The 69099-nt window shown below is 50.9% G+C and overlaps 3 protein-coding genes across 6 annotated transcripts; 1 reads left to right on the top strand and 2 right to left on the bottom strand.

Annotated features, from left to right (window-relative positions):
* The first annotated feature begins 8797 nt into the window (after window positions 1-8797).
* PPIE (peptidylprolyl isomerase E) lies at window positions 8798-22716 on the top strand. 3 transcript variants are annotated; one of them, XM_060625234.3, is made up of 10 exons: window positions 8798-8859; window positions 9801-9899; window positions 11658-11701; window positions 12152-12178; window positions 13326-13407; window positions 13938-14038; window positions 16595-16718; window positions 20867-21052; window positions 21990-22132; window positions 22314-22716. In XM_060625234.3, exons 4-10 carry the CDS (start codon window positions 12176-12178, stop codon window positions 22380-22382), a joined length of 708 nt encoding a protein of 235 aa, XP_060481217.1. In that variant the 5' UTR covers window positions 8798-8859; window positions 9801-9899; window positions 11658-11701; window positions 12152-12175; the 3' UTR covers window positions 22383-22716. The 3 variants fall into 3 exon arrangements, with proteins under 3 accessions (XP_060481217.1, XP_060481216.1, XP_060481218.1); XM_060625233.3 differs by having other exon boundaries at window positions 8799-8867; XM_060625235.3 differs by lacking the exon at window positions 8798-8859 and adding an exon at window positions 9527-9632.
* A 2534-nt stretch (window positions 22717-25250) lies between these two features.
* On the bottom strand, window positions 25251-57583 carry BMP8B (bone morphogenetic protein 8b). 2 transcript variants are annotated; one of them, XM_078452055.2, is made up of 7 exons: window positions 56839-57569; window positions 40600-40789; window positions 40027-40175; window positions 33481-33675; window positions 32636-32715; window positions 31958-32068; window positions 25251-28672 (listed from the first exon to the last, which is right to left on the bottom strand). In XM_078452055.2, exons 1-7 carry the CDS (start codon window positions 57170-57172, stop codon window positions 28523-28525), a joined length of 1209 nt encoding a protein of 402 aa, XP_078308181.2. In that variant the 5' UTR covers window positions 57173-57569; the 3' UTR covers window positions 25251-28522. The 2 variants fall into 2 exon arrangements, with proteins under 2 accessions (XP_078308181.2, XP_078308180.2); XM_078452054.2 differs by lacking the exon at window positions 25251-28672 and having other exon boundaries at window positions 29344-32068; window positions 56839-57583.
* On the bottom strand, window positions 35207-37471 carry OXCT2 (3-oxoacid CoA-transferase 2). The gene is given in 4 exon segments (XM_078452053.2): window positions 35207-36279; window positions 36281-36946; window positions 36949-37212; window positions 37215-37471. Coding segments are annotated over 4 exon segments (1371 nt in total). The 5' UTR covers window positions 37362-37471; the 3' UTR covers window positions 35207-35985.
* Window positions 57584-69099: the final 11516 nt, after the last annotated feature.

The following is a 69099-nucleotide window of genomic DNA, read 5'->3' as shown; positions in this document are numbered from 1 at the left end:
TGAGAGCCCACTGGAGGACGTGGTTGGCGTTCAAGGCTCCAGACTCATGGTTGGTTTGCATATGAAAGGCATGGTCTAGGGCAAATTGTGTGCTATCTCTAAAGGCGGGTAAGCTAGCCTGGAGAGGGGCAGTCCCTCCAGAGGCAGTAAGGCCCCAAGACACCAAAGCATCAAATAAAAGAAAATAAAAAGGCATGATTAATATAGGCATATCTCATTTTATTGTACTTCGCTTTGTTGTGCTTCACAGATATTGTGGGTTTTTGTTTTTGTTTTTGTTTTTGTTTTGTTTGTTTTTTATTTTACAAATGTGGCAATGCTGCATCAACGAAATCTGTTTGCCCCATTTTTCCAACAGCATTTGCTCACTTCGCATCACTGTGTCATATTTGGGTCATTCTCACAATATCTCAAAATTTTCATTATTATATTTGTGATGTATTCGTGATATATTATTATTATATTTGTGGTGGTGATCTGTGATCAGTGATTATGACTCCCTGAAAGGTAAATGATGGTTAGCATATTTTAGCAATGAGGTTTTTTTTTTTTTTTTTCAGTTTATTTTGAGAGACAGAGAGAGAGAGCATGCACACACACAAGCAGGGGAGGGGCAGAGACAGAGGAGAGAGAGTGAGAATCCCAAGCAGGCTCCAAACTGTCAGTGTGGAGCTTGAGCCCGTGAACTGTGAGATCATGAACTGAGCCAAAGTCAAGAGCTGGACGCTTAACCCACTGAGTCACCCAGGTGCCCCAGCAATTAAGTATTTTTTAATTAAGGCATATACTTTGTTTTTAGACTACAGTACAGTGTAAACTAATTGTTTAAAAAAAATTTTTTTAATGTTTATTTATTTTTGATAGAGCAGGACTAGGGGAGGGGCAGAGAGAGGGGGAGACAGAGGATCTGAAACAGGTTCCACGCTGTCAGTGCAAAGCCCTATGCGGGCCTCGAACCTACAAACTGTGAGATCATGACCTGAGCTGAAGTAGGACACAACCTACTGAGCCACTCCGGTGCCCCTAAACTAACTTTTATATACACTGCGAAGCCAAAAAAATTCCTTTCACTCGTTTTATTATGCTATTTGCTTTATTGCAGTGGTCTGGAACCGAGTCAGCACCGGGTCCAAGGCGTGCCTGTACAGGGAGGGAGTGTGCAAGGATGGGGGTGGAAGAAGAAACTCCCCTGCATTGTTGGCCTGTGAACTTCCCATGGGCTCTCCTGATGGCTTCCACTTTCTGTATCACTCCAGCGACGCTTTGACTCCCTGGTAACAGCAGGGCCTCCCCGCAGCAGCAGCTGAGTCCAGTTTACAATCTCCTGTCACTTGCAGAGCCAGCCCCATTGTGCTGTCTCAGAGATACCAGCACCAGGGAGTCAGCGCCCTGTCCCCAAGAGGTCTGGGTCTCAGCCCCATGGAACCCTCTTCCAGATTCAGAGACACCAGCATCCTCCAAGTAGTGCCCAACCTTTTGAGGCCTGCGTTCCAGCTCTGCTGTGCTTTCCTCCAAACTTCCATGAGGTTCGATTACTCACACCTCTTCTCTGAGCTCCTTCAGCCCTGGGGGTGGTAGCTGCTTCCTGCAATTGCTACCTCTCGTACCTTGATGGTTTTTTTTAACTGTTCCTTTACTGACTTCATTAACAACTTTATACTTAGTTAGCCATGATTTATATTCAGTTCTCTCTGTTCAAATAATTGGTGGGTTCTGTCTCCGGATTGGACTCTGGCTGACTGAGAAAATGTGCCAGAAGGGGATTTTTTTTTTTTTTTTTTTTTTGGCATTACTTTGGTTGTGTTTTTGGATAGAACTCAGTGCTAACCTTACCCACAGACAATGGCATGATAGCAATCTGTGGCATGAGAAGACTTCACAATTCAACAAACTATGAACCACAGTCAACTGACTATTGACTATTGACTATTGACTATTGACTATAGTCAAATGACTGTTGAAAATGCCAGTGGGGCACCTGGGTGGCTCCGTTGGTTAAGTGTCTGACTCTGGCTCAGGTCATGATCTCATGGTTCATGAGTTCAAGCCCAGCTTGGGCTCTGCGCTGACAGTGTGGAGCCTGCTTGGGATCCTCTCTCTGCCCCTCCATCACCCTCTCTCTCTTTCTCTCTCTCAATAAACAAACAAACAAACTTTAAAAAAAGAGAAAATACCAGGGGACAAAGTGGCTGTTTCACTTGGTCATTACAGCAGTAATGACAACCACAAGTACCATGGTATAGGAAGAATATTTTTTTTATGTTTATTCTTGAGAGAGAGAGACAGACAGATCATGAGCTGGGGAGGGGCAGAGAGAGAGAGACAGATCATGAGCTGGGGAGGGGCAGAGAGAGAGAGACAGATCATGAGCTGGGGAGGGGCAGAGAGAGAGAGACAGATCATGAGCTGGGGAGGGGCAGAGAGAGAGAGACAGATCATGAGCTGGGGAGGGGCAGAGAGAGAGAGACAGATCATGAGCTGGGGAGGGGCAGAGAGAGACAGACAGATCATGAGCTGGGGAGGGGCAGAGAGAGAGAGACAGATCATGAGCTGGGGAGGGGCAGAGAGAGAGAGACAGATCATGAGCTGGGGAGGGGCAGAGAGAGAGGGAGAGACAGAATCTGAAGCAAGCTCCAGGCTCCAAGCTGTCAGCACAGAGCCTGACACCAGGCTTGAACTCATGAGCTGTGAGATCATGGCCCAAGCCTAAGTCAGACTCCCAACTAACTGAGTCACCCGGGCGTTGCAGAAGAATTCTTTTGAATGCACCAGAGTGCTTACAGAAAGAAGATGATGAGCTCACATGAATCTTCAGCTGGAATTATGACTGCATTTAAGGAGTAATTAACATATCTTAAAAATGGATGTGTGAATGTCTCAAAAATGGATACAACCATTACTGCAACTTTGCATCTCCTCATTTGGGGGAGAAGATTAGATGTCTCCATTTGTATGAAGGACGGTTTTATTTTGTTAGGTAGAAAGAGTTGTTTTCATTGTCTTATAGGAAGCTCAAATACATGAAGATGTGTGTGTAGGGATGCTGAATAGCCAAAGGGAGGGATGGTGCCATTCATTAAGCTGTTGTCTCTTAACTCCAACTCACCCTTCCATACTCTGCCCTGCGATGCTGGGGCAGGGACCCTGCCAACCACATCTCTGCTTTGTCGAAAGCAGGCTCCCTATGGGCTTTGTCAGTAGGGGATACGAGGGATAGCAAGATTGAAGGAAGAAGGAACTGGCTTCTTCTCCTGCGTGGCCCAACCTTTATTATCCAGCAAACTTCTTCACCACAGCCACAGCAGATCCCGTGGGGCTTGTGAATCCAGTTTTTGGTTTTCCCAACATTTGGACACTAGCCTTATTGTGTTTCACTCAGAAACCCCAACCACAGCTGACCAGTACCCCTACTCAGAGATCTGAGTTTCAGCTCTGCCTGGCCCCTCCACTAAGCTTGAGTTTTAAACCTTCCCTTTGCTCTCCTAGCCCCGATGGTGGTATTGCTTCCAATAATTGCTTCCTCCCAGACACCTTCTTCTGTTCGTGCCCTGTCAGCTAAACGGTTAATAACTTCATACCTCGGTGACAGTCCTTTAGATGAAATTCTCTCTGCTCAAAGAGTGTGGTTTCTGTATCCTGATCAGACCCTTCCCAATACACATACCTTAGAATGTAGCACTGAAAAACATTTGTTGACTAGCAATAACACTTAGTGGGTTCTTACGACCTCAGGCTTTGTTCTAAGTGCCCTACAGGCAATATCTCATTTCATCATCAAAGTAATCTTATAGATAGGAACTATTAGCCCTAATAAAAGGAAAAATCAATACTGATACGTAGTGAGTATTAAATGTAATATACTGCCAGGTAAAGCAGGGCAACTTGATCCAATACGGAAGTTAGGCCATGGGAGGGGCACCTGGGTGGCTCAGTTGGTGAAACGTCCAACTCTTAATTTTGGCTCAGGTCATGGTCTCACAGTTGGTAGGATCCAACCCCGTGTTGGGCTCTGCACTGACAGTGTGGAGCCTGCTTGGGATTCTCTCTTCCCCTCTCTCTCTGCCCGTCCCCTGCTCGAGTGCACTCTCTCTCTCTCTCTCTCAAAACAAACAAACAGGGGTGCCTGGGTGGCTCAGTCAGTTAAGCAGCTGACTTCAGCTCAGGTCACGATCTCGCGGTCCGTGAATTCGAGCCCCGCGTCGGGCTCTGGGCTGATGGCTCAGAGCCTGGAGCCTGCTTCCGATTCTGTGTCTCCCTCTCTCTCTGCCCCTCCCCCATTCATGCTCTGTCTCTCTCTGTCTCAAAAATAAATAAAAAAAAAAAAACGTTAAAAAAATTTTTAAAACAAACAAACAAACAAAAGAAGTTAGGCCATGTGAGATTGTATCTTCAGATGAAGTGTTAGCAAACAACTCAGGAAGCAGGAAAGGTTTACTTTGAGGTAGACAATGTACAAGGGCTGAACAGGCCCTGTGAAAACTGACTCCATTCAAAGGCAAAGGTGAGCTTCTAAGGGCAACAGCCCCAGTTTCAGAAGGAAAAGTGATTGGTTGGTTCAAGTAAGTCTCTAGCTTGTCAGCACAAGATTGTTTGGTGTGGAATGGACCTGAGCCCCCATTCCATTTGTGACTTGTTGGAACTTTACTGACCCAAAAAGTCATCAGGTTGAGTCCAAATAGGACAGTTGAGACACAGATCACATGTATGGCAGGCTCATCGCCAGGCTCTTCGTTTTGCTGCTTCTGATTACTTCTCCCAGAAGCAGTTGCTTTGAGCCCTGACCAATGCCTTCTTGCCTTTTATTAGCAATATAGTCTCAGAGACTTGCAGCAGGTAAGCCTATCTGCAGACGCTCAAGACTTAGCAAACATTTCCTTATCATCTCATTTCTACCACGAGGAACCCGAGCTACAGAGCAGTTAAGTAGCCTCCCCTTGGTCACACAGCTAGTCAGTGAGAGAGCCAGACATTGGTAAGTAAGTCGGTGGCTTATTTTTCACAGGAATCAATTTCCTGATGCCATTTTCCCCTGCAGGTGCTCATGTGGACCAAGCCTTCCTGGCCAGGCAGGTTGACCTCAGAATTGATACATTTAACCACTTTGTTCTACTGCTTCTAAGGAGGAGAGAGAGGGAAAGAGCGGGAGAGAGGAAGAAAGAAACGAAGAATATAGTATTGTTAAGAGCATGGACTCTGGTGCTAAATAGATCTACATTAAAATCCCAGATTTGACTTACACTTTTTACAACTTTCATGAACTAATTAAGTTACTTAGCTTTTTTAAGGCTCGGTTTTCTCATCTATAAAATGGGAAAAACAATACGTACCTAAAATGGCACTCAGTTTAATCTCTTTCAGATAATTTTTTTAAGCATACCAATTTATGATCCATGACTGCCCCCTAGAGGTAAAATTAAAAATTTGCACTCTATAATTATGCTAAATACAATTCCTGGAAAGCTCTTTTCTTCCTTCCCAAACTGTCCAGCAGAAAAGCCAGTAGTGTCTGCAAATCAAATGGTCCAATAACCACTGGTTTGTGGTGTCTCTGATCTCCTTGAGTTGCAATATCAGGCTTCTCCAAATGTAATCAGGAAGGCTTGTTGGGGCGCCTGGGGGGCTCAGTCGGTTAAGCGTCTGACTCTAGGTTTAGACTCAAGTCATGATCTTAGTTTCATGAGTTCAAACCCCGTGTCTGGCTCTGTGCCGGCAGCGTGGAGCCTGCTTGGGATTCTGTTTCTCCCTTCTCTCTGCCCCTCCCCTGCTCACGCTGCCTCTGTTTCTCTCAAAATAAATACATAAACAAAACAAAACGGAATCAGCAAAGTTTGGCCAAGTTGGATACTGCAGGGCACCATGGCACCAGAGAAGTGTGACTCCCACGAAAAGTCAGTTACTCACTATCAACAGTAACAACAGCACACACAAGACACGAGGCAAACCCAGATATCTTTACAAATGAATTTCTGACATTTCAAAGAAAAGGAAATCATCCCCACCATACACAAACTACTTCGAATAACAATAAAAGGAAGGAAGGAAAGGAGGAAAGCAGGGAGGGGCGAAGGGAGGGAGGGAGGAAGGAAAAGACACCTGGATGGCTCATTGTATTAAGTGGCAACTCTTGGTTTCGGCTCAGGTCATCATCTCGTGGTTCGTGAGTTCGAGCCCATCTCATGGTTCGTGAGTTGGGCTCCGTCCTAACAGTGCAGAGCCTGCTTGGGATTTTCTCTCTCTCTCTGCCCTTCCCACACACACTAGCTCACACTCTCTTTCAAAATAAATAAACTGAAAAAGAAAGAAAGAAAGAAAGAAAGAAAGAAAGAAAAAGAAAGAAAGAAAAGAAAGCTGACCAATTAACTTTATTAGGTTAAACTAAGTCCACAATCCTTTATCTTAAATTCTTTGGGGCTGGGGAGCTTAGAGAGATAGTGTAATATGTAAGTTGTGTATAACACTCCAGCAAAGTCTGAACCAGCTCCCACAATCAAATATGTTAATATTTTTGCGGTATAACATACTAAGTGGGGTAAATAAATGCTATAAATCGGCTTGCATCAATTCAGATCTGGCTTTGCTGCCAACTGAGTTTGCTGGAAAAGTGCTCTCCCAAAAAAGACACCTATTGTTAGTTCTCAGAACTCTTTGAATTTTAGAATTGCAGGTAAAGATCGTGGGCCTACTAAGGAACGGATGCCAAACAAACCTGGGATGCTAGTATGAGGAAAGAAAATTTAGCCCAAACTTGCTAATATATTTGCAAAACTCCTGAAGTACAATGCTAGCATACAGAATCCAGCAGTGTATAAAACAAACAAACAAGCATATAGCATGAGTCTTTTCTCTCACATTCCTTGACATCTACTTTCAAAATATATCCAGAATCCCACCACTTTTCACCGCCTCCATGGCTATTCCCCATGGTCCACGCCGCCATCTCTCAACTGCATTTCTGTAACAGCCTGCTACCTGACCTCACTCGCCACAGAAGCCAGAACGGTGCCAGTGAAACACATCAGGTCTTGTCACTCCTCCAAGCAAACCTGGGGTGTCTTCCCACTTTATTCAGGATGAAAGTCAAGATTCTTACAATCACCTCCAAAGCGCTACGTGATCTGACCTCCCGGCGGTCTTTCTGGCCTCACCTCCTGCTGCTCTCCCTCAGCTCACACCACTTGAGACACAAGGGCCTTGGAGTTCCGTGAACGGGAGGGAAGACAGGGAGATGTGAGAGCAAGCCCCACGCTAAACACCACGGGTTCCCACTGCTCTTACCTGAAATTCACCAGTTTTTCACGAATAAACACTTCTCAATTTGTTATGTAGCTGAGGCACAGGGGTGCAAGACCAACTGTGCCAGGTATTAGAGACAAAAATCAAATATACATACATATGTGTGTGTGTGTGTGTGTGTGTGTGTATACATATTGTTTTTTTTTTTTTACATTTATTTATTTTTTGAGAGACATAGAGAGACAGAGCACAAGTTGGGGAGGGGCAGAGAGAGAAGGAGACGCAGAATCCGAAGCAGGCTCCAGGCTCTGAGCTGTCAGCACAGAGCCCGACATGGGGCTCGAACTCACAAACTTTGAGATCATGACCTGAGCCGAAGTCGGATGCTCAGCCGACTGAGCCACCCAGGCGCCCCTATATAGTTTGTTTTTGTTTTTTTTTTTTCTAATTATACCACACCCACTTAAAGGATGCCTGGTCAGATTCTTCTTGAGAGTGACCTTGTTGGTCTGGAATAGTGACAGGTACCCGAGGAGATCCCATAATCAGATCTCACAGCCTCATTTCTATGATCACCTCCCTGGTTTGGCCTGAGACGGGCGAGGCCAATGGGCACAGGCCTTGGTGTCAAAGTGGGAGAGACAGACACACCTGACCACAGTTACAGGGTGTGGTCCAGCTGGCTTCTGGATTTGGCAGCTATGGCTTCTAAAGGGGCGGGGGTGGGTGTGAAGCTTAACAGGGACTGGTGGATGCCTCCAGAAGGAGGAAAGAGAAAACCAGAAGAGCAGAGGCAGAGGCGAGGGAAAAGGGCATGTAGTAAGGGCCAGAATTGGTATGGAGGTTGGTGTTGACTTACATCCAAGGCCCCTTGTCAAGGGCTCTAGGAGCCTTGTTAACCATCAGCAGCAGGGTTTAAGAAGGAGCTCTGGAGAGTTTAGATGTATTTTGAAGAAAGATCACCCTAGGAAAAAGCTGGAGGGTGGAGTGGAGGTAAAAAGCCACCAACTCTGGGGCACCTGGGTGGCTCAATCGGTTAAGCAGTGGACTTGGGCTCAGGTAATGATCTCACCGTTAGTGAGTTTCAGTCCTGAGAGCCCCCTGCCCCCCCCCCCACCTGTGGACTCTGTGCTCGTGGCAGGGAGCCTGCTTGGGATTCTCTCTCTCTCTCTCTCTCTCTCTCTCTCTCTCTCTCTCACACACACACACACACACACACACACACACACACAATAAATAAATAAATAAATAAATAAATAAATAAATAAATATTAAACAAAGATTTTTTAAAAATGGGTTTGTCTCGTGTCTGTAGCAGGTTGTCCAAGGGCACGCAGGCGAGGGTGGCCCATAGTTTACTGGCGGTTTTTTATTCGCGGAGCCGGAGGATTCCTCCGAGCTCGGTTTGCCCCAGTACCGCCTACCGCGCCCGGGCGCTGCAGCTCACTCACGGCAGGGCACCTCCCACCGCCCCGGACGCCTGACTGACAGCCAGGGGCGAGGTCTGTGAGCGCCTAGAGGCGGGGGCGGGCCCGGAGGGGCGGGGCCTTGCGGAAGGGGGCGGGCTGAACTCCGGCTTCCGGTAGGTGAGCGCGGTAGCAAGATGGCCACCACCAAGCGCGTGCTGTACGTGGGTGAGCAGGCCCGGAGTTAGGTGGAATTCGGGGCGAACCCGCAGGGAGTGGGTCCTGGCGTAGGGCAGGACGCGTCTACGAACGCGGAGGGCAGCGAGCAGCTGTCTAGGCGGGATCGATGGCGGTACTGCTTTGCTTCAGGGAGTTAGCCCGAGACATAACAGTCTTTCCCGCTCCCTTCCGGGACGGCTGAGCTCTAACAGGAACCCCTTCACCCACTGGACCCGGAGGATTGGTGGAGGAATATTATGGGGCTCCAGATCCTCGCGCTCATTCATTTTATAGACACTCACTGCAGCTCTGGCTCAGTCCCGGCCCCTGCCCTAAAGGAAGGGGTTCCCTGACTAACCGGTAGCAGTGAGAATAACCTCAGTAGCAAAGTTTGATGAGCGCTTTGTAGCCCAAGTAGGGGCAGTTGTGTTTACCGAAAGGGAGCAGCAAGAGCAAAACCCCGAAGATGTGAAAGAGACTTATACGTGGGACGAAGGGGTCATCTTGGGAGAAACCCAGGGAATTGAGGAAGCAAAGGGAAAGTTGGCCGGGCTCGGTTATCAAGAGTCTTTTGTGTACGCTGCTAAGGAGTTTGTATTTTATCCTGAGGACAGTGGGAAATCTTTGAAGCAGTTTAAGCAGTGAAGTAATGGGTTAAAATCTGCATGATCCCAGGATCGCTCCAGTTGGCTGTGTGGAAGAGAGGGAGGGCAGTTAAGAAGCTATTGAAGTAATCCTGGCGCTAAGATGGGCGTCTGTGAAAAGGGTAAAGAGGTGTGTTTCCTTAAGTATGGATGAGGGAGCAAATGAGAAGGGTGCTTATGTACCCAAAGGACTGGATGGAACAGCCCCTCTCCTTGGCTGTCGCATGCTAACTGGGCTGCAGGGACTTCTCAAGAGAATGGAAGACGGTGGTTCAGAAGGCACTTGGCTTCTTTGCAGGTGGGCTGGCAGAGGAGGTGGACGACAAAGTTCTTCATGCTGCTTTTATCCCATTTGGAGACATCACAGATATTCAGATTCCTCTGGATTATGAAACAGGTGAGTCCTTTTCATGCCTTTCATGTTCAGAATACTAAGAGGAAAAAATTCTAAATATGGTTGACATGTAGAAAAGTTCAAGAGGGTGCCTCAGTAGGGCAGCATAATAGTGATCTTGATGGAGAAGGAATGTTCTGAGTCTTGTGGTTGTAAGCTGTAACATAACTTGCAGAGTCCCATCTGTTGAGTGTGAGATAACAAAATTTTCAATAGCCCAGTAGGAAGATAGATTTTGAGCTACGGGGCGATCAGACTTCTTTCAAACTACCTGCTGGGTACCCTACCACCCCTGCTCCTTTCTTGGCAGCTGCACTGTTAATCAGGGCACCAGGGAAGCTCAGCCTCAACTGAGGGACTTTGGCCCCTACTTACCTGGGGGAGTTTTCCTTCAATTGCTATCACAGGTACAGTGCAGTTTTTCTACTTTCCCTTTCTTGTCTTTTTTAAGATTGGAGTTTTAGGCCTAGATCAGTCATCGACCCTGCACGATTATTAGCAAGGTCTTTAAACTCTCTGGGTCTGGGATCTTTATCTGTAAAAATCAATATGGGCATACTTTGGAGATATTGCAGGTTTGGTTCCAGACCACTACAATCAAACCAGTATCGCAGTAAGATGCATCAAGTTAATTTTTTGCTTTTCCATATAAAAGTTACATTAACCTATACTATAGTTATTAAGTGTGCAATAACATGTCTAAAAAAGCAATGTACCACCTTAATGAAAACATACTTTATTGCTGAAAAATGCTAGCCATAACATGAACTTTCAGAGAGTTGTAATCCCTAATCACAAATATAATAATGACGAAAAAGCTTGAAATACTGTGAGAATTACCAAAATGCGACACAGACACAAAATGAGCAAATGTGGTTGGGAAACTGGTGCTGACAGAATTGCTTGGTGCAGGGTTCCCTTCTCAGTTTGTAAAAGATTATATCTATGAGACACAACAAAGCAAAGTGTAATAAAACCAGGTATACCTGTAAGGTTATAGTGGTTCTCTAAAGTTAGTTGGTTTAATTAAGTTAGCACTGTTGTGCTTGGCCTTTTAAGTTAGGTCAACATTTTTCTGAGGGTAAAGAGTGAGCATGCTAATCCAGGTTTTAAGATTCATGCTTTATGCACAGTTGATGCTCAAAATGTGTATTTGGAACCAATAATTGATAAGTTAAATAACTTAATTTTTCTACTTGTCTTTATGCAGAGGTTAAGGCTTTAATTTGGCTTTGGTAAGAATTGAATGCCTTAAAGATTAAAAGTACAGTTCAGGGGCACCTGGGTGGCTCAGTCGGTTGAGCGTCCGACTTCAGCTCAGGTCATGATCTCGCGCTCCGTGAGTTTGAGCCCTGCGTCGGGCTCTGTGCTGACAGCTCAGAGCCTGGAGCCCGCTTCAGATTCTGTGTCTCCCCCTCTCTCTGCCCCGCTCCTGCTCATGCTCGGTCTCTCTCTGTCTCAAAAATAAATAAAAACATTTAAAAAATTAAAAAAATAATAATAATAATAAAAAAATAAAAGTACAGTTCATTCTTTAGCCATGTTTTCTAAAAGACAGAGTTCAATATTATTGGAAATATTGTTCAAACCAGGAAGAATCAAAGAAGGAGATTCTTTCTTACAAAATAGTGATTGGGTAGAATTTCCAATGTCGGGATATGGCATGTGATTGACTTCCCTGTCCTTGTGACCATATTTCTTCCCATTGCCCCCAGTGGTAATTACTTGTTTTTGTTTTCCCTTTTTTTTTTTTCCTTTCAGAAAAGCACCGAGGATTTGCTTTTGTTGAATTTGAGTTGGCAGAGGTGAGAAAATTCTGTGTTACTTCTGTTTATTAGTCTTTGTTTTGTGTTAATGTTGTTACTGATTACAAAGGGAACCAGTCTCCATTTGGTTAGGTGTCTAGGCCTCTTGCTGAGGCTTCCATAGAGACATGAAGTGCTGCTTAATGGAAAGCTTCCCATCTGTTAATAACATTTAGAGAGTTAACAACACAGACCTGCCCTTCTTGCTCTGCACAGCTCCTACAGCCCTGCTCACTGAGCATTCCTGCCTGGCCACACTGGTGATCATTTCTTAGGTCTTCCTCTAGATGGCAAATTGCTGAAGTGCTCTTTGTTAGACACACATACAACCAAGGCAGGAGGTATAAGATGTGACTTTTTCCTATTTTGTTTTAATTTTGTTTTTCTGCTGCCATGTATGCATTTAGACACCATAGGAAGCTAAACTTGTACCTTGTCTTTTCTCGGCAGGATGCTGCGGCAGCTATTGACAACATGGTATGGCTGAGAATCTTCATTCCTAACTGAAGTTGCTTTTTGGTGGTACAGAGAGTCCTTATGCCTAGATTGGTTTGCCTAACCTCCAAAGTTACAGGGTTGCACGGGGAAGTAAAAGTTGTCATCGTATGCAAATATTTGCTGTGAAATGATCACTTGTAAGATTGGTCCTTACTCAAACGGCCTTCCCCATTTACCAGTGATATAAATTCTAATCATCCCTATTGGCCAGTCTCTCACTGACTGCCCCATGTCTGGGATAATCGCAAACACTATGTAAGTTGGTTGCACGGTGAAATCACACGTTTTGCAAAAGAGGCAGAATTTCATGAAACATCGGACCAGTGACAAGTAAGAAGAGAAGTTCAGTAAGGGTAATGGCAGGGTGTACTACTGCTGTGGAAGATTTGAATACCCTGGAGAAGACTTTGGGAATAATGATGAATCTCTAGAGTATTTGTGGCGTCTTTGTGATTTTCATATCAGATATGACGTGCAATAATGTCATATACTGTTGACAGAATTTTGTTGGAAAACCACTGCAAACTCATCAGCACCCGTTACGTCTTTGCTCTACAAATTAGTACATAATTAAACCTGAAATTTATAAGAAATTTATTTCCCTTACTTTTAGTTTCACCACAACAAAATCCTGGTCCTTTTTTTTTTTTACCCCCCTTCTCTTTTTACTCTGAATTTGTCTTCACTGCTCTAAATGGATTTATGATAAGTGACCTTTCCCAGTACTAGTTATCTTTGGATGATAAAGTTCTCCTTTACTCCTGTTCTGGTACCCATTCACAGAACATATTCCTTAGCCCTCAGAGATCATTTCTCACCATTTCAAAGCAGATCTTGACTTTTGAAGGTGAACCCAAGTACTTGGAAACTGCAATTACCTGTGTAATTCCAGAGCATTCTGGAGTTACTTTCAGGAGCACCCCCGGGGCGGGGGGGGGGTGGGGGGGGTGGGAATTGCAGCCCCTGGGCTGCTGTGTGGTAGGCACACAGCTTGTTGTTAGTGGTCAGGGATTCAGGGAGAATAAAGCATGAGCATGTCTCAGATGTATTAGAAGCAAATGCAAAGCTGTCTGACTCTCTTTTAACCTGACAAGAGTTTAAGCAGCTGGATTTTCGATCTTTTCAGAATGAATCTGAGCTCTTTGGACGGACAATTCGTGTCAATTTGGCAAAACCAATGAGGATTAAGGAAGGCTCTTCCAGACCAGGTGAGCGGGGACAACCACAGATTCCACATCACATCCTCCATTGTGGCCTTAGTCACATTTTTATTCCTGTTTACTTGGAAGTAGGCACTGAATACCACTCCAGATGGATAGTAGAGGATGGTTCACGTTGGCAAAGGGCATGCGCCACCTTTGTGGGGAATGAAAAGAGTTTGAGCTTCTCAGAGTGATTGTCTGTATTATAAGAGAAACCCTGCCCGATCTCTTCTCTTCCCCAGTTTCTCGGCACTTTGCTCATCAAGGCTGGAACTGGCAAGGCTGTGCCTTCACCCTTGATGTAGTTTTTTTTACTTAATTCTTGATGTCGTTTTTTTTTTACTTAGCCTCGTACGAGCTGGACTTCAGGGCGGACATTCCTGTTGGGAACTTTCCTTACCCTTGGGAGTTCCTCAGCAGAAGTGTCTGGCTCAGAGGGCCATGGAGTATGTTCCACTTTGCCGACCAAAACAGCTAGTGAGCAGCTGGCCGTTAGCTTGAATTTCTTAGCATTTGTTCGATTCTTCTCCTTTCAGTGTGGTCAGATGATGACTGGTTGAAGAAGTTCTCTGGGAAGACTCTCGAAGAGAATAAAGAGGAAGAAGGGTCAGAGCCTCCCAAAGTGGAGACCCAGGAGGTGAGAGTGAAGGCATGCGCTTCTATAGGAGACTTTTTTTTTTTTTAAGTTTTTATGGAAATTTGCAAATATATACACAAAAGCAGAGAGAATGAAAAGCAGACTCTTAGTGTTGTGACGAAGGTGGTATTGAGTGAGTGAGTGAGAGGCTCTAGTTCTTTTAGCCTTGTGCCCTGTGTCATAATGAGCTGCTCTGGTCTGCCTAGTCCCGTGTTGGGATTGCCTACTGACGAGGGGGAAGCCTGAGGTGAGGAAGGTGAACGAGTGGTCCTCTTCACCCCTCCTGCCCAGTCCCTCCTTCACTGAAGTGCTTTACAGAGGCTCACTGTCTCCCTGTCGCTGCCCTGATTCAGAGGAGGCAGGCCAGCCTCCTTCCCTCAGTCTGTACACAGGTTCGAGGCTCTCCCTTCCCAGGAGGAGCCTGCCAACACTCCCTCCTGACTCTAAGCATCCCTCCCTGGCTGGCTCCCCGGGCTTCCCCTTTCTTCCTTGTGACTGTTGTTCTCTGGATTTCATTCTTGGCTCATGGTGTCTGTCTCCCTCTCTCCATCTCCCCTCCTCTCCTTGGTTGAAATTTTTTGTTTTAATGTTTATTTTTTGAAAGAGAGAGAGAGACAGAGCACAAGCGGGGGAGGAGCAGAGAGAGGGGGAGACACAGAATCCGAAGCAGGCTCCAGGCTCTCAGCTGTCAACACAGAGCCCAACGCAGGGCTCGAACTCATAGATCACGAGATCATGACCTGAGCTAAAGTCAGACGCTTAACTGACTGAGCCCCCCGGGCACCCCAGCAGTCACTGATTTTTTTTTGCAGCCTCTCCCATGCTGTTACCTTTCTTGGCCTCTGTTTTTAGTGTCCAGCTTTCAGATCTTTCGGCTGCAAGTCTCACAGGCAGCTTAGAGTTGCCCAGCATGAGTGCCCTCCTCTCTCTAATCTTGCTCTCCATCTTGTCAATTTGCCACCATCCAGCCGCACACACACTGTCCCAAGCCAGAAATTTGGTTGCAAAGCAGAGCACACACATGGCCTTCACAGTCCAAGGAGTAACCTTAGATCCCCCTCTTTAGAACGGCCAGCACATCATCAAATGCTGCCAAGTGTTCTCAGACTTTCCTGAGTCCCCCTCCTTGGTTTGTCCCATTGCCCCAGTTAGCCTCTCCTTGTGCGGATAATTGCAGAAGCTCCCTAACTAGTCTTCTGGCTGCTGACCTCTCTCTAGTCCTTCATTGAGACAGACGGAATGACCTGTTTAAAGCACAGACTGAGTCAGAATCTGTGACTCCCTCTCTGCCACTCCCCAGCTCATGCTCTGCCTCTCAAGAAATAAATAAACATTAAAAAAGAATTATAAAAAATCAATAAATAAAGCACAGACTGAGCCCCTGATTCCTGCTAAGACTTCTTCAGTGGCTCCCATTGCCTGTCCCGAGGAAGAAAGTTGGGGTGTGCTCCCCAGTTCCTGTCCTCTCACCTCACCATCTGTCTCCCTTCCACTCTCCCGCTCCGGTCCCCACTTCAAGCTCAGGAAAACCAGTCTCTGTTTCACTGTACGTCTTTGCTTTTGTGCAGGCTACGCCGGTGTTTCTTGCCTGTCCCTTTCTAGGCAGTAATTCTGTGAGTGTAGGGGCCTTGTATTAAGTATCTTATTAATTAAAAAGTGAGGTGGGTGAATGTGGTTAAGAGCGCGGGATCGGGGGTGGGGTGGGGTGGGATGATTTAGGCCTGAATTCCGGCTTCACCATTTAACCACTTCTCTGACCTTGGGCAAGTTACTGAACTTCATTGTACCTCAGTTTCCCCACCTCTAAAATGGGGATAAATAGCAGTACTGATTGATCTTTAGGGTGGTGGTAAAGACCTGATGAGCTAGTATATGTATCCTTCAGAGAATAGTACCCTGTACTCGGCAAGTGCTGTGTGAATGTTTGCCGCTGTGGTTGCTAGTGGCAAATAATAGTAATAGTATCCTCAGTGCCAGCGGGCGACCTCAGTGCACTGCTTGACTTTTCTCTTTGGAACACATGTGACCCCAGCAAATGTCTCCTTATCCTCTTCTTAGCCTTGTCTCCTTGGGGTGTAAATCAAGGCCCCTGCCTCCCCCATTGTCTTCTGAGCACACCAGAGGGCTGCCCTCCCGGCTTCCGTTGTAGCCAGCCTGTGGGTGCGCAGGACTGAGCATAGAAGGGAGGAGGTGGCGTCTTATTTAATTGGAGTGAGGTGGGTTTGAACGTGTCGAGAGCTACCTTCTGTGGGCCAGAAAAGTGTTCCATGACCGCAGGGCAGGGTGAAGTGAGCTCGCGTGTCTGAGGGTAAGTGTGATGAGGTAATGAGCCTGCGGGGTGGGGCTCAGGTTAGCTGGTGCTGAGGTGTCCTGTCACTGGGTGTCCGGCCGGGGGCTGCGGCCGTGGCCTTCCCTTTCACGGCCCAGGGCCTTCGCTGCCAGCATCTTGCTGCAGCCCGCTCGCGGCTGTTGGGTTCTTGGTGCATATTCGGAATACTTGCTCTCCTACTTGGGGGTCAGAGTTCTCCCCAACTTAATGATTTCTCCTGCACCCAGGGAGAGCCTGCTGCGAAAAAGGCCCGATCAAATCCTCAGGTGTACATGGACATCAAGATTGGGAACAAGCCAGCCGGTCGCATCCAGATGCTCCTGCGTTCAGACGTTGTCCCCATGACGGCAGGTGAGTGGGACTTCGGGCAGGATGCCGGTGGCTGAGCAGTGGCCTTCCCAAGGTCCTCACTGCCACAGTTCTTGTGCCCTTGACACTGTCTCTGACCTGAGTTGACTTGAGGCATCTCAGATCCTGGGATCTAGGAACAAAAGAGTCGAAGCAGGCACTTTTGAAGCTTTATAGGTGCTGGTTTACTATTTTTTTAACAATAATTGTTTTGTTTTGTTTTGTTTTTAACACAAGTAAACATGTATCCATGCTCAAAACAAAACAAAAAACAAGTACCATACACACGTACTGCAACAATACTGACGGCAGTAAGTTGAAAACTTAAATGTTTTTCCCTCTCTCCACATCCAGTTTTACTCTCCAGAACTAACTACTGTTAACGAACAGTTTCTTGAGTTTCTCGTGTAAATATTGACTTCTGTTTATTCTTTTTTTACATCTAGTTTCATTATGTAGGCGTCAGTTTCACAAAGTTTGTCATGAAAAACCGCACTCCCCTGGTACTGTGCCCCTGCCCTGGGCACCTCCCTCCACCCCCCCAACACCATCTGCTGCTCCCCAGAGGCAGCCAGTTTCAACTCTTAGCTGGTTCTTTTGGTTTTTGTATTGGTAGATGAGAGATTTTTTTTTTTAATGTTTTTATTTATTTTTGAGACAGAGAAAGACAGAGCGTGAGCAGGGGAGGGGCAGAGAGAGGAGAGGGAAACACAGAATCTGAAGCAGGCTCCAGGCTCTGAGATGTCAGCACAGAGCCCGACGCGGGGCTTGAACTCATGGACTGGAGATCATGACCTGAACCAAGTCGGACGCTAAACTGGCTGAGACACCCAGGTGCCCCAGTAGATGAGAGATTTATATTGCTGCTCCCTGATTTTTTCATTTTAGACATCTGTTGGCTCTTCTACTTCAGGAGATAAGGAATCAGCTTTTTAAATCCCTTTCCCTGCCCCGTTATCTTCCTGACATATATAGTTGCCATAAGCTTGGTTAAGTTGGAGGTTATTTTAACTATTTAACATCATACTATAGTAATTGCCATTCACACAGAGCATTTTGTTTTCCTGGGATCTGTAATTGTCTTGTTTTCACGCAAGCTCTGTCTATGCATTTATTCCTGATGCTCTCCCAAATTCTGCTGCCTGCGTAAATCTCTCCTCATGTTCACACACACCAGATATTCTGTCGGTTTCCCTCTCCTGTAGAAGTCCTCCTTAGAGCCTTCTAACTCTCTTTAGCCTGGACCATTGCTTTCCCAGCCTGCTGCACAGCTAGTGTCACGGGCTCTCCTGTGTTCTCTGCTGTCTTCTTTTTTGGTGTATTCCCTCATTTTAGTAGAAGACATGCTTCTGTAGCATCTGCAGGAAAGAGCTTGGGAGGTAAGTTTTTTGAGACTGAAATCTAAACATAAGTACCTTCTCACTTGACTGATAGGGTACAGAATTCTAGAGGAGTCTAAGGTCATTCTGATTCTTGGTCCTTTATATAAAGCCCTTTCTTTCTCTCTAGTGCTGAGCTTTCCAATACAGTAGCCACTAGGCACATGTCACTGTTTAAATTAAATAAAATTAAAATTAATTTCCTGAGTTACACTAGCCAAGTGCTTTTCTTTTTCTTTTTTCTTTCTTTTTTTTAATATGTTTTAATATTTGTTAATTTTTTTAAATATTTGTTAATATTTTTTTAATATTTGTTTATTTCTGTGAGAGAGGGAGACAGTGTGAGCTGAGGAGGTGGGCAGAGAGAGAGGGAGACACAGAATCAGAAGCAGGCTCCAGGCTGTCAGCACAGAGCCTGACGCAGGGCTTGAACCCACAAACCGTGAGATCTGAGCTGAAGTCAGACGCTTAACCGACTGAGCCACCCAGGTGCCCTCCAAGTGCTTTTTTTTTTTTTTAAATTTTTTTTTTAATGTTTATTTGTCTTTGAGAAAGAGAGACAGAGTATGAGCGAGGGAGGAGCAGAGAGAGCGGAGACACAGAATCCAAAGCAGGCTCCAGGTTCTGAGCTGTCAGCACAGAGCCCAACACGGGGCTCGAACTCACAAAATGAGAGATCATGACCTGAGCCAAAGTCAGATGCTTAACTGACTGAGCCACCCCCGAGTGCCCCTACACTAGCCAAGTGCTTAAGAGCTGTTAGATAGCCCTGGCCTAGAGGCCCTTAGGGTGTCTGTGCTGTGTTCTGAAACCATGTGCCTTTGGATAGATCTTACATCCATCATGCTGGATATTCAGTGGGGGGCCTACTGTATTAGTTTTCTATTGCTTTTGTCACTGATTACCACAAACTTAGTGGCTTTCAGCAACACAAATTTATTATCTCCCATCTGGAGGCCAGGTCACTCCCTTACTGGAAGCCCTACAGGAGTATGTTTCCAGGGGCATTCAGGTTGTCAGCAGAATTCAGTTTCCTGCATGTGTAGGACTGAGGTATCCCATCCTTGCTGCTGTCAACTGAAAGCTATTCCCAGTTTCTGAAAGCTCACCACTTCCTTCCTCCATCTTCAGAGCCAACAGTGGTGATCCAGTCCCTCTCACATTTTGAATCTCTTAGCCAGGAAAAGTTCCCCTGTTACAGGTTCATGATTCTGTTAGGCCCCTCTGGATAACTGGGGCCGAGGTCCATCCATAACCCTAATCACATCTGCAAAGGCTCTGTTGCTATATCACGTTCTCAGGTTCCAGGGACTGGTATGGATGTCTTTAGAGAGATGTTTCTCCTGTGTACCACACCCACAGGACAGTGTTTTATCCTCTGGTTGGGGAAATTTCTTTCAATTACTTCTTCACTTTTGTCCCCTCTGATTTCTCTCTTCTCTCTTTCAGGAACCTTTCTAAGTGTCTTTTGTTTTTGTTTTTGTTTTTGTTTTTTTAATGGCGTTCTGTGCTTATTTCACAGAGGTGATAATTCATCTTTCTAGGGACATCACTAAAGTTTTGTCTTCCTGTGGCTTATGTTTCAAGTCCCTTTTTCCTGAGTTGTTATGTTTTGCTTTCTTTTTTGGTCTGTTTGTTTTGGTCTTTGCTTTTCACGTTAGATGCCTTCCTCATCTTTAAGAATGGGGCCCTAACAATCTGCCTGGAAACTTCCTAGGCATCAGTAAGGCTTGCCGGCTGAGGCTTTCCACCTGTGGGATGAGTCGGTTGGGGTCTTTCTCTGTCAGACCCCGGATGTTCGTTCCCTGACTTCTGTTCTCTTTGACAGCACAGAGTCCTCTGAGAAGAGTCTAGTCTCCTGCTAGAGGCTCTTACATCCAGCTGTTTGCCATCTTGGCCTGGAGAGACGGGGGCAGTATGTAAACTTTCACTTGATCTCCATTTGTCATTACAGTACCTCTGCCCTCGGCTACATGTAGTATAGCCAGTCCAGAGACCCTCTGCCTTAACCTACCAGAGAGAGTAGACCTCCAGCCAGCTACTGGGGAGGAAGGGGTTAGCTACTTTCTTAACAGGCTTTCAGCCAGCTTTCCTGTTTTCAGAACCACCTTTACCCTGTACTTGAGCTTTTGGCATTTCTGCAACATAAAGCGAGTTGCTTCTTGGCTCTTCTGACTTAAGAGCCAGCTTTCCTTTTTTTTTTTCCTTTTTTTGAATGTTTCAAATTTTTATTTAAATTCTAGTTAATTAACATATAATATTAGTTTCAGGAGAACTTAGGGATTCATCGCTTAGGGTTTGCCTCACTCTTTTTTTTCCCCTTCCCCTGTGTTCATCTGTTTTGTTTCTTTTTCTTTTCTTTTCTTTCTTTCTTTCTTTTTTTTTTTTTTTGAGAGAGAGAACGTGCAAGCAGGGGAGAGGGGCAGACAGAGAGGGAGAGAGAGAATCTTAAGCAGGCCCCATGCTCAGCATCATGGTTTTCCCAATGCCGCCCACCAGCTCCTGACCCTGCATTCCAATCCTGAGACAGGAGAAGGTGGTGCAGAGCTCCCCGGCCGCCATGCCCACTGCACAGCCCATCACAAAGCACATCTTCATGTGGTCAAAGCAGCTCGGCTGGGACTGTCTATAGGGCTCTACGGCCACTGGCATTTCATTCTTGGCTTCGGTCACACTTCTGCGTCTCACGTGGAATGCAAGGCGAGGTGTGCCCAAAGCCTGAGGAACTGCTCTAGTTTTTAACCTCAGCATCTTTTCCTTTCTCCCCACCAGAGAATTTCCGATGCCTGTGCACCCATGAGAAGGGCTTTGGCTTTAAGGGAAGTAGCTTTCACCGCATCATCCCCCAGTTCATGTGCCAGGGCGGCGATTTCACGAACCACAATGGCACTGGGGGCAAGTCCATCTACGGGAAGAAATTCGATGATGAGAACTTTATCCTCAAACACACGGGACCAGGTGGGACCCGATCGGGGCGTGGTGGCGCATGGGGCCAGGCCAGTGGCTTTGTGGGTGGAGGGCTCAGGTCTGCAGGCGAACTGGTTAATGATCCAGCACCTGCATGTGGCCTGGCTGGTGTCGGGGAAGCGGCTTCCATTCACACACTGCCCATCCTCCCTGTCCGCACTCCCTGGGGCCCACCATGTGAGCTCTCTTAGTCCCTGAGCCTGGCTGCCCCATCTCTGTTAGATGTTCCTCTCTGTCTTAGTGGTTGGTCCCCCAGCAACTGGAGAAAAACAACTGTACTGAATGGTCATCTTGAAACTTACGACCACACTTCTTCAGGGGCCCCTGGCAGCGTTACTAGAGTCCCCTAGTTACTAATGCTCAGTCCCAGTCAAAGATGACGGTTCCTCCCTTCGCTCCCGAAACCTCCATGTCACCCTCCAAGCATGACCTCCTGCGTCTCCTGACACGGGCCCGCTCTGCCTTCCCTCAGGGCAGGGCACGAGCTGTGGTCCGGACCCCATCCTTGCTCCCCTACCTGGGAACCGGGCTCCTGTGGTTGTCCCTCTGCTGCCTTGTGTAACCCACACCCTCTGCCCCGCTGGATCAGCCCGTCTGTGTAAAAGCATATGGTACCTGTGTTTTAAAAAACTCCTTTGACTTGTGTCCCTGTTAGCTATCTTCCATGCCTCTCAATCCCCTTGAGTAAAACTTCTTGAAAAAGTTGTGTAGACTCCCTGCCTTTTGTTCTCTCTATGCCCCTTCAGCCAGACTTCTAGCCCCACCTTTACTGAAACCACCCTTCCCACGATGCCAAGAGCATCCATCTTGCCAGTAGCCAGCTCGTGCCACCTCCCGGCAGCTTTTACACTGCGCCATCTACAGACATCCCTCCGACAGCCAGGAGCCAGGGGAGAAGGAGCTCACGTGCTTGTTCTCTCTCCCCCAGGCCTACTCTCCATGGCCAACTCCGGCCCAAACACCAACGGCTCCCAGTTCTTCCTGACGTGTGACAAGACGGATTGGCTGGATGGCAAGCACGTGGTGTTCGGGGAGATCACAGAAGGCCTGGATGTCTTGCGGCAGATTGAGGTGGGTGGCTTCCCCGGGCCCTGGGTGCATAGCCCTGTGGGAGAGCTGGAGAGGGGCCACGGCTGCTCCCAAGGAGGGCTGCTTCTGCTCAGGCAGGGGTGGGCAGATGGGGAGGGTATCCCTAAGCCAGTCCTTACTCTCCACCCTCCCGTGTTTCTCCCCCTCTTCTGTCCCCACAAAGGCCCAGGGCAGCAAGGATGGGAAGCCAAAGCAGAAGGTAATCATTGCCGACTGTGGGGAGTACGTGTGAGTCCGCAAAGTCTCGGCACTGCCCCTGCGTATCCAGGAACTGTCAGCCTGGGAACCAGCACCTGAGGGTGTCTGTCCCCTTTGTGGCAAGCAGGGGTTTGTGTCATGGCCCTTCTTGGACTCAGCTCGGAGCAACTCTTCTGCAGGTACGGCCTGGGCTCCCTCTGGCTCTTTCCCAGGCGTGGCCGTGGGCCTGGGAGCCGGCACAGGGGCCGCCTTCCCCACTGGACAGGCTGTGCGTGGCCTTTTCCGGCCTTTGCTGCCATGGCTTCTCCTTGGCCTGCCAGTGTGGCTCCTGGACGTTTCTTCTAGTAAAATAAATCCTAGTTCCTGTACTGCCGAGTCCAGCTAGTTCCTAGCAGTTGTCAGAGATTATGTCTGTGGCTAAGCTGTCCTGCTGAATTAGGCTGGCAAAGGGATGGGGCATAGCTTTTCTCTACTCCCTTGGATAGTTCCCTGAGATGCCAAGTAATAGATCTTCAAGCCAGGTTCCCTTGTCAGATCATTGTCAGAACGGTGGAAATCAAAGAGAGTGGAGAAATTCCTGTCTTCTGCTGCCTGTGCTCCTAAACTCATGCTGGCTAGTCTTGTAGGCAGCAAGCATAGTTACAACTCTCAGCGATTCATGTGTTTATTTCTTCATATTCACTCTACAGATATTAAGTAAGCTCTGTGCCCAGCGTAGGGCTTGAACTCACAACCCAGAGGTCAGGAGCCACATGCTCTACTGACTGAGCCAGCCAGGTGCTCCCATTCTACAGAATTTTTCACACAATATTTTAACTCAAAATGCCTTCTTTGTGCCACGTACTGTGCTTATTTGTCTGGAGACAGGATGTCACCCAGCTACCTGGGTCTAACCAACCTGCTGCCTTTTTTGTGAATAAAGTTATTGGAACACAGCCACATCCATCTGTTTACATATTCTCTATGGCTGCTTCCTTATCACAGTGACAGAGCTGAGTAGTTGGTGACAGATACTATATGGTCCCCATGTTAAAACTCTCCAGAGAAACAGAACCAATAGGATGTGTGTAGACATGTGTATATATAGAGATTTATTTTAAGGACTTGGCTCCATGACCGTGGGGCTTGCAAGTCAGAACTCTGCCGGGCAGGCAAGCAGGCTGGGACCCAGGGAAGAGTTGATGTTGCAGGTCAAGTCTGAAGGGCTGTCTAGAGGCAGAATTCTTCCTCCCTCTGGCAAGCTCAGTCTTTTCTCTCTTAAAGGCCCTCGACTGATTGGATGAGGCCCACCCACATTTTGGAGAGTAATCTGCTCTACTTCCAGCCTGTTGCTTTAAATGTTAATCACATCTGAAAAGTACCTTCACAGCAGCATCTGGACTGGTGTTTGACCAAAAACTGGCCGTGGTGGCCCAGCCAGGTTGACACACAAAACTAACCAACACAGACTCAAAGCCTAAAATATTTATGACATGAACCTTTGCAGAAAGTTTGCTGATGGCTTAAACAAACGGTCCCACCTCATGCCGAGCTCACAGTCTGGTCCTCCTAATGCAGCCACTGCTTGGAGCTCAAGCTTCTCTCTCCATGCTCAGCCAGGTGGCTTTCAAGCATCCCTCACCTGCTGAAGGCCTGAGCAGGGACGAGCCCTGTGGCCACTAGGCACCTCTCTGGTTGGGTTGCTAGGACCATTCAGAATCCATGGGGCTGGGCTTTTTGATGTTAAGATCTGGACGAGCCTGGTGCCTCCTGGCCCTGGTGACCCCAGGATAGCTCCTGTGAGGGATGTTGGCTGAGCTCCTACTTGGGGTTTCTGTCTTCCTTGTGGCTAGGATGTACCACATGGTTACCCTTGACCCTACAGAGCTCCCAAAAGAGACCTTCCCTCAAAGCACAGGCCCCCACTCTGAGGGCAAACTATGGCCATCACAGGTCAGCCACCAGGAAAGGATGTGTATAAAAGGGTATAGCACAGCCACCTCCCAAGAGGGGACTGACTCCTATGATGACCTTGTTGCTTTCTCTTGTTCCTTGGTAGCACCCACTGGGTGCCAGTGCCCCTCCCAGTGTGCTACGGACCATCTGCAGGTGTTATCCCTGTATCCACAGCAGAACCCTATACAGAGGTAAACCAAGGCCTGGGTGACATGGCTACAAAGTCCCAGAACATGGTAGAGCAGGATAGGAAGCTCAGCCCACCTCCCCGTAGTTAAGTGGGGTCCTGGGAGGTTTATTGGGCTCTAGCCTCGGCCTATGGCAGGGGGCCCAAGGCCCTCAGGGAGACACATAGTCCCTATAGTTGGCCTGGACCCTTTGGGGAGACCTAAGGAAACAGGGTTCTTCCCTGCCAGACAGGAGGTGCCCCAGAGCCTGGGGAGCAGTGGCCTGGCTACCTGATCAGCTCCTCACAGCATACTACCAAACCTGTTACTTGGGAAGGCTCTGGTCCTTCGGAAGTGTACCCAAGGGTGTCTGAGGTAGCTTCCTGGTCTGCATGTGGATTGCCTCAGCCCCAGCACCTCAAACAGGGCTGGGTTTTGCCAGTGCACTGACTCCTTCAGGTTGTGGCCCCAGAGTTGGTCCCGTGGCTGCTGGAGTTTCCTCTTTGTGTGGCTGGCTGTGATGTCACAGTCCCAAAAGCCTGCAGCAACACTCCAGGAAGGGATTTGGGACCTACTTTTTAGTTGTGAACACAGTCTTGTAGGCTGCGGGTGTTAAAAACCAAGAAAGCCATGTTTTCAAAAAATATTAACAGGAAAATTTCTACTACATAATGAAGTGGGAAAAGCATATTTCAAAGCAGTTTATATGATACGGTGTGATCCCAATTTTGTAAAAATACTTATCTATAACATGTAAACCTCTAAACATGTGTATCCTAAGGAAAAAGCCTAGAAACAAATTCACTAAAATACTGTGTTTATGAATCATACAACTGTGACAATTTCAGATTTTTTTCCCCAATTTGTCCTCCAAAACTGCATTATTTTTGTAATAAATGAAAAACCTGTTTTTTAAAAGATGGGTTGAGTGCTTTGTACCTTTAAGCAGGCTGGTGGGATCCCCTTGCCCCTGGGAACATGGGAAAAAGGTTCACAGCCTTGGCCATAACCAGGCACTTTCCTCAGGCCTTGAAAGTAAGTGGGAACACAAAGTCCTCCCTCCAGAGACTGCAGGGTGTAGATTTTCAGGAGAAAGCACAACTCTGAAATAAGTACACCATCACCTGCAGAACACATTCTGGACAAGCACAGAAAGAGATCAGCAGATCCTTTTGTAATGTCAACAGGTACCAGTTGCTAAGTGTTTTTATGGCAGACATTGTCCTAAATGTGTATGTACATATCTGATCTTTCCAATAGCCTTGGAAGGAAAGAACCAATATCCTACCCTACCATAGAAAAGGACCCAAGATTCACATCCATTTGGCTCCAAAATGCTGTACTCTTGCTGTGCTGCCTCTGTTCCTTTGGTAATTTTCCAGGACAGGTTACCTCCCCACCTGAGAAAACCCTGGACACAGATGTTGTAATAACTTGGCCTCCAGGCCAGCATTGCACTGCCAAAGCCGAGACTGCTCTGCACGTGTCCTCAGCCTTTTCCCACATGCCCTCCCTTCTGGCAACAGTCCTTGATTCCTCGTTGTCAGTGGGCCTGACCAACCACCCATATGTATCCTTCGGGTCCCGTGCAACCAGATAAACCAGCCATGCCCTGAGCAAGAGAAAGGGAAATGGTGGCATCTGTGCTGTGTATCTGCCAGCCTGGGCCACCCCTGCAGCTGCCGTGCTTGGCTCAGCAAACGGATAACTGGAAATCTAACATATGCGATAAATGCATGCAGTATCATGCAATAAACAGGGCATAAAATGCAGGAGCTTTGTGTCCATTCACAATGGTTTCACTGCTCAGGGCTTTCTCCATTTGATCTCATTTGCCTGAATGGCAGAAGTTGCTGGAAGTCTGACCCAGGAAGGCAGGCAGAGGCTTCCTGTTTTTCAGTTGTGCATGAAAAAGGAAGATTACAACCTCCAGTCATTCCTGCTGTGCCCAGCCTGACAGGTGAGGTATATATATCCCTGTCTATAAATCTTTGGGTGATTTGACAGACATTCCTGGTGTACCCCTAATTGTGTTGGGCTATTGGCTGGGCACAAAAGATGCGAGGGTGAAGTAAAGAATTGTCAAAATAATTGGCTAATTTTAAACTTACATTAGCCTAAAAGGTCATCTTTGATGTTAGGAAGATGGAAGTGTTAGATAAGGACTAGAATGGCAAACAGTTCTATATTTTATCCAGCTCTGATCTGTGACCACCACCTGAGCCCCCAGTTCAAGGTTGTGAGGCAGCATCTGGGCTCAGTGTGAGAAAGGGCTGGCAGACAAGATTTCTAGCAGAAGGCCCTTTGGAGACCAGAAAGCCGAATGCCTTCATGTACACATGGGAAAATGAGACCCAGAGGAGGAAACCATCTACCCGGTCAGCTCTCTTAACATCTAGGCCAGAGTTTAGATCCTTAACTGATGGGGAACTTTCCACCTTGCAGACAGTCTGGACCTGCTCTCTATCCCAGAGTCTCTTTCTCTGTACTTGTTCCACAGTCCCTTCCAGGTCCCTGTGGAGGGGCTGCTGTCCTGCAGCAGGGCCCCTGGCCTCCACACCTGCTGCCAGGCCTGATGTCCGGGGCCCCTCCTCAGGTGCAGAGTGATGGCAGAGATGCGCGTCTTTGGGCACAGGGGTGGTTCCGCCTCGGCTGGGCTGTGCCTGTGGGTTGGGCGGGCCCAGGATCTGCTTTTAATGACAGTATTTCAGGGCTCTGGCAGCTGGACTCTGTCTGCTCCAGCAGGTAAATTACAGGCTTAGCAAGTCAGAAATCAAATAAACACTCCAGCTGCCTGTGGCGGCTGCTCCAAGGAGAACAGTGGTTTCCGGGAACCTTCACCCAGGTCAGCCTAATTACTGCCTGTCACTCCTGTGGGACAGGGACCTTTTCTTTTGTCCACAGGCCTAGAGAGACAGGACGGCACTCCTGGGCACACAGGGTGATGCAGATTATGGTGACCAGCCTGATTTTGACAACTGGACATAAGCAGGTGCTGAGAAAACCCTGCCCTTGCCCCACACCTGGCCCCAGGCTGCCCAGTGTCCCAGATGCACTGCAGTGGGTGAAATGGATTGCTCCTTATGGCAGAAGATGGCAAACAGTGGAGTTCTAATACCAATCATTTTGAAGTTCTATCCAGATTTGGAAGCAAAAAAAATCAAGATTGATTATTGATGTTTGCCATGCCAAAGGGAAAGGGTAGTCATGTCATCTGTTCTCAGCATCGTCATCCTGAGCCACCCAATTTCTCTACCATGCTAGGCTCAATAAAAAGAGAACTTTTCCATGGAGCTGAGCTCAGCATGGTGACAGATAGATAGGTGAATGAAACCTCCCCAGTTTTTTGTTTCTACAAAGGCCAAAATCCACGCACCGCAGCTCTTCCCCGGATAGCAGAGGCAGATCAACGCAGTAAGATCGGGAGAGACAAATGCCATTGGCCTGAGCCCTACGTCATGTGGTTCATTCAGCTCTTGAGTTGGCACACGTGCCTACCTGTGGCTAGCAGTTTGATGATTCAGATCCACAACTACACAGCAATGAGGGCAAGTCCACACTCTAACAAAAGTGCCCAGAAATACCTGGGAGGGGCAGGCAACCGGAGGTAGACTAGACTGTCTACACACATCCAAGCCTTGTAATGGATAGTAAAGAGCCCGAGGTAGCCATTTTGGGTTCTAGGTGCCCCTCAGTTCACCCCAAATCACCACAAGCCTGGACCAGCAATGGACACGGATAGGTCCTCAGATGGGACTTTTGTGTCAACCCCAAAATGCTGGTCAGCACGTGCTTTTCAGGGAGGAGGCTGGGAGAGAACCTGCTCAGTGACTCAGACCACCAGACCTGGAGGCCAAAAGATTTTCACAAACCTCAGGCAGGGAAGGGGCAGAGAGGCCTGGAGAAGATCCAGCCCTGGCAGGAAGAAAAGAAGGGCATAGATATGTTGATCTCTGGGGGCCCACCCCTCCATCCCCCCCACCCCCCCGAGGTCAGGCTGGGTCTGAGAGTTTCCTGCATCTGGAGAGGGGCCTGATCCAGGCGGGAGGCTCTGCAGCGGCGGGGCCGGGCCTCAGTGGCAGCCACAGGCCCTGACCACCATGTTGCGGTGCTTGCGCAGGATGACATTGTTGCTGCTGTCATAGTAGAGCACGGAGGTGGCGCTCAGCTTGGTGGGGGCGCAGCACGCCTTGGGGACCGCGTCCGGCTTCATCAGGTGCACCTGGCCAGGGGAGGGACGGCAGTCAGGTGTGAGTACCGCGGCCTTCTCCCACGACTCCCAGGTCCCACCGACCCCGGAGTCTCCAGCTGCTCACCCTCCCCGGCTCCATCCTCTGCAGCCCGGGCTGGCGCTAACCTGTAGATGTTCCCCACCCCGCCCCGCTTCACCCCTTCCCCGCACCAGCTGGCTCCCTCCCTCCACATTCACTCCCCTCAGAGGCCACGACCCGCTCACTGGTCTCCAGCACATGGCGTGCCCGGTGCCCAGTCCCTCTGCCGCTCCACCCCTCTGGGGTCCCCTCCGCTCCTCCCATGTGCTCCTGTAACGTCCCTGATCATATCTTGTCCCCATTAGCTGTTTGCCATCTGTCTCCCCTCCCAGCTGTGAGCCAGTGAACGATCACAGAACAGGAGAGACCTAGAATCCTAGGTCCATCCTCGTGTTCAGTGCTGTTACTCCTCAAGGCACTTGCCACCCCTGATAACTTCTAAGGCAACTACTGTTCTGGGCCGACCAAGACGGAGGGCACGGAGGCCCCGCGTGGTGCCCAGAGTCGCATGGCTCTCAGGTGTGGCGGAACTTGGACGGGGTGTGCTGACCTGCTGCCCTCTGAACAGCCTTACTGCCAGGAGAGAGCCTGCCTGAGGAACGGCCCATTTTCAGCTTCCTAAAAATATTTCTCCCAAGCCCTGGCAGGACGAGCCGCAGTTTACACGGAACTCCGGGTCAGGGCCCCCCACTTGCAGGCCCGAAGGCGGCCCGAGGCTGTGGGGAGGCAGGAGAGAAGAGGACACCTGCTCCATCCCTGTGTCGTGCAGCCCAGGGCCCCCCACCCTCTCGGACGCAGCCAAGCAGGACCCGGATGAAGCTGTCTGGTGGGGGAATCTGTCTGGCCCCCACTCCCCTGTGCCCAGCTCTGAGCCAGCCTGCCGGGAGGACACCAGCTGGCTCAGGGCCCAACAGCCTCTCAGGGGCCCAGGGGGAGGCCGAGGCCGCTGTGGGGATGTCCAGCCAGACAGGACCTGGGTGCCACTGCTCCCAACTTCCCCACCTCCAAATGCGGTGGCCCGGTTTGGCCTTCATGGGCCCACGTGAAAAACTAGGCAACACTGCCTGCCCGCCCAGCCATGGGCTCTGAATGACTGGGAACAGGGGAGGGTCTTGCCCGAGTCAGGGTGCTGGAGAGAAGTTGGGCACCGCGGGGGTACGGCCTTTCTGAGACCTCCCCCACGCCCCAGATGAGAGCTTTGTCAGATGAGTGACAGAAAGAAGGTCTTTTATTCCATCTGGCACCAAACAGGATGACTTGGGGAAGCTAATGTGCCATTCCACCCAGCTCGTTTTTGAGCCACCGGGAGACCAAATCCAAGGGTCTGTCACTTACTGGCTGTGCATCTTTGGGTACAAATCGCGCATCTGTGGGCCTCGTTTTCTCCTCTGCCAAATGGGTAGAATGGTACTTTTCTCATTTCCAACACAAATGTATCTAGGACATGTGCCTTGTGCCAGCTCTGCCAGCATGGGGCACAGAAATGTCCCAGACATAGTCCCTGCTTTCACAGACTCAGTGGGGAGGGAAAGGGAGACGGGGAATATTCCAGCAGACAACCAGGACCCACCGGAGCGGCACAACAAAGCAGGCCTTCAGCACTGGGAGCATGAGCGTGGTGATGACCCCTGGCAGGGAAGGGCCACAGACATGAGGCGTGCAAGGGGAGCAGGGGGTGGCTGGGCCCAGGGCAGGGGAGGAGGCCCTCCAAGTGGAGGGCACAGCAGGTGCAAAGGCAGGAAGGTGAGAAACAGCCTATGCAGGGAGATGAGGGTACTAGAACATGTGGGGACACTGGTGAGGTCGGCAGGGTGGCTCACGAGGGGTCCTGCGTCCCAGGCCAAGGGCTCAACCTTCCTCCTGGGAATGGTAGGAAGCGAGACCAAGTTTCTCAACTGAGAACGAGGTACTAGGTTGTGCTTTAGTGGGATCCCCAGCTGCTGTGTGGAGAAGGGCTAAGAGGATGAGCCTAGAGGGAAATGCTTCCTTCTCTTGCCTTCACGACACCCCAAGTCCCCCATCACTGCCCGGCCTCCCCATGGAGGAGGCCAGTCCTCACCTCCGCTCCTGCATCTGCCGTCTCCCCAGAGAAGCTCACCTGTTCTCAGGACTGGAGGGACGGCCCCATGCCACTCTGACATCCAGAGCTTCAGCCCGGCCCCTCCTCAGACCTGCAGGTCCCGCTTCCCTCCCAGGCCCACCTCTGACCTCACCTTCCCAGCACCCCATGCCTCCCTGCAGCCCAAGCCCACCCAGCTATCCTGACTTGGGAGCTGCACACCCTTGTGGGCCAGGAGAACCATGTGTGTCTCATCACGACCAAGCTTTTCCCAGGAAAGCAGTCCCTGAGGGCAGCAACTCCCACTTGATGTGAGAAAGGCAGTGTGACCACAGGGTCAAAGCTGCTGTTAGTGATGTTTACTCTCACTCAGGGGCATCACTTAACCTCTTACTAGATTAACATAGGGGCAGGGACACCAGGAAGTAGGCTTCTAGGTAAACGTTCTAGAAAGAAATCTCAATCCTATTATCAACAAACTTTTAAAACACTTAGCAATCAACAGCAGCAACAATGCTCCTCACAGAAGCTATTATTCGGCATTTAAAGGTACCCCAGACAGCATCAAAAGCATTTACTTCCTGTGGGAGACACAAAGAACTAAGGGACCAGGAAAAAGACAATGGGGAGGTGAACAGAAGGGGGGGGCAAAGCCCAGCCCGTCACCCAGGCCACACCTGTAACGCTCTCCTCATACACCGTGCAGCAGGTGGCTGAATGCACATGCCTGTCACTCACCCCACAGGCATCTGTGTGACGGGAGGCCGAGGGTGCCAGGGGACACGGTGATGTGTGTTTAGAGCACACAGGTACACAGGTGGGATGCACATGTTATGTGTGTGTTGTGGTGTGATGTGTGACCAGAAGCAAGCATGTCTTGTAAATCTGGGTGCCCACATATGTACGTGAATGCCTTACACGTGCATGTGCAGGGCACGAATCTGGGTGTGCACAAGCAGTCAGGGTAAGTCGGGTGTGTGTGGGTTCAGATGCCTAGGGGTCTACATGTGAACGTGGCCACATACGGACCAGTTCCTGTACAGACATGGGAAGTTAACTGCGTGTGCCTACAGTGAAGGGTGGGGAGAGCTCCCTGAGACCCGAGCAGACGCTTCCATCCACCTGGCTGCACGAGCCCTCTCCCCGTGGGTGGGGACAGGATGGACGCGGTACTGACCAGGGACTGCAGGATGGCGTGGTTGGTGGCGTTCATGCACGAGTCCAGCGGGAAGGAGCACTCCCCCTCACAGTAATAGGCCGAGTACCCTTGGGGAGCAATGACCCAATCCTGGGGGGGAAAGAGGAGAAAGTGAGTGCCATCCAGATGCCCCCCCCACACACACTGAGCCCCTGAACCCAGCACACGGCACAAGACGACTCAGGGCTGCCCCTTACCCACCTGCAGCCCCAGCCCCATCAGCCAAGCCTAGGGTCCCTGCAGGCAGGCTCCCCCAAGAGGCCGGTCATCCACCGGGAGACCCTCTGCAGGCAGGGCTGGGCACAGCTCTGTCCCCTTCACGTGCACTGGGCATCATCCTCCCCACCCGCCCCACTGCCTGCATCTTCTGGAGCTGCTGTCCCAGCAGACGTGCACACGCACTGCCCTCCCAGCCTCGGTTTCCCTGTTGCAGCCCTGACATGTTCTGGCTGAGGATTCAGACTATCCCCATTTCCATGGTTTTCACCAAAAAGCACCTCCTCACTATAAAAGAAAGACCTATTGCCTTCAGAAAACACTGAAGAACCTAATGCATGAGAAAATTAAAGTCACCCATAATTCTAGATGCCCCTGGAGATACACCTATCATCTCTGGGTGGGGACCGTCATGTAAGAAGGAGGAGAGTCAGAAATTACCAGCCAGCCGAGGTCCTGGAAGCTGACGTAGAGTTCGTGCCGCCGGCAAACCTGCCGGCCGTCGGTGCCGTGAACGTCATCTGCAGGGACAGAAGCCAGGTCTGTTCTGGGGTTCCTGCTCTGGGCAGCTTCCACAGGGAGCTCCCAGGGCGGGGGACACCCCACCGGGCACACTTGGGGAATAAATGAATGCAGGGAAACAGACGCATTTGATCTCGTTAAGCCCATCCTGTAGCTCTGCTGGTGTCATGACCCAGCTCGAGAAACTTCGATGGCTCCAGGTGGGTCCGATAGCTACAGAGGAACCCTGCACTCACCCCAGCCTCCCCTGAGTTCCAACCTGTGGGCCCTCCCGATGCTTCAGTAAACAGCCCAGGGGACCCTGGGCCATCAGTGGCTCCTTTTCTGTACTGACCTCATCCCACCTCTCCAGCCGCCCCCATTCCCCGGGATCGAGTGGCTCACGGAAGCCAAAGGGCGGACTCCCCGTGGAGGAGAGGAGGGCAGGAGGGCAGGAGGGCAGAGCAGGCCCACTCCTGATCCTGAGGGCCTCAGTCTGCGGGGGAGACCTCCGCATAAACAGTTGTGCATCCTGCAGGGTCCCCAGGGGCTGTGCTGCCCGGAGGATGGGGCACCTGATTCTGATGGAGACTTCTGGAAAAAGCCCTGGGAGCCAGGGGAGGGCAGAGAAAGCACTTCTGGGTGGCAGGGACGGAGAGGGCAGAGGCTGGTCCACAGGACAGTGCTGGGGGGTGACCCCCGGCCTGAACCTACTGAGGACCCAGAGGGTTCTGTCCTCTCCAGGTGGCTCCCAGGCCCCGCCCCAGGCCCCTCCCGGACCTCACCAAAGATCCCTGGGAGTTTGTTCGGGTGTGGCAGCTCGTTGGTTTTCTTGGGCGGCCTCCTCTTCAGGGGCCTCGCTGCCCGAGGGGCTCGGACGGGACCAGGGCTCGCCCTGAAAAAAGTGACCAGGAAAGGCTGTTTGGAGCCCGGCGCCCGTCGCCCCAGCAGGCCGGCCAGGCCAGGATCCACGCTGTGCCCTGAGACGGAGAGAGGAGAGAGGGCGATCACTCACGGGCAGGGGCCGTGCACGTGGGACAGCGGGGACCCTCCTGCCAGGGCCTGCTCGGGCCCAGGAGTGTGGAGGCAGAGGGCCTCAGTTTGCTCCTCTGGAAACAGGAGTCCCAGGTCCGAGGGAGATGGAGGGAGGGGGGCCTCGCGAACACAGGGTCATTACTCGTGATAACGGTGAACAATGCCATCTGTGAAGCACTTTATAGGTTTCGAGTTAGTTCACACGCGTGACCTTATGTGTCTCCACAGTCCCCCTGGACCTCATGCTTTGCTGAGAAACGTCACAGCCACTCTGCCGGGGGCTCGCAGAACCACGGTTCCCATGTCCATCTGAGCGCTCCGAGGCCCGAGTTCTCCCTTCCACCCCATACGTTCTGGGGGTGTGGATGGATTTATGACCCAGCAGATTGGAGCAGCCACCAGGATGTACCCAGGGCTTGCTCTGCCCAGCACTGCCAAGAGCAGGGCACTAACTGTCCCCTGACATCCACAAACGAGACCCCGGGTTCAGTGGGGCAGAGACATCTGGCCAAAGTCCTGGAGCCACGGTTCAGTCAGATCCCAAGTTCTTACCCACTGAAGGTCTTACTCCCGAGTTTGTGGGTTAAAAAAGAGAGAAAAGGCTGTGTGGGCGAGACATGATGGGGACCTCCGGCTTGGAAGAGGGACACCCCTGAAAATGGGATTTGACCCCACAGCTGCTTAGAGATGAGGATGCCCTGAGAAACACACTCACGATCCCTGGAAATGTCGACTCCACCAATGAAACCAACTTCCTGTACCTCTTTGTATTTCCAAATGACCTCTTGATTTCTTAACTGTCAAAGTAACACAAGGGCAACTGTAAGGTAACCTCTGGGGAAGAAATATCACTCAGAAACCTCTGCCCACCCCAACACATCATTTTCATCTTTCTGGAATATTTTCATGTCACCTGAACTTTTACACAATGGTCATCTTAACAAAGAAGTCTGTATGTTTTCCAACTTTTTCACATAAACATGTTCACTGCTGTTAAAATGTCTCCACTATGAACGTTTCAAATGTATAAAATTCCTTTGAGAAAATGTACCATAATATTTAGAGATTAGCTTAACTTTAGACATTTAGGTTATTTCCCGGCTTTCATTAAAAGACGAGAAAGGCGTAGATCTCTTCATTCTCATTTCCTGTGGAATTTTCCTTTTTCTTTGTTTGAATGTTTCTATTTTTCAGGGGGGGGGGGGGAAACGTGAGTGGGGGAGGGGCAGAGAGAGAGGGGAACAGAGGCTCTGCAGTGGGCTCTGTGCTGGACAGCAGCGAGCCCATCGTGGGGCTCAAACTTACAAACTGAAACTGTGAGATCGTGACCGGAGCAGGAGTCGGATGCTCAACCAACTCAGCCACCTAAGAGCCCCTCCCACGGTGTTTTCTTAAACCAAACGACAGGAGGTGATTGCTGACTTTTATGCTCCTTAAAACACAGTGCCAACTGCTCTACTTCCTGTACATCACCTCAGTGTTGCCACCCTGACACACGCACACACGCACAGGCACATGTACGCACGTACGTATGGAAACACATGTGCACTTCTCATACAGGATACAGACATACACATACACATACACGATGCTACGTGTCTGTTCCATTAGCGGGTGTCTGATTCACTGTGAAACCATCCCAGTCCTGCTCAGCTGGCAAAGGTCAGCCCTTAAACAGCCGGGCTCTAGACCTGGGGCCCCGGGCCAAGTTGGTTGAACTAATCAGTCCAGAGACTAAACTTTGATCTATGACATCACCTCCCACAAACAAATGCACCGGACACGTTAGAGGCACCGCTCAGGAACGATCCTGCTGGGACGGGAGGGGGGTCAGCTGCAGGGGCTGACACTGGAAGGAGCCTTGGGGATACGGGCGTGGTTACTCCTCCCTCACTTCCCCCCACATTTCGTGGCTCGTTCCCGAGAGAAGGCTCCTCGGTGAAAGCCTTCCTGTGGGATCATCCGAGCTGCAGGAATTTAACGTAAACATCAGTGAGGAGGGCGTCCGACTGCCCGATGACGGAACCAGACCTAACTCAGGACTCACAGAACATGCAAGAGAAACACCAATGATCTCCTTTTGTTTTTAATTAAAGCTATATTCCTAATGAGAGAATAGTCTGTCTGGCGGTAGCCGAGTCTGAGACGCCAGGAGAACCGGTCAGACGAATGGACAGGCGTGATGACACCCCTTCTGGGTGAGAGGCAGTGGCGAAAATGAAACACACCCTCTGACCAGGGCTTCCTTTCCCGGGTCAGGCGGCCACCTGCTGCATGGGTCTGAGGTTCGATGACACGGCGAAGGGCTGCCCGTGCTCTGTGACGTCGTCCACGGTCAGCCCGTCCCAGAGCTCGATCAGCGTCGGGCCTTTCTTCTTGTGCACGTCGAACACGGCCTTGTCAGTGATGATCCGGTCCACACAGCGCCTCCCGGTCAGCGGCAAGGTATGCTTCTCCAAGATTCTGGGTTCGTTGGCCTTGGTGCAGTGCGCCATGGTGACCACCACTCTGGTCTTGGGACCGGACACCAAGTCCATGCCCCCCCCCCCCCATGCCTTTCACTTTCTTCCCGGGTATCATCCAGTTAGCGAGGTCACCGTATTTAGAGACCTGCATGGCTCCCAGCATGGTGAGGTCAAGGTGCCCCCCTCGAATCATGGTGAATGAGTCATCACTGGAGAAGAAACAGCCCCCGGGGAAAATGCTCACCGTCTGCTTGCCCGCGTTGATGAGATCTGCATCCACCTCATGTTTGGGTGGGAACGGCCCCAAGCCCAGGATGCCATGTTCACTGTGAAGATGAACAGTCATGTCCGGGCTGATGCAGTTGCTGGCCAGGAGCGGGATTCCTATGCCCAGATTGGCATACATGCCATCCTCAAATTCAAGAGCTGCCCGCTTGACAATTCGGGCCCCGGGGTCATCTGCAGACTCGGCTTTTTCATCGTGCTCCTTCCTGAGGGCTAGATGCTCAATTCTTTTCTCGTGTTTTTCTCCCTGAATCACGCGGTCGACATAAATGTTAGGAACGTGGATGTCTTCGGGGGCAAAGGTCCCCACATCCACGGTTTCTTCCACCTCCACCACGGAGGTTTCCGCAGCTTTGCACATGGGCACGTTGAAACTCCTGGCGCTTTTTCTGAAGATGACGTTCCCGGCGCGGTCGGCCTTCCACCCCTTCACCAAAGCAAAATCGGCGGTGATGGCCTGCTCCAGATAAGATAGTGGTGCCCGTGGAACTCCCTCACCTCTCGGGGCTGGCTCATGATGGCGATGTGGCCGTCGGGCACGGACCTGATGGGGGCGCCTCCCTCCTGAACCAGGGTCCCGTAGGCCATGGGAGTGTAGAAGGTGGGCACCCAGGCGCCCCCAGCGCGGATGCACTCGGCCAGGGTGCCCTGGGGTGTCAGCTCCAGCTCGCCCGCCAGGTACCGGCGCTCACACAGCGTGTTCTCCCCCACGTAGGAGCAGATGAGGCGGGCGCGATCTGCTTGGCCTCCAGTAACAGGCCTGGCCCAAAGCCGTCCACGCCCACGTTGCTGCTGACCACGGTCAAGTCTTTGACGCGCGTGCGGAGCAGCGCCTGAATCAGGTTCTCTGGAATCCCGCAGAGCCCGAAGCCGCTGACCATGATCTTGGCCCTGTCCGCGATGTCTTTGACGGCCTCCACGGGATCCGCGTAGAATTTGGCGCGGGCGCGAGCGCTGGTGGCCAGGCAGCGCACACCGCCCTCGGCCTCGGCCAGCGTGGGCCCCCAGCGGCTGGCGGGGACGCGGTGCCCGAGCGCCCGCGCGCGTGAGCCTCTGGAGGACGGTCATCGTGTGCTCCAGCTCTGGGCCCCGGACTGAGACCGGCGGGGAACAGGCCAACGCCGGCCACCCCACAGCGTCACAGAGCAGGGAGGGCGCGTGGGGCAGTGACGCTCACACCGGGTGGCCCCTGCGCCCCTGCCCACAGTGAGGGGCCCCTCCCGCAAGGGGATTCCGGACCCTGCATTCCCCGCTGCGGAGGCAGCAGCGTTCCTGAGGGGAAGACGCGACACTGAGTCCTCGGGGTTGGCGGCAAGGCCACCCGTGTCCAGCCCAAAGCCCCGGGGGCAAGGGAGGTCCTTCGCGGAGCCCTTCTGGGCACACCTCTCCCTGTTGGACACCCCCAACTCTGGGTGGTCCCCTTCCTTCTCCGTCACCACACCCTTCCCGGGTGACCTGCTCCAGTCCCCTGGCCCTCAGGCCACGAAGACGGCCGCGCTTCCCACACCTGCGCCGCCCGCCCCCGCGCTCATCTGTCCTGGATGACCGGCCATCTGGACGTCTACCAGGGCTCCCAATGACCTCACTGCCAAAGAAAGTGCTCTGGGGTTGCTGCCTCAGACCTGCCCCCTCCTCTTCTTTTACTCAGACACAAATCTATTAAAAATGGGCCCCTGGCTCACTCCACATTTTCCGTGATACCTCCGCTGCCCACTTTTCTCCATTTCTGCCGCTACCGACAAGCTTCTCCCCACTCCACCCGCACACTGGGTGGCTCCTGAGCCTCTGTGACGGCGCTCTTGTCCCCCACACACCACCCTCCTTGCTCACGTCAGGGGCGGGCCGTTCTGGATACATACGGAGAAAGGTTTTATTTTATCCTAGTTGAGATTTACAGAAAAACTGCACCGACAGCCCAGAGTCCCCGGATACCCAGAGCCGGTTTCCCCTGGGAAATGTTAACATTTAAGTTAGGGCCGTGGATTTGTCACAACTGATGAACCAATATGATAAATTAACACGATATATATTCGGATCTTGCCGGTCTTCCCCATGTCCTCTCTCTCTTCCAGGGTCCCCGCCCAGATCCCACATGGCCATCAGCTGCTACAACTGCTCAGGCGCCTCTGCGCTCTCACACGAGCTCAGACTTGCTTTGTAATTATGACGGTTTGCAGAAGGACCTGAAGGGCACTCTGCCTTAAGACCTTCCGTTTCCGTTTGTCTGGGTTTTTCTCACGGTTAGACGGGGTGTGGGTTTTGGGGGGAAGACCACGAGATGGAGGGCCCTTCCCATCCCTTCATGTCAAGGGGACACGGGAGGTACGTGACATTCACGTGAACCCTGATCACCTGCCGAGGCAGCACGCTCAGCTTTCTCCTCTGTGAACTTACTTCCCCCACCCCGTCCCGACTGTACTTTGGGAAGCAGGTCGCTAAGCGTTGTCACACTGAGGGGTGATGTCCTCCTTGGGGGGGCGGGGGGGGGTGTTTTCAGAGGGCTCTTTTCAGATCCTGCCATCCTCCACTGCTATGAAATACAGGGAGCTACCCCCCACGCTCCAACACCAGGCCCTGGTTTACCCACAGAGGGCCCGGAACGCCTGGCGGGCTCAGTTGGTAAAGCATGCGACGCTTAACCTCAGCGTTGTGAGTTGGAGCCCCACGTTGGGTGCAGACATTACTTAAAAATAAAATCTTGGGGGCCCTGGCTGGTTTAGTTGGTTAAGCGTCCGACTCTGGCTCAGGTCATGATCTCTCAGTTCACGAGTCTGAGCCCCACATCAGCTCTCTGTCATCAGTGCAGAGCCTGCTTTGGATCCTCTGTCCCCTGTGCCCCTCCCTGGCTCACGCTCTCTCTCTCAAAAATAAATAAACGTTAAAAAATAAATATAATCTTAAAAAAAAAGAACGCGCCCTGCCAGCTCTCAGTCTCCTCTCCCATCTGCCCTGGCCCCCCCTGCTCCAGCCACGGCCACCCCTTCCTGCAGCTCAGATACGCCAATCTTGTGCCCACCTTTGGCCTCTCCATCCCACCTCCTGCCATAACGGAGGCTCTTCCCCAGATACCTATGGCACGAATGAAGGCGTGATCCTCATTCTACAGATGAGGAAACGGAGGCTTAGCAGGTAAGTATCCTGCAAGGTCACCGAGTGAGAGCGCTGCAGGGCTGGGATTCAAGCCCAGGCCTCTCTGATCAAGTCTGAGGGTATATCCGCTTCCCCTCCTGCCCTGCCCAGTAGGGGACCTCCCAGCCTACACGGTTGCTCCTGGAGAGGGAAAACACAGACTCTCTCTTAGCAGCTCAAGCGTGGGTTCCGCACAAGGAGAGGAGGGAGAGCACTGGAGTAGGGGGCCCCCTGCTGCGGGAACCTGGCCCCTGCACCCCGCTGACCCCCACGGCGGGGCAGGGATCGTCACCCCAGGTGCAGGGCTGAGAAAGGCCAGGCCTCCAGGGCCCAGGGAGGGGGCTGCAGCCCTCTCGGCTGCCAGCAGCGCCAGAGGAGCCCCCGGGAGAAGGTCTGCCGCCCAACCCTGGGCCTCACCATCGTCCGTTTCCACATAGAGGCGGAGCCCCAGGTCCTTGTTCCGGCTCAACAACCAGCGGTCACTGGCTGCTGTCACGTCCAACACCAGCCAGCCCTCGTCCCCAGCTCGGAGCGTCTGAAGATCCAAAAAGAACAAGTCAGACTCCCTGTGGACACGAAAGAACAATTAACCGAGGGCTGGCACAGCTGCCTCTGTGTTTCTAGGGCCCTCCTGTGGACCACGAGTGGGCGCCTGCCCACCCTCGCGCCAGGTGCCTCACTCTCCTCATCTCACTGCATCTACCCCACAAAGGTGTTACTGCGCCCACGCATCGATGTGGAAACTGAGGCTCAGGAGCTCAGTGACCTGCCCAAGGTCCTGCCCCAGGACAGCGGGGCACGGACTTGCAGCAGGACTGGTTCTGGGTCACTCCCCACAGTGACACGAGGCCTGGGGTCAAGTATCTTTCTGAGTCTGGGGGTGTGCTCTCCAGGGAGCTCCCCTTCTGTCCTCTGGGACATGTCCCCTCCGGGGCTGGGCCCGATACACCGACAGAAGCTCGACCGGGAGGCGGGGCGTGGGGCAGGCACCTGTTGGACTGCTCTCTGACCACCTCGAACATGCTGACGTGCAGGGTCCCGTTGAGCAGGTGGGTGCTGGCCATCTTGTAAATCCGGAACTCAGCAGCTGTGACCATCTCCCCCTCTGGGATCTGGGTCAGGTCAAAGCGGAACTCCTTCCAGTGGGGCTCCTGGTGGCCCAGGGTACGGTCACGCTCCACTGCAAGACAGAGCAGGACCGGCGGTCACTCGTGTTCTGGGCTCGGGCTGGGGGTGGGCGGAGTTGGGTGGGAGCTGGGGGCCGAGGCAGCCTGGGTGGTGACGGCCCCCTCCTCTGCAAAGGGGCTTGCTCCCAGGCTCCGCCCGCTGGGTGCTGAGAAGGCTCAGTGGGGCTACATGGTGAGGCGTCTGCATAGGACCCAGCATACACCAGCTCAACGAGAGCAGCCTTCACTTCTGGCCCCTGAGCCCCAAACCCGGCCTGCCATTCCCATTCCCTGCTGGCGCTGGGACCCGAGGGTGAAGTAGAGGTCAGGTCCCTCCTTTGGGAAGACGGACATCAGAGCCAAGGCAGAAAAGGGCCACGTAAGGGTGCAGACATAACTGAGTACATTTCTGAGCCAGGGGCTGTCCAGAATCTGCCGATGTACATGCATGGAAGCCTGGGGAGGGGGAGCCTTTGCAGCTGACACGGGCTGGGCCTTGAGGGGTGAGAGCGGATGTGTTGAGAGAGAAGGACACTGCACAAGAAAGGGGCCAGCCTCAGCAAAGGCCTAGGGCTGAGGAACAGATTGTGCCAGTAGGGGAAACAACAGCCATAAAACACAGCAAAGGGTGAGATGATGGCAGGCCCCGTTTGGGGACAAGGGGAAGGAAGAAGGAGTGCCGGAGGGAGACTCAGAAAGGAACAAGGAGTAGCAAGGTAGGAGTGACAGCTCCTGGAGAGACCTGGTCAGGGCCTGGGGAAGCTGGACAGTCCCATGGTGTGGTGGGATCTGAGCAGGCTTCCCGGAGGAGGGGACATCTGAACTGGCCTTGAAGGATGGGACAGAGTCTTGTCGGGTGGAGAAGGTGGCAGGGAAGGCATCCTAGGCAGAGGGGACCCCAGAGGCACCGGTGTGGGGTGCTGGGGCGTCCACAGAGCAGCAGTGTGGGGGACGGGCCCTGAGTGGCTGTGGCCTGACTGCGGAGGGCTGGAATTCTGGCCCAGGAGCGTGGGCTGTGCCTCTGGCCGCTGGGGTTCAGGGCTCTGGGCAGCAGGGGCGCAGTGTGGTTTGGGGTGGGGAAGAAGGTATGTGTGGAGGGGCAGGTGAAGCACAGGCTGGAGGGGGAGCCAGGGCGGCCTGGTGGCGAGGCTGGACTGTCTGGGCAGGAGGCTGTGGGTGGCGAGTCAATCCCACATCTCCCCAGCTGCCCGGAAGTGCCCAGGACAGTATATTTAGTACCGTCTTACTTTAGCCTCTTGTCACTTTCAAACACCACAAATCTGTGTTTCCGGAAAGCAGGGGTGGGAGCCGCCCAGCGCCGTCCTCAAAACCCAACACTGAGATTTTAATTACATGTCTCTGAGTCTTTTAAAAACTCTCTCTCTCCGGCTACTGGGCTCAGTGACCACAAGTCACCGGGCCGGTGGCGGAGGCGGATGTGGGGAGCCCTTCCCGTCCTCACGGTGAGGACCTGATCTGGTGATGGACAAACAGCTGGGCTGGGTGGGGCCCGTGGACGCACATTTGGACAGGAGGAGACGGGCTTCTCATCCCCAGCCGAGGAGGAGAAGAAACAGAACGTCCATCCTCTGACAGCGTGCCGGACACGCGGCAAATGCCCACCCGTGGCCCAGGCTGTTGCGGAGGCAGCATGACCCAGAGCGGATGCGGGTCCTCCCACACAGGCAGAGGGCGCGGAGGGCAGGGTTCTGGACCCTCACCGAGCGATGCACGTCAAGAATATGGACACACATGTCCCCTCCCCCCTACAGACACACTCACACTCACACACACGCACAGCTTTGGTGACAATTTCCATCCACTCGAGGACTGCACTGACCACCCTGTTATGTGGCTGTGTAATCCCGGTCGTGCAGGATGATGTAAGTCTAGGCTGCTGGCTGTCACAGGGTGCAGCACAGAGCACGAAGGAGGGTGGCTCAGTCACACCCTTCACCTGTGTCCTCTCAGAGCATCATAGATGTATCTGCTCCCAAGGCCCAGTGGCGGCTGACAGGCGGGTCCTGGGGCCACTGGGAATCTCCGTGTGCAGGCCTGACGCTGATTTCATGCTGGATCTGGGGACTCAGGGCACAACCCGTGAGCCCGCCAGCTCCTCACCCTGCGGCCTCCCTCCCGTGCTGACCTGGGGGGCCAGGTGCGCTGGGTCGAGAGAGCCTCATGTACCTGCATTGACCCCAGTTCCCAGCTTCCATTGTGGGTTTGTGAAATCGATGAGGCACCCAGTAGTTCGGCACAGGAAACTCCCCACCCTGGCTGTTCCAGGTAAGCACTAGAAGGGACATTTTTAGGAAAGTAATGCTCTTCATCAGTAATTAGTGGTATTTCCTGAAGTGTGGAACAGGGTAAAGAACACTCCTTCATCTGACAGTTGAGAGGATGCGGAGAGATAACCTATGGATTTGCCTCTTTTTCTGTGGCTGTTGCTTTGAGTCAGTAGAGAGACTTTCCAAAAGCTGGTGCTCTGGGAAAGCATTTTCGGGGACCTCTATGACCCCTTTGTTAACAGTGCAAACCAAGCCTACTTTAGCCAAAGAGGTAGCTTAGGGCAGCACAGGGAGCTCTGACCAGTGGTCAGGACATTCACTGCAGGCCTGACCCTGCACCAACCAGGTACGTACTTGGCCTCGTCTCCTCTGTGAACTGAGAATAAGGGTACTGCCCAGCTTTCCTCACTTTATAAACAGTCAGACAATGGACTGGGAGGGGTGGCCATTCAACAAGAGTTCTTGAGGAGCCTGACTTGCAATCTCCCTACATTGTGCTAAGATGTGGTACCCTGGTACCCTCAGGAGGCCATGTCAGAAATTTCAAAGCTGGGGGGAGGAGAGGGAAGGAAGAAGTGGAATGATCTTTTCCCAAATAAATGTATTAATCTGCCCATTTAATTTTCCTTAGTTTATCAAGTTCAATTTATAAACAAATTTATTAAGTTCTTACTATATGTAAGATTGTTCTGATAACCCAGTGAAGAATTGGGCAAAAGACATGAACAGACACTTCTCCAAAGAAGACATCCAGATGGCCAACCGACACATGAAAAAATGCTCAAGATTACTCATCATCAGGGAAATACAAATCAAAACTACAATGAGATACCACCTCATACCTGCCAGAATGGCTAACATTAACAACTCAGGCAACAACAGATGTTGGCAAGGATGTAGAGAAAGAGGATCTCTTTTGCACTGCTGATGGGAATGCAAACTGGTGTAGCCACTTGGGAAAACAGTATGGAGGTTCCTCAAAAAATTAAAACTAGAACCACCCTACGACCCAGCAATTGTACTACTAGGTATTTATCTAAGGGATACAGGTGTGCTATTTCAAAGGGATACGTGCACCCCAACATTTATAGCTGCACTACCAATAATAGCCAAAGTAAGGAAAGAGCCCAAATGTCCATCAATGATGAATGGATAAAGAAGATGTGGTATATATATACAATGGAGTATTACTCGGCAATCAAAAAGAATGAAATCTTGCCATTTGCAACTACATGGATGGAACTAGAGGGTATTATGCTAAGCGAAATTAGTCAGAGAAAAACAAATATCATGACTTCACTCATGAGGACTTTAAGACACAGAACAGATGAACATAAGGGAAGGGAAGCAAAAATAATACAAAAACAGGGAGGGGGACAAGACATAAGAGACTCTTAAATATGGAGAACAAACAGAGGGTTGCTGGGGGTGTAGTATAAGGGGAGATGGGATAAATGGGTAAGAGGCTTTAAGGAATCTACTCCTGAAATCATTGTTGCAATATATACTAACTTGGATATAAATTTAAAAATTAAAAACAAAACAAACACAAAAACAAAAAAACAAAACAAAACCAAAAAAAAAAAAACCCTAGAAGATGGCCTTCAGCTGGATCCTGAGCATGCTGGGACCCTGATCTCAAATTGCAGCCTCCAGAACTGTGAGAAATAAATGCTTTTCTGTTTAAGCCAAAAAAAAAAAAAAAAAAAAAAGACTGTTCGGAGCACTGGGAATACAGTGAATAAGACAGGTAAATTGGGTCTCTGTACTGACGGAGTTTACGATCTAAGGGGGAAGACACAATATGAACAACAAAACAAGTAAGATAGGGGATGCTGTTTACATTGTGAGTGAAATATAGAGGGTTATAGGCTCAAAAGTAATGGCAACAGGGAGAGGGTACTTTTCATAGGGTGCTCAGTACAGCCTTTGCGAGGTAGGTGAGAGCAAACATGAATATTCTCACACGTTGCTGGTAGGAAGGCATTGGATAGAGATGCCCGCCTGGGTGGCTCAGTTGGTTAAGCATCCAGCTTTTGATTTCAGCTCAGGTCATGATCTCACAGTTTGTAAGTTCAAGCCCTGCATCAGGCTCTGTGCTGGCTGCTTGGGATTCTCTCTCTGCCCCTCCCTATTGCTCGCTCTACCTCAAAAATAAATACACATTAAAAAAAAAAAAAAGGAATGCATTGGAGAGGAATTTGGCAATATCCTTTTGCAGGACCATGGCAAAATTACATATGAATTTACCCTTTAACAACACAACCCTTTGTCGCACTGGCAAAAACATGAAAGGCCACGCACCAAGTATTTACTGGGCATAGGGAACACACAGAGCGACACCTGGCACTTCTAAATGTTTATTTTCTACATAATTATAAAAACTGCCAAAAATGATCAAACGTTGGACCAGCTGGTCTGGGGAACCACAAATGAATTTACTTTCTGATTCACCTTAATGTGGCTTCCAGAATAAGAAACAATCATGAATCACCAACATGTGTTGATAGGACTCTTGGCCTTCTCCCTCAGTCTCTGATAAACCAACCTCCACATCCCATGTTTGGGAAAGGCCCTTTCTGTGGGGAGGTTGTGGCCTCCGCCCTCTATGACTGCCACCCACAATCTGCATCTGAGGCCCTGCACCACTCATGGGCCAGGTCTCCAGATGCCACACCCGGAGTCTACCAGTCCTACACCAACAAAAACTTTGGCTATTTTTGTGCCCTGGACAAAATTTAGAGTCATCCAGAAGACCTAAATCTGTCTTGTTTCTGACCATAAGTAAGCCACCCAGAGTGGCTGTTAAGAAAAGAAAATCTGACTCGTCTGCCCTCAAACCCTTCCCCAGCCCCACAGGGCCCCTGGGAGGAGCCCAAGCTCTGGTTCCAGGACCCCCTGAGCTGACCTGGCCCAACCTCATGGCCTCCTCGGCCTTCTGGCTGCAAACACCCTCCCTGGACACCCTCCCCAAAGCGCTCTCTCCTGAGTTGCCCCCATCCCACCTGGTCCAAAGGCTACTCTCCTCTCAGTCCAGCTGTCAAGGCCCCCTCATCCTGCTCCGACCCCACACAGATCAGCCTGCCAGCCTCTCCCTTTCCCCAGTCCCAGGGGTCCCCATCTCTGCTCCATGTGCCCTTTTGGATGGTGCACAATTGAGGGCAGGACTGCACAATGTGGGGTGGAAACGTGAAGCTCTCAGTGAACTTCCACTGAGCTCCTTGTGTTCTGGGGGCCCAGAGAGGGGATGTGTCTGCTGGTTCTTCCCAAGGTCCCTGGGACAGCGGCTCATCATCCAGCAGCCGCTGCCCCTTGGGTTGGCCATGCTGCCGGTCTGGAGTGGCCTCCGTGTCAGAGTGTGCCTCCATCAGAAGCTACTCACGTTGTCACTTTGCCTTGGGACTGGCCCCCCTTTGCATGGCCAGGCTGCTAAGGGGGAGGGCAGGCTCCCCAGGGTCCCAGAGGCAGGTGTGTGGGTCCTGTCTGGCTGGTCTTGCTCGTGACAAGGGCGAGGGCCCCTGCCCCTTCAGACCTAAAACAAGACCCAGGTCTCCATGGCCGGTGCAGGCCCACCAAGGGGCTGCAGAATGGACCACCTACCAAGTCTGCAGCTGAAGGGCTTCTTCCTCCCACCCAAAAATCTCGGTGCTTCCCAGAGGAGGCCAAGGCTCCATTTCTAAGGTATTTTTAGTCAGTTTTCATTACCGACTTTTTTCAAGAGCTGTTTCCATAAATGGTTCTGCACTCATGATTGCTGGTCCAGGCCTCCGACGGCTTCAGACCCCAAATTAAAAGGGAACACCCACACACTCCCCCACATCAAGTCTGTCAAGGCCAAAAAATAGATCCGAGGAGATTGAGCAAGGATACGATTCCCCAGTGCAAACCCGAGGGAAGAACTGAACTGTGGGACTTTTCCGGAAAGATGCGGTCACAGTGACACATCCCTCTCTCCCGTAGGGAATGGATTTCCGTAAGGAGATGGATTGGGTGTACCTCCCTGCCCTGGGCCTCACCCCTGGAGGAGCCCCCATCAGTGGGCAGGGGTGGGCACATTCTTTGGTCAGAGCTGGAAAGGCCTCCAGGGCAACCCTGCAGACATGGGGAAACTGAGGCCCAGAGGGGTAAAGAGTTGCCAGGGGTCGTACATCAGGTGAGAGCCCTTCGTGTGGACTTTCAGACCTGCCGCTGAGGTAAAATGAGTGGCCCTAGCTTCCCTCCAGGTGGTGATACTGGGATGGGGGGGGTCACCTGTCAATGAGGTTCTCCTGTCAATGGGGCCCCCCCCTGAGAATGCCTGCTGAAGCCACCTTCTTCCAGGCAGGGCCCTGGGGGCACTGGAGGTCCCAGGAAGCGCCCAGGGAGATGCCAAACCCGCTGTCAGCCTCCACAAAGACAGTGAGGGCGGCCCTGCTCTGCTGCACCGACCAGGCCCAGGCTCCTGCCCCTGCTCTCAGCTCCCTGCCTCCAGCTGTGATCGTCCTCCCTCAACCTTTCCAGTCTGCCCTGAGTGCCTGCCATGCAGGGGATGGGGTGCATGGGGTGGGGGTGCCCCAAAGACTCAGATCTGTCCCTGTTCTCAGGTCGTTCATGGTTTCCCAGGGAGTAAAACAGGGGCGAGACATGGCCCTGAATGAGACTGGCAGAAAGTGACTCAAATCCTAAGAGAAATACACACGATGGGGATGAAGGCTCTAATCATGGAGGGTGCCTTGGGAGCAGGGGTCAGAGAACACTTTTCTAGAAAACGTATTTGAGAGTGGTGGAAGAATTCTGACAAACAGAAATGGAGGAGAGTATTTTAGGCAAAGGCGCAGAGGTGGGAAATAATGTGCCACCTCCCTTTTTATTTATTTTTTTAATTTGATAGAGAGAGAAAGAGAGAGCAAGCAAGCACGAGTGGGGGAGTGGGACAGAGGGAGAGCAAGAGAGAATTCTGAGCAGGCTCCACTCTCAGTGTGGAGCCCCATGCAGGGCTCCATCTCACGACCCTGGGATCCTGACCTGAACCAAAATGAACAGTTGGACACTCAGCTGACTGAGCCAGGCTTCCCTCAGCTCCCATTTTTTAAGCACTGAACTGTGTCAGGCATCATACTGGGCATGTCACACATGCCATTTCTATTAATGCATAATTGTATTAGCTATCTATTGCTATGTAACACAGTAACCCAAATGTAGCAGCTCAAAACAAGAAACATTTATTATTTCACATATTTCTGAGGGTCAAGAATCTAGGCACTTAGCTGGGTGAGTCCCTCTCAGGGTCCCTTATGGGGTGACAGTCAAGTCGCTGGCTGGGGCTGTGGTCTCAGAAGAACTGACTGGAATGAACACATCACTTCTAAGCTCACTAATGTGGCTGTTGGTGGCAGGGTTCTGTTCCTCACCATGTGGGCCTCTCCGTGGGATTGCTCACAGCATTCCCGGCATGACTTCCCCAGACTCCACAATCTGGGGCGTGGAGGAGTGGTGGGGTATAGGACCCAAGATGGAAGGGGCAGTCTTTTATAACCCAATCTCGGAAGTGACACATCATCACTACTGTCATATTCTATTGGTCACACAGACCAGCAATGGCAGAGTGTGAAAGGGGCCTACACAAGAACATGAACACCAGGAGGCGTGACCACTGAGAACCAGACTGGAGGCCACGACAACTCAGTGAAAGAGATATTATTCACGCCATTTTATAGATGAGGACACTGATGATCAGGGAAGGTAACTGATTTGCATGAGTTCACAACCAGGAGCACCCAAGGTGGGGTGAGAGTCTAGGTCTGTCTGATTCCAAAGTCTGTATTTTCCCTTCATCCACAGCCTCACCAAGTTGGAGACATGTCAAGGGAATACTGTGTGGCTCAGCTGGGCCAGAACACTAGACACTGAGTGGCAGACTCGGGGAACCTGAATTCAATTGTGACACGAAGGAACACACAGAAGGATTCTGAGCAGGGAAAGCTAGGAGTGGATTTTCACTTGAGGAACTGGGGTTCCAAAACCCCAAGAGCTTTTTTACCTCCCTGCCTCCCCTCGCACCTTCTCCTCCCACCTCTTTCTGACTAAATTCTACCCTCCCTCAAGGTCCAGCAAAATGACACTTCCTGCCAAGCCCTCTCTGTCCCCCAGCCAGGACACCATTCTTCCTCTTCTTTGGGCCTTGTTCGTCTCCCACAAAATGAAACACCGTGTCTCTCTTGTGCTGTACTGAACCTCCATGCTCCTGTTTGTTGAGTAGGTGAAAGGCCATTCCTCCCATTTTGCCATAATTTATATGGACTTGTCTCTGGGCCCACCTTTCCCACTCTAATGAGCAGACCTCGGGCTGGGTCTCTACTTTGGAGGAGGTCCCAGGATAACCAGGAAAGGGAACAGCACACAGTAGGTTCATAGTAGTGTTCATTAAGGAATGGCCACAGACTGAACAACCCAACTTTCTCCATCCCCAGGTCTCCCAGCCTTCAACTTCCCCCCAACCCTTACTGTATTCAGAGCCCAAGGCTGCTGGGAATAAATAGCTGCTTGCTCAGGGTATAGAGGCAGCAGTTAAAGGAAGTAATTGGGTTTTACTTCTGGTCTTATTACCAACTAGCTGCCCTTGGGCTAAAAGCCAACAGACAAAGCTAATACTTATTGAGCATTTAACAGGTACTGTTTCAACATTTTACACAGATTACCTCATGTGATACAGCAATCCTGTGAGGCAGGAACTATTTATTATGTCTCCCCTTTTGAAGATGAGGAAAAATGAGGCACAGAGCATTCACTAACTTACACAAAAATCATATAAACAGTATCAGGCTTCTGGGCAAAAGACTGAGTCAAGACGTTCAGTGGGAGAGTGTTCTCGGTAGGGAACAGAGGGAGCAGCACCAAGCATGGGTGAACAGTGATTTGACCACACAAAGGCTCAGCCCATTCCACGTGCACTGGGAGCCCTGGGGCTGGTTGCTGGTGCCTTCCCGGAGACAAGGGACTGGACATGTACGCCCCCATAAACCAACCATTAAATGTGGGGTGCCGCCACGGAGGGTGGCTAACATCGGATAAAAAGCTCCTGGGGGCCTAGCTGATGGGTGCCTACAGAAGGACTCGGTTGCCAGCAGCCCACCCTCCAGGCAGCTGGGCAATGGATGACTCACTCCTGAAGAGAAGATGTGCGAAACATCACGACACCCACTACAAACTGCAAGTGGTGGAATGGGGATCCAAACCTAGGCAGCCTGAGCTGACCAATGGGCTGCAGGTCCCTAAGTAAATGGTCGGGCTGGGTTTGGGGGGGGGGGGGCGAGGTAGGGTGCAGAGAAACATGGCAGGCCCTTCCCCCATAACGCTGGCTGTTAGTACCGAGCACTGCCAGGCACTTGCTAAGTTTTTAAGTGCTTAACCTATTTAAGTGTTGCACTAGGGACACAGGTAGATGATCCCAATGTTAAAGGTGAGGAAACTGAGACGCAGAGACTCTAAATAACCTGTTCAGTGTCTCACAGCTCTCAAGCGGCAGAGCCAGGGTTGAAGCCCCATGTGTCCTCCTCCAAAGTAACCCACCACTCTGGCCTCCCACCTGCAGGGCTGACCCTCCTCACTGCTGTGATCCACTCTTCACATCCGCCCCTGTGGATCTGGGTACCCAGGAACTGGGCCAGTCACTAATACTCCTTGAGACTCAATTTCCTCCTCTGTCAGCTGGGGGAGGTAGTAGTCATTTACCTCAGAAGGGTAAAAAAAACACTGAGGAGATGGACGTAAGGAGTCAGTTGTCAGGGATCCACAGGGGACACCAGCCTGGTGGACAGACAGGGTTTTAGAGAAAAGGGACCCACCTTCAACTCTTGGAAAGAGAAACCTTTGGAAACCATCAACAAAATGCAAAGGTGACCTGTGAAATGAAAGACAATATTTGCAAACCACATATCTGATAATGAGCTAATATCTAAAATATATAAGGATTTCATTCAACTCAAGAGCAAAAAAAAAAAAATCCAATTTAAAAATGGGCAGAGAAACTGAATAGATATACTTCCAAAGAAGACATACAAATGGCCAACGGGTACTCGAAAAGGTGCTCAGAATCACTCGCATCAGGGAAATGCAAATCAAACCACGAGATACCACCTCACACCTGTTAGAATGGCTGTCATCAAGAAGACAAGCGATAACAATCTCTTGTTGAGGATGTGGAGAAAAGAGAACCCTCTGGCAACTGTTGCTGGGAATGTAAATTGGTGCAGCCACTATGGAAATTATCACGGAGGTTCCTCCAAAAATTGAAAATAAGACTACCATATGACCCAGCAGTCATACTTCTGAGAATACATCCAAAGGAAATGAAAACAAGACCCCAAAGAGATATCTGCACCCCATGTTCACTGCACATTATTCACAACAGCTAACATATGGAAACAACCTAAGTGCCCGTCAACAGATGAGTGGACAAAAAAGATGTGGTATGTAGATGTAATGGCATATTATTCAGCCATGAAAAAGGAGATCCCGCCATTTGTGACAACACGAGCTGCACTTTGAGGGCATTATGCTAAGTGAAATAAGCCAGACAGAGAAAAACAGATACTACATGTTACCACTTCTAAGTGAAATCTTAAAAAAAAAGAAGAAGAAGTCAAAATCACAGAAACAGGTAGCAGAAAAGTGGTTGCCAGGGGCTGGGTGGGGTGGGGCAAATAGGAAGACATTGGTAAAAGGGTACAAACTTTCAGCTATAAGATGAATAAGGTCTGAGGACCTAATGTAAAACATAGGGACTATAGTTGATAACACAGTATTGTGAAATTGAAATCTGTAAGGTGAGGGACGTGTTAATTAACTAAAGAGGAGAATCCACGAACAATGTCTATGTGTATCAAATCACCATGTAGTATACTTTTGATATCTTAGAATTTTATATATCTGGGGCGCCTGGGTGGCTCGGTCGGTTAAGCGTCCGACTTCAGCTCAGGTCATGATCTCACGGTCCGTGAGTTCAAGCCCCGCGTCGGGCTCTGTGCTGACCGCTCAGAGCCTGGAGCCTGTTTCAAATTCTGTGTCTCCCTCTCTCTCCGCCCCTCCCCTGTTCATGTTCTGTCTCTCTCTGTCTCAAAAATAAATAAATGTTAAAAAAAATTTTTTTAAAGAATTTTATATATCAATTATATATCAGAAAAACTAGATTAATTACTTTTTAATAAGAGATGCTACCTTTGGACATATGGTCACATTAATAGCTTTAAAGATGGACAAAGGATTTACTGTTAAATGAAAGACAAAGTAGCAAGACTGGACATTTATGTCATACTTTGTAAAAAAAAAATAATAATAAAATGTTAGAATCTGTATTGATAAAATGTCAGGGCAGGTTGGGAACTCTACACCAAAGAATTAGAATGCTGGTTTTCTCTGAAGTGGAGAGAGGATTACTAGGGGCTTCCATATTGTATATTTTTGAACATATGGTCTAATTTTGTATAATGAAATTCTACAATGAATTTATATGGTATGAATTTTTGCATTATGTATATAAATCCTAAAACAAGGAAATTTTAAAAATAAGATTCTCAGTTTCCAATATATATTCAATATAGTCCAATTCAGCAACACTTACTGCACCTAATGGTGGGCCAGGCCCAGGTCTGGGCAGAGAGGCAGTCTATGTAGGAGAAGAGCAGAGGAGACAGGAAGCTGACCTGCTGGGTGGCCTTGGGAAAACCACCTAACTTCTCTGAGCCTCACTCTCCTCTTTTCAAAACAAAGATGTGACCTTAAGTGTGATGCAAATGAAGAGACAGACTCAGAGGTTCTGAGCACAGGGTCCTCACCAGGTGCCATCTTACACACTCCACGAACAGCTTGCAGGGTGGGCTATTTTACACGAGTGTCTCCATTTTACAGAAGACGAAACTGAGGCTCTAAGAAGTGGCCTGGAGAGCCCAGATCACACTGAGACTCAGTGGTGGCATCAAGATGCACAGGTTAGAGCCCCCCACCCAGGTCCTGTCTGCCCTCCCACTGTCCATCCGCTCCTGGGCTCCAGAGCCCCCCCTGGGGGGGGTCACTGTCTAGACCAGTGGTCTAGACAACCATCTTTGTGGCTTAAGTATTCCTTGCTCCCCACTAGGAGGCCAGCTCCGCAAGGGGAGGGACTTTGTTTCGCTCACTGTCCTATCCCAGGAACTAGAAAGAACTATGTCTGGCACAGAGCAGGTACCACATGACTATCTGTTGAGTGAATTCGTGAAAAATGAAAGAGTTCCCTAGTAAAGAACCAAAGGAAGTACCTTCAAGGTCACAGGGCTGAGCAGGACGTGGGCCAGGTCCCTCATTCCCACTCAGCCCTGCCTCGCCCAAATCCAGCGCCTCAGGTCAACACCCCCTGTCCTCGGCTGCCTGAGGCACGGGAATAAATTAGTCTGGTCGGAAAAGGGTCTCGACAAAAGTGAAGATGGCTTGATGCATTTCTAGCTAGACCTCTGCCTTTAGGGCTGTTTGTGCCTCAGTTTCTCAACCTGGAACACGGCATCTGCTGGCCCAGCGGCTCGAGGTTGAGAAGGACCAGGACCAACGTGCAGAGTTGGTCTTTCTGGCCTCATTCCTCCCTCCCCGCAGGCTGGGCCAGCCTGAGGCGCCCAGGGAGCAGCCAGTCAGACCCACGCTCCAGCCCAGGGGACGGGGTGGTGCCATGAGGAGGTGCCTCCAACACGGAGCCACGGGGTCAGGGCCGGGAGGCCCTGTGTTTTCTGACACCATCACTGTGGACTGGATGAGAAAAGAGGTCCAGAGAGGGAAGGGAGGTGACCTGGGACAGGAAGGACTCAGTGGCGAGCCCAGGCGGTACAAGAACCTGGGTGTTGCCTCCCAGCTCAGGCCTCTCCTCTCCGTGAGCACAGGGGACACCCAGGACAGGTATCGGCCCCCATTACCGTGTCCTGACCAAGGGCAGCCAAGAGCATACAGGTGGAGACTCACTGACAGGCCAGGCAGGGGCCCCAGCTCTGACCATAGTCCTGGCCTCCCTAAAGAGACACTGTCAGCCATGACACGGGCTTCCTACAGCACCTGCCTGGGCACAGAGGCCTGACCCACGGGCCAGAGGCCTGTGGGAGGCTAGAGGTCTCTGGGTCCCACAGGCTGCCATGGACGGTCAGGGGCCCAGCAGGCAGCAGGTCTGGCTTCTCAGGACCCGGATGAGGCCAACAGGAGGTGGAGCTGGAGGCAACAGGTGTGGGAGCCTGGGCGTGGGTGCTGACACCATAGCGACTCTGCTATTAGTCTCGGTGGTGGTTCAGGGGCCTGGGGCCTGGGCCTCCAAACAAGGAAAGAATCCTGGTAGGTGTCTAATCCCCCCCGCCCCCACAGCCCAGGTAATTACCAGTTAAAACTACTCAAATTGAAGGAGTTGTACTAGTGCAATTAGCACATCAGAATAAAGGAGGCCCTCTGACAGCTGGCTGGGCCCGCCCACAGACCGGGCTTCCACTGAACAAAGATCTGCTTGTTAATCCCACAGCGTCAGAGGCCTTCGATCTTCGTGAAACACACAGAGATGGCGTGGGAAGAAGCTGGCATCTGGAATCCACAGCCCCTGGATGATGTCATGGATGCGCTGTGTGGCCCTGGACTGGCCATTTCACCTCTCTGAGCCCATGAAAAGGGCTTGGGGTGGCTCAGTCAGTTAAGCATCAACTCTTGATTTTGGTTCAGGTCATGATCTCATGGTTCGTGAGTCCGAGCCCCGCATCAGGCTCTGTGCTGACAGCTCAGAACCTGCTTGAGATTCTGTCTCCCTCTCTCTCTGCCCCTCCCCCTTCTCCCTCTCTCTCTCTCTCTCTCTCTCTCTCTCAAAACAAATAAGTAAACGTTAAAAAAAGAAGTGTGGGACATTCCCACACATCCAACCAAGGCTGGCCAGCAGCTGGGAGGGACCGGAGTCGGGAGCAACCAGGCCCAGGCTCACCAACCAGAGGCATGATTTTCTGTTCCTCCCATCTATCAGCTGAACACACAACAACCCTGACGATGCGTTGATCTCTAGGAGCCCCACTTTACAAGGAGGATCTGTGGCTCCAAGAGGACAAGGGACGTGCCTAAGACTACACAGCAGAGGCACAAGAGGAATCAGATGTGTCTGAACTAAGGGTGATGCTTGATTCACAACAGCAGCTCCCACCAAGGCCGTGTGCGCCTTGACCATGGGATGCTGGGGAAGCAGGACATTGGCCGGGCAGTGACTCACTAATGGATGGGGTCCATTCTCAGGATAACTGTATCTACAGCCCCTCTTGGTTCTGAGCCCCAGGTCAGCTTGTTCTGAGGACAGGCCTCAGTTTTACACATGGTCTCCATTATCCCGCGTCCCCCACCCTGCCCTCTAACCAGGAAGGTGGCATTCACTGGCCCAATTCCTGTGCCTGGCACCGGGCTCTCAGCAGAGGTTAACAGCCACTTCCTGCTGTTCCCTCACCTCAGGCACCCACCAGCTCGGGGCTGGGGGGGGACAGAGGCCTCCTTGGCTGTCCCCTCGGCCTGCCCCAGTGTAGGAAGCAAATGGCTAAAGACCCCACAAGACCTGCCGCTGCTCCATCCCCTGGGTTTCTCTGCCTAAACCCCTCTGGAAGCTCTCTACACCCTGAAAGCCTGCCCTCCTGACAGGAGAAAGAAATATCAGCTCCTTGAGGAGGTGGATGTAGGGCTACCTCCTGTCCTGACTGGGCCACAGAGAGGCTGTGCTATCTTGGGCATAACATTGTCTCTCTGAGCCTCAAAGTCCTCATCGGGGAGATGGGGATGAAGATCATGTCTGGTAACAGGGCTGTCGGGAAGGTCAAGAGTGACGCTGTGGGTGAAGGGAGGCTGTTGGCCTTGGCAAAGGTCTTCTCCCATCTAAGCCTGAGCTGTAGTCCCTGCGCCCCCAGATCCAGTCTGGTGTCTGCTCCAGCCCTGACCCCACAGACAGGAGGCAAAGCGGATAGGGGACAGATAGTCAGGACTGCAGATTAAAGAGCATTTAATAATAGGAAAGACATCTTTGAAAACTAACCATAAATGGCTCCACGACTTGTACAGAGTTTCTGCAGAGAGGAAGGGCTGGGCTTTGTGTGGGAGAAGGAGGGGCTTCTGAGCTGCCCACCATGTCCTTCCACAGCCTGGACCTTCACAGCATGCCAAGCCACGTCCCAGGTGCTGCGCTCAGGGTGACAAGACCGCCCACGGCCCCACTGAGCTCAGAGTCCACTCCTTCCCCACCCCCTGCCCTGACAGCCACACCCTCACCTACAGGGGCTGGGGCTCTGGCCAGGGAACGGGCTGCTGTGGACTCATGACATCTTGGGCTCTCATCTCAGCTCTGGGCACTCTGATGATGTCACCGGGGCTTTCCATGCTGAACTTTGTCCCTTTCTCCAGTACTGCCCTTATCACTGTGGCAGCATCCCGGCCTGTTTACTCATCCGTCTCCCCAGGACCACACTGTCTTCCTGGCACTGCCCGGTCCACCCGACATGAGATGATTCCTACCCTTGGGTGTTTCCAGGGGCGGGACGAACGCGCACATCGATGGGAGTCACATCCGCGTCTGTCTGTCGGAGTGAGCGGGGCCCACAGCCCTTGGACTCTGCCGCCCTGAGCTCCGCATTCCCAGCCCTCTGTGGGGGCGTGGCCGCGATCAAAGGGGCGCGCACCGGCCAAGGGGGTCCCCTGGACCCGTCCGCACCCGCGCGTCCACCCGGTGGTCTGGTCGTACGGTCACCGGGGCCCCGGACGCCCACCCCGACGGCCTCACTCACCCATGTTGACGAAGCTCATGACCAGGTCGGCGCGGCCCGGGCGCCGCTCGGGGGGGCCGCCGTCCTCGTCGTCGTCGCGGGCCATGGCGTGGTACAGGTCCAGCATGAAGAGCGGCGCCGACGCGGGCAGCCGGGAGGCGGCGGACGGCGCGCGGGGCCGGGGCCGCCCGGGCAGCCCGAGCACCGCCAGGATCTCGCGCTGCATGTCGCGGCGCTCGCGCGGGCCCAGGCGGCGGGCCGGACAGCCGGCCGGGGCGCGCGGGCCGGGGCCGCCGCCGCTCAGCGCGCACAGCGCCAGGCCCACGAGCCACAGCGGCCCGGGGCGCGCGGCCATGGCCGGGCCGGGCGGGCGCTCAGCGGGCGCGCATCCGCTCCGCGGCCGGGCGGGGACCGGGGCCGCGGCCGCCCAGACGGCGGACGGCGGACGGCGAACGGCGGGCGGGGCTCGGGGTCGGCCGCACGGGGCGCGCTCGCCTGCGGTTTCCCAGCACCTGCTGGGCTCGGGCGGCGTGGACGCGGCAGGGGCTCCTCCGGGAGCTGGGGGCTGGCGGCCAATCTGTCTGTGGTGGCCGAGCCGTCAGTCGGCTGCTGCCGAGGCCCGCTCAGCTGCAGGGGCGGCGGGCGAGCTCCGGTCTGCGCTCGGGACGACGCAAATCCGACGGCGCCTCTCCAGCTGGAGCTGCGGTCTGCGCCGCGCGCCCGCCTCCGCCGCCCGTGGGCCCCGAGTGCCGCCGTCGGGCCCCGCCCCCTCCGCTCCCGACCAATGGGGGCTCGGGGCGGGGCCAAGGCCGCCGGACCGAAGCCAGGGGGAAGGGGCGGTGGGGCGCGGGTGGTGCAGCAGGTGGTGGTGACGCCGACATGCCGTCCGCTGTTCAGTGGTGGGCTGGTCCGGCGAGGGGTCCCCTGTCCAGCTGCCGGGTCGTCGGGGTCGTGCTGGGCTCCCCTCCCAGCCGGCACCGTCGGGCGGGCGGGGGGCCTCGGCCTGGGGACACGAGGGTAGCGGGGCAGTCGGGAGAAATGAGGGCCCTGCGCTCCCGCAGGGCGTGTCCTCCAGCACTCTAGACCGGGCGGGATCCGGGGCCTGCGTCCCACCATTGGAGTGACCCCGCAGTCCCGCCTTAGTGCGCGGAATGTCGCTCCACGAGACACGAAGAAAAGCCTCAGTAGAGTCTAGAGGTAGAGAGGCCCCGAGGTGCCAGTCGTGCCCGGAGAGTGAGACGCGTTCCTTTGCCATCAGCCGCCACCGCAGTTCCTCGCTGGCCACCCGGCTCCTTGCCCGCTGTCCCTTTGCACGCGCTATTGGAGGCTTCTTTCGCGACACCTGCTCAGTCTCTGCTCCAAGCGTGCGTGCCACCCACCTGGTTCCCGCGTGCTCCTGGCTAGCGCCCCAGGCGAGACCCCCCATTCCCCCATGTTCCGGCGACCGCACTGTCACCGCCAGCTCTCGCTGTACGCTCGGGGGACCCCCCCAGTGCTGATCCCGCCTCCCGCAGGAGGGAGCCGCGCATCCGCCTCCAACTGCGCCAGGGAGCTCTGGGGCCCTTCCAGAGCGCCCGGGAGCCGCCCTTTACGCGTCTTAATTGTCTCGGCTTTCAGAGGCTTGCAAGAGAAAGAAGACTCTACACGAAAACTCGTTATTGACTCAGCCCCCTTCTGCACACTCGGCTCCTCCTGGGCGCCCTCTCACTACATTGATTCATCTATGGCTAAGGCGGTGAGCTGGGAGGAAGTGACACCTAGACTGAGCTCGGAAGGCTGGAAGGAATCGGCCTGGGATGACAGGAAAGGGCAGAGGGAGAGCTGGAGAGCAGTTTCCAGGCAGAGGAAACAGCTGGTGTCGAGGCCACAGGACTCCAGGGAGCACAATGCAGGTAACACTTAGCACTTACCATGTGCCAGGCAAGGTCTGCGTCACTTCTTGAATGCTTGCACATATAGAGTAGATGCCGTTTCAACCCCCTCTTTTAACAGATGAGGAAACTGAGGCACACGGAAGTTAAGGGACTTCCCTTGCAGGTGAGCTGTTCAGTGGAGCCTGGAAAGCCTGGGAAACAAATGGCCAGGGTGAGGGTGAGGCTTGAGTGGCTGGCAAGATACGGACCCAAAGGACCTTGCAGGGAGACTAGATGAGGGCTCCGGACAACAGATGGTTATGGTGGCCCCAGTGTGGATTCAATACGAAACTTCAAAAGAAACAAGAAGTCCACCGAACTTTAAAGATTCCCATCATCACTTCAAACTTTTAAAAAAATCAAGACTTTTCTCTCACATTCTAAATCAAACCAATCATTTGTTGGTGCTTTAAGCCCATGCCTAGTCTGCCTTTTTTCCAACGGGTAAATTTCCTCACTGCTTACAAGCCCCATAAGGATGCGGCAGCTTCACCACTGAAAGTGCCCAAGGCAGAGTCCGCTGCAGAGGGGAGGGATTGCAGGGATGAAGATTAGAGTCAGGGCCCACAGATGGAGGCAAGTACAGTAATGGGGTGGGCAATGACCATGATCCTTTCCGGTGACGGGGTAGAGGGCAGAGGAGAAGCTGTTTAGCAGGCTGCATCCCCAGGGCTTGGTGAGTGCATACTGGGGCAGGGTCAAGGGGGTATCCCTGTGTCAGGCTAGTTCAGGGTCTCTGAATCTCCTGTCCTCCTCACTGTCCTTCTCTGGCCAGCCCTCTGCACTCCCCTTTGAGTTCACACCACATCCTCCGGGTCCTCAGATCTAGCCTGGAGTCCTCAGGTAGTGTATTGTGCAACACTAGGCTTCCAGCTAGACTGTAAGCAGCCCAGGGCTGGGCGGATTCTTATAACAGAAATCACTGATCTCAATTAAGGGTGAGCAGAGATAGCTGTGTTCTTTAAACAACAGGCCTCAAATTCCCATAAACCTAAACATCAGGTTTCAGTCATTCCAAATGGCGTCTCCCTGAAATTCAGTTCAGCGGCAACCGCTGTGGGCTGCTCTGTGCTCTGCCCTGAGCCAGAGATGAAGCCGACGGTTCCCTGCCTCCAAGGGCCCCCCACAACAGGGGCGACAGTCTGATGAATATACAGTCTTAAGGGGAGGCAGAAGGAAGGCTGTGCTCCCACCGAGGGCCCGGTAAAGTGCCTGGATGGGCAGAGGACAAGGAGCTGGGAAGTGGGGGTGGGGATGTGAGTGGAATCCTGGAACTCCGGCCCTGGAAGGGAACTGAGGGGGGGAAGATTTCTTGAGAGATAGTGTTAAACAAGGGCTTTCCCAGCCACCTGGTAATGCTGTGACCTTGGGCACGTTACTGAACCTCTCGGGCTGTTTCTCATCCGTGAATGGGGTCACGATGTTGGGTTTGTGCATAGAGCACTAAGCACAGTAGCCTATCACAAACAGTCAATAAACATTAGCTATTGTTATTATTAAAATATTATTACACTATTCAAAGTACTAAAAAATGCCTTTTCCTGATTACTAAAATAACTTGCTTAATTGCAGAAACTTTTGAAAATATAGAAAAGTAAAAAGAAAACAAAAATCACCCAAACTCATATTCTAGAAGTACACACTGGCAATATTTGGTATTTCTTTTTCTTATATACATGTGTATATTTTTAGTACAAAAAAATAGGATCTTGCTTGCTTTATTGATTTCACAAATGGCCTAAATGATTTCATAAATGGCATTTCACCATGCCATTATTTATGTCACATAGAGTTTTTTACTGGTTTCATGGTATTTTTTTCATCATATGACTATCATAATGTATTTAGCCAGGCCCATGTAATTGAATAATATGTAATTTTTATTTTACTATTTTTTAATGTTTTGTTTTTTTTTTATTTTGGGAAGAGAAAGAGAGCTAAAGAGAGACAGAGAGAGGGAGAGAATGTGAGCGGGGGAGGGGTAGAGAGAGATGGGGACAGAGAATCCAAAGCGGCTCTGTGCTGACAGCAGAGAGCCCAATGTGGGGCTCGAACTCACAAACCGTGACACCATGACCTGGGCCAAAGTCAGACGCTTAACTTACTGAGCCACCCAGGCGCCCCAAATATGTTAATTTTAAAAATATTTAATTGGGGCGCCTGGGTGGCTCAGTCGGTTAAGCGTCCGACTTCAGCTCAGGTCACGATCTCGCGGTCCGTGAGTTCGAGCCCCGCGTCGGGCTCTGGGCTGATGGCTCAGAGCCTGGAGCCTGCTTCCGATTCTGTGTCTCCCTCTCTCTCTGCCCCTCCCCCGTTCATGCTCTGTCTCTCTCTGTCTCAAAAATAAATAAACGTTAAAAAAATTTTTTTAAATATTTTATTAATTAATATTTTTAATATTATATGCAATGCTTGGTAATTTCTTTAAGATTAGTTTCTGGAGGTAGAGTACCTGGATCACAGGACATACACAGTTTATAAGGTTTTTGCTACATATTATCTGTTACCCAAATAGTGTGAAGGTGCCCATTTTCTTTCACCCTTGCCAACACTAGGTATTATTGTTAAACACATGAATAAATAAATCTCTGCTGATCTGACAGGTAAAACCACCTCTCTGTTGTCATAATTTGCATGTAGAGGGATTACTGACTGCTGTCTTGAAACCCTCTCCCCTTTTGGCTCCCAGAACACCTGCTCTCCCGTTTCACTCCTTCCTCCCGACTACTCCTTCCCACCCATTCTTAAACATGATGTTCCCTGCTTCTGTCTGCAGCCCTGTTCTCCCTCTTAGACTTTGAACCTGGTGATGATGAGCTCACCCACCTGAGACGTCATTGCCTTCATACAGTCATTCCTCACACCAAAGGTATCCCCTGCATGGACCCTCTCCTGAACACCAGAAGTTATATCTGAAGAGTGATTAGACATGGTCAAAGCCAGAAGCCAGGGAACTGATGTGTGTTCCTCCCTCCAAAGGCAGCTCAGTCTGTTGATTCCACCTTCCAGTGTTTCTCGAATCCCCCCATCTCTCCACGCCCTCCTCCTGTGTGGTTCATGGAGCATCTCCTCCACCCCGGATGGCTGTAACAGGCTTCCTTCCAACTGGTGTCCTTGATTCTCATTCCCCATCCCTCCCACACTCCTCATTCCCCAGAATGAATTTCTAAATGAGAATCTGATATCTGCAAATGGCTCAAAATCTTTCCATGGGCTTTCACTTCTCAAAGCAGAATTTCCCAAACTGAGGTTCGTGAGGGGGCTCCTACAAAAAGGAATTTGGTAAACACTACACGCTACATTTCCCCCTTCCCTCGGGGGAGCCCTAATGCAATCAGCTTAAATTTAACTCAATATCTTCCAAACGCATTTGGCCCCATGTCTTGGGGACCAGGAGGGCACTATGTGATCACATGAGCGAGTGCCCAGCACTCAGTTGGTCCCTGCTGCTGTCCCCTCTTTACAGTCTTCTCTAGCTACCCATGGTGTATACTTTGCTGCAGTCGCACGGGACTACCTGTTGTTCCCTCACCTGTTCTGTTGTTGACATTTCTGTTCACCTGCACATGTGGTTCCCTTTACCAAGAATGTCCAGATCCCCTTTGCCTGTCTGGTCAAGTATTACCCCTGTTTAAGATAAAGCTAAAAAAACATCACCTCTTCCCAATGCCTTCTCCACCTTCATAGGCAGATGGTCCTCTGCTCCCCCAGCTCGCTCATTTTATCAAACTGAATGACATTTACTTGTTCCTACACTTGCTGTCCACTCCCTCCCTCTCCGCTGTGAACTTCTCGAAGCAGAGATTGTCATCCCGATTTACCTTCACATCCCAGTGTCAGGCTCATGCTTAGGGTGTCAGTAAATATTTGCTGCGTTTACTAGCCTCTAAGAAAGGAGTGGCCTCCAGCCTTCACAAATCCTTCCATGCAGAATTGTCCATCATTGCATGGGAGGCAATGAACAGAAGCACAAAGCTGTGTTGGAGTGTGGGGGTCGGTGACCAGCAAAGCTCACTCTCTGGTTATGTGAGGGGTTCGCTTGCACACCAGCCACAAATGCAAATCCATGAGTTTCCATTGCTGAAACCACAAGATTGAATTCATGATAGCAAGACCTACTCTATATGGAATACGAATAAGAAACAGCAATTTAAAAGAGCAGAGAGAACAGTTTTCCGTAAGAGAGATAACAAAGGAATGGAGATTATCCAATGTTCCCACTGACATATTTAACCTTTGCCTTTTGTGATCTGAGGACCTATGTAATTCTGTCACAGGATCCTATCCAGAGCTCCTGTGTCATGATTGTGTCAGACCCAGAGGCTGCCATGGGGTAGGTGCACTATCCTGCCTCATTAAATGACTGCTCAGGGGCCCACAGGGTGTCTCACTCGCCTTCGTGGCTGGCTGCATCTAGGAGGCTGGGAAAATCCAGCTCGTCATGTTCCCAAGGTATGCTTACATGCCAAGAAGAAACAAACATAATGACACAGTTCCTGTCTTCATGGGGAATCTCCAGCCAATGGGTCAGGTCACCTCCTATTAATGGACTAAATGCTCCAATTATAAGTCAGAGATTGTCAGGTGACTTAAGGAAGAAAAAAAAAAAGCAAGAGCAAAGGACAAGCTGTCTCTAAGAGATGCGCTGTAAATATAACGATACAGGTTGAAAGTAAATGGATGGAAAAACAATATATCATGCAAATAAAAGAGAAGGTGGAGTGGCTTATTAATATCAGGAAAACTAGTCTCAAGATAAGGAGTCTTGGGGCAACTGGCTGGCTCAGAGGGTGGAGCGTGTGACTCTTGATCTCAGGGTTGTGAGTTCGAGCCCCGTGTTAGGTGTAGAGATTATTTAAAGAATATTAACAGAGATGGTGATAAAACTGTGCCTTCCTCAGAATCCATTCTGCTGAAACAGGAGGACCTTATGCAGCTCAACCTGCCAGGCTCAGGCTACACTAAATACTGACACGGACAGTTCAAAAGTCGTTCAAAAGTTCTCCCACAGATTTTGGGAGTCACGGGAAATGGGTATGTTTGAAATTTCCACCTGAAATGAAATCCATTTTGTGACCCAAATGAGAGATGTGACCCAATGGATGAAAGGAGTCAGGATGGAGGGGCGTGGGGGGAGCCTCTCGAGGTGAATTGTACACATCACCAAATCCAAATCAAAGCAATGTTGGCGAATCCTTTGTGACTGATGCAGAATCCCAGCGATACACACGGAGCGAGGAGCGGTCTCTCTGACAAGCAGAGACACAGGCTCTTCCAGACTTCCTTTCTCCCCTGGATGGTGAGTCGGAGCAGGAGGCCTGCTTAGGCGGAGGAACCCAGGGCTCTGCCTCCACGCGGCGCAGCTCCCGCCCCTCACCTTATGGGCGTCCATGAGGTTCATGACCAGGTCGAGGTCCCCGTGCACGGGCTGGTCCTCGGCCAGCTGCGGCTCCACCTTGTACAGCCAGTCGACCAAGGCCTGCAGAGCATCCATGAACTGACCCGAAAACAGCAGGGCCTCCTCCAACTTGTGCTGCCTGAGAGAAGCACACAAACCTCACTGTTTTGGGGGATCCCTTTTCTTTGACTGCCTCACAGTTCTGACTGCTGAAGGGAACACTGCTTGCACTCTACAGAGACAGGGCCCTCCATGCTGGGCTGGTTCGAAATACAGTTAAAAGTTATCGAGATCAGGGCATCTGGGGAGCACAGAGCCTGTGTGGCTTCTCTCTCTTCCTCTCTCTCTACCCCTCCCCCGCTCACGCTCTCTCTCTCAAAATAAATAAATAAAAACTTAAAAAAAAAAGCTATCGGGGCACCTGTGTGGCTCAGTCGGTTAAGAGTCCAACTTTGGCTCAGGTCATGATCTCGCAGTTTGTGGGTTCATAGCCCCACGTCGGGCTCTGTGCTGACAGCACAGAGCCTGGAGCCTGCTTCAGATTCTGTGTTTCTCTCTCTCTCTGCCCCTCCCCCACTTGTGTTTGCTCTCTCTCTTAAAAATAAATAAATAAACATTAAGAAAGAAAAGATGTAAAGGTGGCCAATAAGCACATGAAAAGATGTTCACAGGTGCCTGGCAGGCTCAGTCAATGGAGCGTGTGACTCTTGATCTCGGGGTTGTGAGTTCAAGCCCCACATTCAGTGTAGAGCTTACTTAAAGATAAATAAATAAATACATAAATAAATAAATAAAATGGGTCGTTGAAAAAAAAGATGTTCCATATTACTAATCATTAGGGAAATGCAAATCAACGCCATAAAGAGATACTTTACATCCATTAGGATGTTTAGCATGAAAGCAAAAACAAAACAAAAGATGGCTATTATGAAACAAACAAAACAAAACCGAAAATAATAAGCGGTGGGTTGGTGAGAATGTGGAGAAATCGGAGCCCTTGTGCATTGCCCGGGGGAATGTAAACTCGTGCAGCTGATGTGGAACAGTATGGTGGTTCCCCAAAGAGTGAAACACAGAATTACCATAAGATCCAGCTATTCACCACTGGGTGCTTATCCAAAAGAACTGACAGCAGGGAGTTAAATAGATATTTGTACGATGCTCATAGCCGCGTTATGCACAATAGCCAAAAGATGGAAGCAATCCAAATACCCATTAGCAGATGAATGGATAAACAAAATGTAGGATATACATACAATGGAATATTATTCAGCTCTAAAAAGGAAGGGAAGTCTGACACAGGCTACAACATGGATGGGCCTTGAAGACATTCTGCTACGTTAAAGAAGCCAGACACAAGAAGACAAATATTGTATGACTCCCCTTAAATAAGATACCTAACATAGTTAAATTCTGAGACAGAAAGTAAAAGCGTGGTTGCGAGGGGCTGGGAGAGGGGGGCATGAAGAGTTATTTTTTAATAGGCACAGAGCTCCATTTGGGGGTGATGAGAAAGTTCTGGAGACAGACGGTGGTGATGGTTACACAACAGTGTGAATGTACTTGATGCCACTGTATGTACACCTACAAGTAATTAAAATGGTAATTTTGATGTCCTATGTATTTTACCGCTATTTAAAAAGTGACGAAAAGAAATATCTAGACATTTTTATGGATTAAGCAGAGTGCAGGGGGCAGGTACAGAGTACTTTGGCATCTTACAGTCGGAGGACTGGGCCCAGACACGCCCCAGTGACGAAAAAGCCTGTGCTGATTATACTCTCCCACAGTAGAGGGCAGTGCTTGAGGCCAAGGTAGCAGTTAAGAACACAGCTCTGGAGTCAGACACACAGGAGTTCCTATCAAAGCTCAGCACCAGCCGCGTGACACTAAACCTCTCTTAACCTCTGACTTCTCGTGTGCAAGATGGGATCATTAATGTACCCACCGAGAGCACGGTGGTAATGGCACGACAGCTGTCCCTCATCCACCTGAGGGCCCGCAACTCACGGGCCGTGGGACTCTCTGAGCCTCACTTCCTCTTCTGGAGAACAGGCTTCAGAGACACCTGCTTCCCTCGGTTGCCCGGCAACTTGCTATTAATAATAAAAGAGCAACAACAGTAATAGAGCCACCACTCCTGGAGAACTTCCTCTGTGCTGAGTGCTTGGCATGAATCCTCCCAACAGCCCTGGGAGGGAGGCGCTCTCCCCATTTTACAGGGACCTTAGGAATGACTTAGTGGTGATGGGTCTTGCTCAGGAAGCGGCAGCTGCATCCTCTCTGTGCGCAGGGCAGCGTGGGCGGTGTGGAGTTCGCAGCTGGGGTCGGAGTCCCGAATCCATGCCCAGCATGTCTCCCCCCAAGTGCTGAGGGTCACCTGAGTCTAGGGCAGGGCTCAGAGCTGCTGGGAGGCTGGAGTCTTGGGCTCTGTTGCCACTTCTGCCCCGGATCACGTCTGCCTCCGGGGTCGGTCCCTATCCTTCCACGGCCTCCGTCTATCCTACTGTCGAGTGAGAAATAGGGGTCGGGTCCTTTGATCCCCAAGGTCCCTGACCACAAAGAAAGGCAAAGGGAAGTTCGGAAAAGTAGGGAGCCTGTTGGCTGGATTCCTGGCTTGTCTGCCCCCTGGTGGACACCAGCAGCCTGGCACCCAGGGGAAAAACTGCCTTTGTGACCTCTGCCCAGGAGCCCACCTCTCCTAGCCCCGGTGCCCAGCTGTTAAACGGGGATAATAGCACCTACCTCTTTGGACTGCTGTGAGGATGCAAACAGATAGCACATGAGAAGTTCTTGGGCAGAGTCAAGTACAGCCTAGTCAGTCAACAGAAGCCACATCCTACAGATGAGATGGTAAGTCCTGTCATCAAGAACATGACTACAAGCTTGTAACACTTGTTCATTATTGGAAACCAAAGTCGTTTACTTAATCTGTAAGTGAATTCACAGTTCCTGTGATCACTAAGCCATCTCTGGATAAATAAACTCACTGGTCTTATATACGGTATTAATTTTTTTTCAAAATACCAATTTTATTTTTCCTTCTTTTGTTTGCTTTCTTTGGTTTCTGGTTTTTTTATTGTTTCCTTCCTTCCTGTTTTTTAGAGGTTTGTTTCATTACTCTTTTTTCACCATCTTTAATTTTCTATTTGAGAGAGGGAGTGGGGGAGAGGGGCAGAGAGAGAGAGAGAGAGAGAGAGAGAATCCCAAGCAGACTCCACCCTCAGTGTGGAGCCCGATGCTGGGCTCGATCTCATTGCCCTGGGATCATGACCTAAGCCCAAATCAAGAGTCGGAGGCTCAACCATCTGAGCCACCCAAGCACCCTCTTTTTTTCACTGTCTTAAATTGAATGCTTGCCTTGTTTATTTTTAACACTTGATTGAGGTATAATTTCCACACCATAGAATTCACCTGTTTTAAGTACACACTTGAATGATCTTGAGTATAGTTACGGAGTTGCACAGCCATCACCACAATACAATTTTAGAATATTTCCATCACCACCAAAAGAAAGAAATATACCTATTTTCAGTTTATCCCAAATTCCATTCCAGCCCTAGGCAAGCAATATCTACTTTCTTTCTTTATAGATTTGCCTTTCTTGGACACTTTGCAAAAATACAATCATATAATGTAGTGTTCGGTGTCTAGTTTTCTCACTCACTTAAATAATGTCTTCAAGACTCACCTATGCTGTAGCATGTAGCAGTGCTTTGTGGTTTTTTTTTAATGTTTGTGTGTGTGTTTGTGTTTGTTTGTTTGTTTGTTTGTTTGTTTTGAGAGAGAGTGAGGAGTGAGAGAGGCAGAGAGAGAGGGAGAGTCAGAATCCCAAGCAGGCTCCGAGCTGACAGAGTGGAGTGCAGGGCTCGATCCCTTAAAAGTGACATCATGATCCGAGCCGAAACCAAGAGTCAGACACTTACCTGACTGAGCCACCCAGGCACCCCCGTTCTTTTCTTTTATTGCCAAATAATATTCCCCTGTATGGACATACCACATTTTGTTTATCCATTCACATGTTGATGAGCATTTGTGTAGCCTCCATTTGGGGGCTATTTTAAACAGTTGTTGCTACCAACATTTGCTTACAAGTGTTTGTGTGGATGTATGTTTTCAGCTTTCTTGGGGGCTTGTTTAATTTTATATGTGTACTGTTTCCTAATAAATGTGTTTAAAGATATAAATTTACTTCTAAGTGATGATTTAGCTGTGTCTCACAAGCTTTGCCATGTGGTTTTGTCATTATTATTCAGCGCTAAATATTTCTCACATTTCTTTATGATTTCCTTTTCTACCAAAAGCTGTCAATACGATAGTTTCCAAACCTATAATCCTATTATAATTTGTCATTTCACTGAATCATGGTTGATACTAACCGTGGTTGATATATGTATGATACTAATCCTTTAGAATTTGTTGTGACTTCCTTTATGAATTACATACTCTATTTTTTTGTAAACGCTCCATTTGTGCTCCATGGTAACTGCTTGAAACAAATAGTTTCTGTAAGAGATACTAACATCAACACAATGTAAAATCTGTTCTTCTATACATTCCCCACACAGGTGCCACCAGGACTCTCTGAGTAGTTCCCACCTGCAGAGAAAGGGATAGGATCATGGTCCATGACTCTGCTCTCCCTGGCTTCTCATTCCTGATCTCCTCATCACCAATGACCTCCTTCTGCACTTCACTGCACCCCTGATGTCTGTGACAATGCTGTGTGCCCTTTCAAAGCCCAATGTCACTGTAGGTCCACCGACTCATGTCTTTCCAACTTGCTTCCTCCACTCGTCAAGCCCCTCCTCTTCTTGGACCTCCTCAAGACCTCCAGTCCATGGAACCCTCCTATTTCTCCCTATCCACCAACTCTCGTCTGTCTTCATTTTGCTCTTCAACCAACTTCAATGTCATGTTCCGTCATTTCGATGACTTCCTTGCAAACATCCTGAACTCCACTGCCTTCCA

This window comes from Panthera onca, chromosome C1 (assembly GCF_046562875.1).
Source record: "Panthera onca isolate mPanOnc1 chromosome C1, mPanOnc1 haplotype 2, whole genome shotgun sequence".
Lineage (NCBI taxonomy): Eukaryota > Metazoa > Chordata > Mammalia > Carnivora > Felidae > Panthera > Panthera onca.
This window is presented reverse-complemented; position numbering and strand designations above follow the sequence as displayed.

Bases quoted from the DNA above. Each gene is read 5' to 3' on its own strand.
- BMP8B (XM_078452054.2), bottom strand. From the start codon at position 57,172: ATGGCCGCGCGCCCCGGGCCGCTGTGGCTCGTGGGCCTGGCGCTGTGC. The intron at 40,790-56,838 runs GTGAGTGAGGCC...TCTGTCTTGCAG, and splicing joins CATGAGCTTCGTCAACATGG to TGGAGCGTGACCGTACCCTG. The intron at 32,716-33,480 runs GTGAGGTCCGGG...CTGTCCCTGCAG, and splicing joins CAAACTCCCAGGGATCTTTG to ATGACGTTCACGGCACCGAC.
- PPIE (XM_060625233.3), top strand. From the start codon at position 8,837: ATGGCCACCACCAAGCGCGTGCTGTACGTGG. The intron at 11,702-12,151 runs GTGAGAAAATTC...TTTTCTCGGCAG, and splicing joins TTGAATTTGAGTTGGCAGAG to GATGCTGCGGCAGCTATTGA. The intron at 12,179-13,325 runs GTATGGCTGAGA...CGATCTTTTCAG, and splicing joins CGGCAGCTATTGACAACATG to AATGAATCTGAGCTCTTTGG.